The sequence below is a fragment of the Artibeus jamaicensis genome, unplaced genomic scaffold, assembly GCF_021234435.1.
Source record: "Artibeus jamaicensis isolate MK-2021 breed Jamaican fruit bat unplaced genomic scaffold, CSHL_Jam_final scaffold_847, whole genome shotgun sequence".
NCBI classification, from domain to species: Eukaryota; Metazoa; Chordata; class Mammalia; order Chiroptera; family Phyllostomidae; genus Artibeus; species Artibeus jamaicensis.
In genome coordinates this window covers 15269819-15340638 of record NW_026522057.1, presented here as the reverse complement: position 1 = coordinate 15340638, position 70820 = coordinate 15269819, and the positions used below count along the sequence as shown (strand labels likewise).

General features: G+C 46.9%; 1 protein-coding gene across 4 annotated transcripts; it reads left to right on the top strand.

The window, feature by feature from the left end:
• Positions 1 to 19016: 19016 nt before the first annotated feature.
• Positions 19017 to 57843, top strand: RPS6KA1 (ribosomal protein S6 kinase A1). Of its 4 annotated transcripts, XM_037135843.2 has the most exons (22): positions 19017 to 19266; positions 26315 to 26359; positions 34007 to 34123; positions 34391 to 34472; positions 36487 to 36567; positions 36727 to 36806; positions 38328 to 38434; positions 39174 to 39211; positions 39552 to 39694; positions 40121 to 40191; positions 40489 to 40577; positions 41522 to 41586; positions 41829 to 41931; positions 43406 to 43536; positions 44726 to 44851; positions 45062 to 45151; positions 45506 to 45664; positions 54673 to 54834; positions 55019 to 55095; positions 55375 to 55492; positions 56382 to 56519; positions 56888 to 57843. In XM_037135843.2, the coding sequence occupies exons 1-22, from the start codon at positions 19204 to 19206 to the stop codon at positions 57008 to 57010; spliced, it is 2208 nt and encodes a 735-aa protein (XP_036991738.1). In that variant the 5' UTR covers positions 19017 to 19203; the 3' UTR covers positions 57011 to 57843. The 4 variants fall into 4 exon arrangements, with proteins under 4 accessions (XP_036991738.1, XP_036991739.1, XP_053516357.1 ...); XM_037135844.2 differs by lacking the exons at positions 19017 to 19266; positions 26315 to 26359 and adding an exon at positions 31183 to 31291; XM_037135841.2 differs by lacking the exons at positions 19017 to 19266; positions 26315 to 26359 and adding an exon at positions 32956 to 33182.
• Positions 57844 to 70820: the final 12977 nt, after the last annotated feature.

The following is a 70820-nucleotide window of genomic DNA, read 5'->3' as shown; positions in this document are numbered from 1 at the left end:
ACCAATTCCAGCAGAAGACTAAGGTTTATTCTCTGGAGAGGGTATGACAAGATCATGGAAATGTGAAACAGTATGCGCAGTCAAAGGCAGGGGCATCCTCCCCAAATCAGGTGATGAGGTGACCGTGAACACTGTGAATACTGAGACCCCCTCCCCTCAACCCTGTTTCCCAACTTGCTTCCCAGAAAGCTGGCAGCCATAGCTTTGCTCTCTAAGCAGGAGATCAGGAAAATTTTTCTCAGAGGTAATGTAACCAGGCCAAGAGGAAGGGCCTACTATTACTGTTACTATCTCCAGAGATAAGAGAACATATTGCATTCATGATGCAAGAACGGGACACTACTTTAAAAAGAAACAAACATCGACAAGAACAAAAAGTCCTTGCAAATAAAAAACTCAGTGGAAGGGTTGGAAGATAAATTAGAGGGAATCTTCCAGAAAGTAAAACTAAGAGAAAAAGAGATAAAAAAAGAGAAGAGAGAAAAAAAGTAAGAAAATTTGAGGACAGGCCCAAGACACTAAATGTGTGAATAATAAAAAAACTTATAGAAAAAGAAAGTATAAACAACAAAGAGGAGAAGTAATCAATTACAAATGGAAGAAAATTCCCAGAATTGAAGGACGTATGTTTCCATATTGAAAGGTATCTCCAAGTGCTCAGCACTATGGATGAAATTAGACCCCTACCAAGGGTACCAAGGGCGACATGTCAGAACCTCGGGAACAAAGAGATCCTACAGCTTCCAAAGCAGAAAGGAGATTCCATACAAAGCACTTAGGAATCAGGATGCTTTTGGACTTCTCAAGGACAACACTAAAAGAAAATAATCTCACACTAAAAAAAATTTATAATAATGATAGCTAGACTCATATAGCACTTATTAGGTACAGTTCTAAGAGTTTTCCATGTATTCTGTACCCAGCCAAATAATTAGGGATGCAAGTAGAATAAAGATATTTGCAGACATGCAAGGTCTCAAAAATGTCACCTCCTACACCCTTTTTCCCAAGAAACTACTCCCCAAAAGGATGGAGTAAATCAAGAAAAAAGCAATTCTAGGAAAATCCTGCACTGGAGTGAGGTGAGGAGAATCCCTAGGATGATTGTGAAAAAGACTCCAGGATCAGAGGCAGGTCTTCTGAGTCCCTAAAGCCTAAGCTTCAAGGCCCTCTACTTCCACCAGCCCTGTGAGTGCTGGAGGCTGTCGGCAGTTCTAGGATGGCAGGAGAATTCAATCAGAAAGCTGATTACCTAATGAGATCTCAGAAGAAAAAGTCCTGAGACTCCAAGGGGTCTGCAGCTCCAGGGATTTAGTGATTTCTTATATCAATCTAAATATGTACCTAATTTTGCACCTTTTTTTTAGAGGGCCCCCAGATTGTACAAACTTTAAATCCTACAAAATTGGAATTTTTCCCTGCCAAGAATAAAGAGCAAACATTCCAGCCAGAGCAGAAAGAAGAGGTAAAAAAAAAAAAAAAAAGGGTTTTCAAGAAAATGAAATTGACAGAATACATGATATGGTAGTCATAGAGATGCACCTCCCAGAGACCCCTTCAGGAGGGATTGCTGCCCAGCTGTGGGAGTTTGGACAGCAGACTGCCTCCAGCTGTCAGCTCCATCAGGGCTGGCCTCAGATGCAGAAAGCTGCCTCATCCAAGATCACATCCTCCCCTGGGGCAGCCCATTCTGGGTAACTGAGCCAGGCAGGGTATAACGGCCTGGCCATTTCAGCTGGGCTCAGGACACTCTGATGGGTAATACTTGCTTCAGATCTCCCTGCCAGATTGTCAGAGGCTTTGCCAGGCCTCACTGCTGTTGGACTTCTCCCTATGCCCAATCCTGCTTTCACCCACTACCTTTCACAGGTGTCGATCCCTAATAAACATCTTTATCTCTATGTCTGCTTCCAGAGACATCAACCTGAGACACCTGATTTGTATGGACATCTTGAGATTTAGGTATCTGGGGGAGAGTGGAATACATAAAAACTAAGCAAGTGATGCCCTGGCTGGGTGGCTTGGTTGGTCGGAGGGTAGTTCCATGCACCAAAAGATTGTGGGTTTGATTCCAGGTCAGGCCACATTCCTATGTTACAGGTTCGATCCCCAGTCGGGGTGCAAACCAGAGGCAACTGATCAATGTTTCTCTTTCCCTTCTCTCAAATCAATAAATATATCCTTGGGTGAGGATTTTTTTTAAGTGGCAAAATAAGCATGTTACTTAGAGATAATGGGAATAACTATACAGTCAGCTAAGAGAGTTGAAATTAGGCATCTCTAGGAAAGTGGAAATGGGAGAAGAGGGTGATAGACTGCCTTCTGTTTTCATAGAAAACTTTATAATATCAAAACTTGTTATTTCTTTAAACTATATGTATGTATAACTTTTGTTTATAAAAGACTAGAAGTGCCCTGGCTGGTGTAGCTCAGTGGATTGAGTGCGGGCCTGCAAACCAGATAATTGCGGTTTGATTCCCAGTCAGGGCACATGCCCAGGATGCAGGCCAGTTCCCAGCAGGGGACCCATGAGAGGCAACCATACATTGATATTCTCTCCCTCTCTCCTTCCCTTCCCCTCTAAAGATAAATAAATAAAAATAAATCTTAAATAAAAGACTAGAAGCTTCCTGGTGACAGGGACCAGAAGAGTCTTTTTACCATATTCCCAGCCCTCTGCATGAAGTAGGTGCTCAAAAGGATGTTATTCAAGTAATTGACTAGAAGTCACTCCCCTTCTTGAAACTCTAAATGGCTCCCCATAGGGCATGGCAAGCAATTAAATCTTGTGAGGCCTCCAAGGCAACAGAGGCAAGAGCTGGCAAACTCCTCTCCCTGACTCTTGCTCATGCCTCTGTCCGGTGCTCACATGAACATTGTTCTGCCTCAGGAACTTTTCACATTCTATTTCTTCTACCTAAAAAGCTCTTCCACACCATCACCTGGCTCTCTTCCATAAATCCTGTAGGTTTCAGCTCAAATGTGACTTCCTCCAGAAGATCCTGTCTCCCATTTTCCTTTCTTCACCAGCCTGATGGGGCCATGGTTGGCCTATCCCAGGATTCCCAAGGGACTTTGTAAGCCATATTAAGGCATTTACTCTCCATCCAGAAGAGTATAGGGAGTCACAAAAGTGTTTCTAACCAGAAAAGATAAGATTAGATACATTGGTAGGTCTGGGGGTCAAAGAGAATTATGAAAAGCAGCAAGCCCAGTGGTACACAAATGATCCTGGCTCAATAAACACTGGCTTTATCCTATCTCCTCAGGGCACCTTCATTAAAACCTATGGCAGTGTTTTCCAGAATGGGATATGACTACCACTGGGGGCTCTAGTGATGATTTCAGTAGTATATGACCAAATATTTTTTAAGTTACATATTTATTTCAAAAAACAAAACTTGCATATTAAACCCATGATTCCATGGCTATTAATATTTAGGACAAACTTCATGAGGATGATATTCAACTTATTGACTAAAAATTGGGGCCTCCTGCTCAAGTCAAACGCATAAAGTACCTGAAAATCCCTCCATGTCCTTACCTGTATATACAACTTTCCTGCCTAGAATGCCCTTCATACCCCATTTTGGAAATTCTACATCCTCCAAAGTCCCAGCTGAGTCCCCTTTCAGCTTCAGCAAAGTGGCCTTCAATCAGGGCAGGCGATTGGCACAGTGATCAAAAGCCAAGGTGAATGAACTGTAAAGTTTGGACTTTGGGTGATACATTTCATTAATTGTAATAAATGCACCATTCTTTTGTGGGATGTTGACAGTGTGGCAGGCTCTGAATGTATGGTGAAAGAGGGCATATGGAAACTCTCTGCAACTTCTGCTCATAAAATAGTTTATTAAGAAACTAAGCCATGGTTTAGAAATTCAATCCTCAGCTAGCTGTGTAACTTTGGACACGTTACCTAACCTCTCTAAACCTCAATTTCCTCATCTATGAGATAGGAATAATGCCTACCCTTAGAGAACCGTGGTTAGAATTTAACGTCATCATGCATATTACTCAGTAAATGCTTAGCATAGAGGAAGCCCTTTTTCTGCTACCTGTTCTTTTCACGAGAATGGGGAGCCAAGAATATGAGAGGACTTTCCCTACTTATTTTAGTTATTCTTTTTTGTATGGCTTTCACATACTAGGTACTTAAGACAAGACGTTTTGATTGTTGGAGGCCTTGTTGCCTTTGGGAGGGATCATGCTCATCCATACCACGTAACTTTGTGAACAGGATGGGGGCGGATGCTGGGAATTCCACGCAGTCCTCAGCAGGATGCAAATCGGCCAGAAGAAAGTGCGGCGTCGTCGCTAAGGCGACCTCAACCCAATCCTTGAACCGGGTTAGAGAGCAACAGGATAACGAAAACGACGGAGGTCTCCCTTTGGTCTCTAGGGCCCAGTTCCGCCCCCAGTCCTGAGGAGCTCTGGGGGCCAGACAGGCGTGCGCCTTCCGGCCACACGGTGGCGGCGTAGAGCCGAGCTCCGCGGCCCACCTGGGAGACTGCAGAGGCAGCGCCCCATAGGTTCCTAGGCCCTGGTCCCCGCCCGTGCCAGGACAGGTCACCTGCATCCAGTTCGAGAAAACTGATGGACCTCAGCTCACCTCGGCTAGGCTCTGGATTCCCTGTCTTAGGTCGGACGTTCCCAGTTCACGTGACGCCCTCCACCCTTACTACCATGGCTCCTGGGGCCGTCCCGCCATGCAGCGAGCAGCGCACCTGGCGGGTACCAGGCCTGTCCCTGATCGGACTCGGGTTCCCAGCCCTCCCATCCTAGACCGAAGGTTTCAACCTAAAGAGCCCGCCTGGAAGAAAGGAAGTGGGCGTGGGCTCTTCATCCTTCAAAGCCCATCCTCTGCACCTTCTCCTGGCTTTTCGGAAGGCCGTGACCCAGCCCCTCCTTCGGAATGCGGGTCAAGGGGCGCTGATTTTGGGCCAAGGATTGCGAGGGGGTTACCTTGCAGGCCCCGAGAGGCTGACCGGGCACGCGCGAGCACGTGCTGGGGCAGGGCCCAGTGGGGGGTGGGGCATAGGGGCGCGGCAAGGGCTCGGGTTACCGAGGGCCGAGGAGGTACGGGAGGCGCGCGCGCGGTGTGCCGGGAGCGGGAACTGTGCGGAAATTGGGCTGGGGGAGGTCCAGGCCTGGGGCTCAGGACGGCGGTCTGCCGGGGAGAGGCGGGCACCGGGAAGAGGTTTAGGGGAGAGGGGCCGACTGGACCTGAGAGCTGAATAGATTAGACTAGGATTTAGGGCCAAAATACAAACACCGCCGGAGCGGGGAGGGGAGGGGAAGGCAGGAACCCCGCCCACTTTCCGGGCTGGGTTCTTGGAACCAGCCAGGAAATCCTGGGACTTAATCTGGGGGCTAGATCTGGATGCCATGGTTTTTATAGAGACGGCTGGTAGGGGCCCCAATGTGTCATCGCGCTCATTTTCCCTGCATTCCAGGAGCTGCTCAGGCTTGTCCCCCAAGTGTTGGAGGACTCAGCGGCTCCCTCCACACGCTGCAGGGCGGGTACATACTGAGTCTGTCCAGAGTCCTCCATCTTCAGTTTCAACAAGATTGGAGGAGGGGTAGACTCTGGAGGGTAGACAAGTCGCATCTAGAAAAATTTCCAGGCTCCGGGGCCTTCTCTAACCCTCAGAGCCTGGTGCTCAACCCTCTCTGTGGATCCAGCAAACCTGACTCTGTTTAGCGGAGGTATTATAGGTGTCACCACAGGGAAGGAAATGGGAGAAAGGAAACCTCAACTGGCTCCTTTATGTTGGAGTCTTTGCAAAAAAGGACAAGGGGGCTGACCCCAAAACCCCAACCCATTAGTTGGCTGGAGCTCAAACTGCACAGATAGGACTGAGGTGCGGCAAGTCTTAGGAGTCTTGGAGTCTTTAGCCTTTTGCCGCGCTTATTCTGCTGGAAACTAGCATGGAAAAGCCACTCTCTACCTGTTCTCCTCTACCCCCCTTTAACCTTTCTTTTTCTCCTCTTCTTTAAATATTTTATTTATTTATTAGAGGGAAAGGGAAGGAGAAAGAGAGGGAGAGAAACATCAGTGTGTGCTTGCCTCTCACCTCCTACTGGGAATCTGGCCTTCAACCCAGGCATATGCCTAGACTGGGAATCGAACCCACGACTCTCTTTTTGCAGGTTCTGTTGCTCAGTCCACTGAGTTATGCCAGCCAGGGCTAACCTTTCTCCTTTTATGTCAAAGTAATTCATCCCATTTATTGGAAAAATTAAGCCTTACAAAAAATAGATTAAAAAAATGGAAAAACCATCTTCACTGCTGAGATAGCCACAGTATTGTATATCCTTCCAGCACTTTTTCTGTTTATTTACATACTTAACATTCAAATAATGAATGTTAAGTCACACTACACATTTCATTTTGTAACCTGTTCTACTGTGGACATGTTTTCATGTCATTTTTTATAGAAGTACCCTATTTCTAACAAGGTTATAGTATTCCAGAATTTAAGTACTTTGTAATTCATGTAGTCTTCTACTGATAAACATTTAGTTTGTGCTTGTATAATAATCTTTATGGTGTTTTAAATTACAAATATATGTTTATTTTAAACATTTGTTAGTAAAATCTTTTTAATTTTTTAACTTATTTTTAGAGATTGGGTAAAGGAGAGAGAAAGAGAGGGTGAGAAACATCAATATATATATGCCTCTCATAGACCCTCCAGAGAGGAGGTGGCCTGCAACCCAGGCATGTGTCCTGACTGGGATTGAGCAGGCCTGTGCTCAATCCACAGAGCTACATGAGCCAGGGCTGTAAAATCTTGATAAAGACAAAAATATTCATACAAAATAAAATTCACCATATTCCTATCAGGTAGAGATAACTCCTTTATTTTTTAAGCTATACTTTATGTAGTGCTCAGTACATGCCAAATACCATGCTACGTAATTCACAGAACAGCAGTGTAAAGTTTGGAGAAATACCTCTCACCAGGCTTGTCCAAGGTCGTACAACTAGAACGAGGCAGAGCCAGGACCTGGCCCCAACTTTATCTGATTCAAAGCTCTACTGGCTTGTTGCTGTTAACATTGCAGTGTATTTCCTTCCAATCTTTTTTTTTTTTTTTAATGCAAGAGAACAAAAATACATGTAAATATTCATGGCTTTTCCTGCTTCCCAGACTTAGTTCTAAGGAGTCTTTGTAAGGAGGGCAGAGGGAGAGAAATAGATCTAAGCAAAAGAGTGGAGTGACCTGGAAGAATTTCCTCCTGGTCCCACTCAGGAAAAGCTGCTACTGAGAGAAAGCAGGGAAGTGAGCTGGCAGAGTCTGGGTGGTCAGACATTTGAAAAAAAGAGAAAGAAAGGAGGTCTGGGGGTGTTACTCTGCTAGTTTGGAATTCTGAGGAAGAGAGATTTAGGAGGATTTTGAAAGGTCTTGTTGTGAAGTGTGCTGCATAATCTCTGCCGTGCCCTCTAGGGACCTTTGATAAAGATTTTGTTTCCTGTCAGTGCTTTTTGTTAGATAGATTTATTTTGCAGGGGGAAAGGGAGAAAAAAAAAAGACCAGCTTTATTTACATTCACATACATTTTGTGTAATATATTTACTTTTATGAAAATGATACAGGTTACCTCTGTCCTTGCTCACTCAGACCCTACACCTGAGATGCCCTGCCTTTCCCCTGTATTTTCTCCATCCTCTAAGCTCCACCTCTTACCCCTCCCTTTACCCCCAGCTCTTTGCAAGTCCCCTATTATAGCCCAAATCAGGACAGATGACTGGCCTACCTACTTGTGACCTGGTAGGCCATATTAAGAGGGAATTTTATCACCAAAATCTCTTTGATTACAAGCAGCTATGCTGGTTTGTTGGTTTTCCAAATCTCTTGATGTCAAGCTGAGGACCGTGCACCAGTTATCCCAAGAGAGTGGAGTACTGTGCACTGGTTACCAATGGGGGGGGGGGTTGTCTCTGGAACCTTCTAACCCATTGGATCTTGGTATCTGAGTCACTAAGGACAATACAGGTAGTCAAGCACTGGATGGAACAATGCTTTACTCCAGTGGTTTTCAACCTTTTTTTATCAGGACACATATAAACTTAAAATTCTGTAGCACACCAAAAAATGCTATTTTCTGCTGATCCCACAACAACAAAAAATAGGTATAATTTTGATTCATTCACACCAGACAGCCTTTGTTGTGTTGGCTGTTGCCATTTTTTAATTGGACAATCTAAGGGAAAAGAGAGTGCCTGACTGAATAGTCACATATTGCATATTTTAAAATTTCTTGTGGCGTACCTGTTGAAAATCACTGCTTTGCACACATAGGGAAGAGACAGAGCAAGATCAGCTTCAGACTTGGGCATAGTTCTCTCCCAGAGGCCAACACAGGGCAAGTCGCCTTTACTTACCTTTATCTCCTGCTGCAATAGAAAGACCAACCATGTCATCTCCCAGAGAAGAAACACAGCAATGGGGCTGGCCAGATACCCAATGGCTGATGCCCATGCTTTAAGCAGAGACAAAAGAATACCCATTGCACCTAAAAAAAAAAGCAAGGAAAGATATTCCCAAACAAAGTGATAAACGCAGCACAGACTGTGTGAGCTCCTTGTCTCATGGTTAGGAAGTGTTACAGGCCCAGGGCCCACTCCAGTGCAGCTGAGTGGGGGTCAAGACTGCAGACATGAGACCACTTTTCTCAACCCCAGGCTAGCATGACTCTTGCTTCCCTCTTTTTCTTGGACTACAGAAAAGCTCAAAAGTTTTCTATTTCTCAATTTGTATTTATTTTCTCTTTGTCCCAATTCTCTTAGTTATTTTCAGCCTTAAAAAAAATTGATTCTGGAAAATTTCAAACATACATAAGAGTAGAGTGAATGTAACACATTGTCCTGGACCTATCACCCATTTTTCAATAATTATCAACATTTGCCAATCTTGTTTCATCTACCTCCCCATTTTTCCCTTTGTCTGGAGTATCATAACACTAATCCCAGACATCATATCATTTCACCCAAATTATTTCATCATATATTTTTAACAGGGCTTTTCAACCATAACTACCACATCCAACAAAACTAATACAAATTCTCTAAAATCGTTTAATACCTAGTGCATGTTCAAATTTCTTTGTTCCAATGAGGATTCAAACAAGTTCCATACATTTCATTTAGTTGCTATGGCTCAAAAAACTTTTAATCGGTAACAGTTCCATTTTTCTTTCGTTTCTTTTTTCAGGTTATTTATTTGTAAAAGATATCAAAGCATTTGTCCTGTAAAGGTTCCCACATACCAGAAGATTTGGCTGATTGCTTCCTGATGGTGTTTAACTTGTTTTTCGGTTCCTTGTATTTCCAATAAACTGCAAGTTGGATCTGAGGCTTGATTAGACTCAGGTTTAGTGTTTTGGCAAGAATACCTTATTGGAAATGGTGCTGTATGCTTATTATTATGTTATATTTGGAGCCACATAATATTTAATTGAAACTTTTTTACTGATTGATCCATGGATTCAGAACTCTTGGCTGCTCTCTTCATTGTGAGACTCCTCATTAGATTTTTATGTATTGGTTTTTGGCACCCACTAATGATCCATTATTTCATTAGGTGTTACAAAATGGTAATTTTCTAAGTCTAGCATTCTTTTTGCATTCATTAGTTGGAATTCTATAAAAATTTTTTCTTCATTAATTATTTGATTTTTCTGAAATACAGTTTATACAAGAAAGACTAAATACTTGATTCCTTTTGTTTTTTTAATTAAAAATAATGTTTATTGATTTTAGAAAGGAAGGGGTAGAGAGAGAGAGAGAAACATCGATGTGAAAGAGAAACATTGATTGGTTGCATCCCTTATGCGCCTGGACTGGGGATTGAACCTGCAACCTAAGCATGCGCCCTGACTGGGAATTAAACCCTCAACCTTTTGGTGTACAGAATGATGCTCCAACCAACAGAGCCACACTGGCCAGGGCCCTTTCATGTTTTTTTATAATTTGTCTGAACTCCTTTGTGAAACAAGGTTGGGGGGGGAGGCAGAGCAGTAGAATGAAAAGACCACGGGTCTTGGACTCAGACAGAATCCTTACTCCATCACTTGTTTGTTACCTGTGTGACCCCAGGCAATCGTTCTGAGCCTCAGTTTCCTTAACTGCAAATTGGGGATTAGCAAACTTTCCCAAATGTTGTGTAGAATCATTTCCAGGCCTAGATCAAGCAATTTCTTTTACAGGAAGTATATTCATTGTGGGAAGTCTAGAGGATGCAAATAAAAACAAAAAAAGGACTATAACCCTTGTGAAAAGCATATAGTACATGCCTGGCATATAACAGATGTTTTTGATAACTCCACCTTGGCTCTCAGGCTGCCCTATGTTAGCATCCTCCCGGAAGAGTGCAAATACAGTCAGGGATGACTCCAGCCTCAGTCCAAGAAAGTTCTAGGAAGAATGAGAGGAAGTTGGAGAGAGGACGTAGATTCTTCTGATCTTATGTCAAGAACTTGTGAACTGAAGTTAGACTGACCTGCCACAAACTTGCAGTGAGATTCTTGGAAAGTCACTTAACCTCTGGAGCCACAGTTTCTCACCTGCAAGATGGAGGTTGTCAAGATTAACCTGCCAGAGTTGCTGTGAAGTAGTGCAAAAAGATATCCATGAGGAACAAAATATCGATGTTTTAAATAAAAATAGGATCTGACCTTGCACTGACATGGCCTCACAACTTCACCCTAATCCTGACCCTATGGATTCTGTCTAAATTTTAAAATGAAATAATACATAAGGAGAACCCCATCCCACCTGCAGGCCCTGTGGTTAAAGGGTAAGAGAGAAAGCATTTGACTTTGTTCACTGCCATATCTCCAGCACCTATAATGGTGCCTCACACATGGTGGGATCTTTTTTTTAAAAATAAATTTTATTTATTTATCTTTAGAGGGGAAGGGAAGGAGAGAGGAAGAGAAACATCAATGTATGGTTGCTTCTCATGCATCCCCTGCTGGGAACTGGCCTGCAACCCAGGCATGTGCCCTGACTGGGAATCAAACTATGATTCTCTGGTTCGCAGGTCCGCACTCAATACACTGAGCTACACCAGCCAGGGCATGGTGGGATCTTTTATTAAAAGAGTTTATTTATTTATTCTTAGAGAGAAGGAGAGAAACATCCATCTGTATGTGAGAAACATTCATCGGTTTCTTCTCATATTACCCCTACCTGGGACCTGGCCCAGAACTCAGGCACATGCCCTGACTGGGAATTGAACCAGCAACTTTTACAGTTTTCAGGCCAGCACTCAGTCCACTGAGCCACAATAGTCAGGGCTGTGGGATCTTAATAAGTATTTGTTGAATGAAAAAAAAAAAAGAGATGATTCATGTCAAACCTTAGAACAGTGCCTGACACCAAGTAGGCGTTCAATAAAATAATAATGATTATGATTGAGAAGATGATGTCATTGTCTGTGGGTCCTTTTCTGACACACAGATCATTTTTAAATCCCAAAGAATTATCTTCAATAATAATCATAAAATGAAACAAAATAAAAATAGTGTCAGAGAATAAACATTAAAATTTTATTGAATGTCATGCATATACTTCATATATACACTTCTTGTTTTAATAAGTGTTTTATTGTTCAATTACAGTTGTCTGCATTTTCCCCAACTACTCCCCCACCACCCCATATAAACACTTCTTATATTCATTTAGACCAATACAGTTTTTTTAAACATTTTATTTATTTACTTTTAGAGGGGAAGGGAGAGAGAAAGAAAGGGAGAGGAACATTAATGTGTGAGAGATACATCGATTGGTCACCTTCTACATGCCACCAACCAGGAACATGGCCTGCAGCCCAGGTGTGTGCCCTGATCTGGAATCGAACCAGTGACCTTTTGGTTTGCAGGCTGATGCTCAGTCCACTAAGCCACACTAGCCAGGGCTCAATACAGTTTTAAGTACAGTAAAGATTACAATACAAAAGGGGAAAAATAATGGACTAATAGTGTTTATTACATTTTTAATTTCTTTTACAAAAAGGAACACACACACTGAGAAACATCTCCAAAAGAAACAACTTGACAGGGTTGAAAGAATGATTCGCATAGAGATCAACGGAATTGCAGTAACTCAGATTTTGTTCATTCACTTTCACAATCACTGTGCTATCATTGTTAATTTCAAGTCTGCTGTGTAAATGCAGGGATATGAGGACAGGAACACTCCTGAAGTAAGCTCCAATGATTCTAACCTGCTGTGAACTCTCCAACTGAAGGTATATGTTGGGGGCCAGTTGTGTAATGGGAAGGTCTCCAAATTAGCTTCCATTTAGATATATTGTTTATTAAAAGTTAGGTGACAAAATGTCCTCATTTGAAGCTTACATATATACTATATTCTTAAAACCCACAATAATCCCAGCAATTATTTAGAACTCAGACCAACAGAAAGATCTCTTTAGCAGGATTTTATCACCCACATTGTTTAGAATTGTCAGGGCATGGTGATAATAAAAAGCAGACCTACCCAGTTTCACTAATGTTTTTAAATTCGCTGCAGACAATGGAAGCCTTATTTCTTGCACATGGAAGATACACCATGTCACCACCCTTACCTGATTCACCTCTGCCTCAGGCTACCAGTTTTCTTCCATCTCTGGCTAAGACAGTACTAAAGGCCTCTTTCCAAAGCTGACATTCCATTACTTTCTAAATCTAATTCTGGCTCTGCAAGTTCATTCTTTCTTTCATTATTTTAAAATTGACTTTTAGAGAAAGGAGAGGGGAGAGAGAGAGAGAGAAACATTAATTTGTTGTTCCATTTATTTATGCATTCATCGATTGATTCTTGTATGTGTCCTGACCAGGGACCAAACCCTCAACCTTGGTATTATCAGGATGACACTCTAATCAACTGAGCTACCCAGCCAGTGTTCTGCAAGCTTTCAAGCTATGTGATTCTGGGTAAGTCAGGTCATTTCTCTAAGTCTCAGTTTTCTCATCCGTGAAATGGGAACAATAAACCCAACCCATCCATTGCCTTAAGAGCTCCAGGAGGTAGCATGGAAGGAGACTTTTTGTAAAGAATGAGCCACACAGGTGGAAGATAAACAGGCCTTGATGACAAAGGTGATAATGTTTCTCTGAAATCATATAGAAGTTATTCCTGGATCAAGGATCTAGGAGAGTGGAAGGGGAAGCCAGTGGGTGCTGGACTTTTCAAATCACTGTGTAATTTTTCCCTTCTAGAAAAAGGCTAGATCCATACTCTTGGTTTGGAGGCAGGGGCTGGTCACAAGGACACCAGCTCCTCTGCTGCTGTATTGTGGCCCACCTGGATGGAGGGTTTCCTTTCCAGGGGAAGGTGGTTCAGGCAGAAGCAGGGTGTGAAGAAATGCTGATGCCACCTGGCTCTTGTCCTCCGAAGCACCCTAAAATTCACTTACCTCCTTGTTTAACTGTCTCCCCCAAAAGAATCTAAGTTCCTAGAGTAGGGGTTGATAGTTTTTTTTCTAAAGAGCCAGCTAGTAAACATTTTAGGCTTTCCAAGCCATATGGTCTCAGTTGCAGCTATTCAACTCTGCTGCTGTAGTGTGAAAGCAGCCCTAGACCATACGTAAACGGAGCATGGCAGTGTTCCAATAAAACTTTATTTATGGGTACTGAAATTTGCATTTCAGATAATTTTCACATCATGAAATAGTCTTCTTTTGATTTTTTTCAATAATTTAAAGATGTAAAAACCATTCTTACTTAACTCATAGGCATACAAAATTAGTAGGCTAAATTTGGTCCACAGGCCAAATTGGTAGTTCACCAATCTCTACCATAGAGGACAGGAACCCTCTCTGTCTACTCCACTGTATTCCCACTGCCCAGAATAGTGCCTGGCACATAGCCAGTGTCCAGTGGGTGTCTGTTGATAACCAGCTGCTTCCTCTTCTGTCTCTACCTGCAACTCCATTCCATTTTCTTGCTGTTACTGTATCTACCTCTAGGGCCACTTCCCATCCTCTCTAACCAATAGCAACAAGGTTCTACCTCACCCCCAGGCTCCAGGTCAGTAGAGGAGGCCACAAGTCAGTTCCCTGTCAGCCCTGGGACTGTTGCACCTGTGTGCTTCTGTTCCTCCTCATTGCTCCATCTTTGGTCTCATTCTTACCAGCCTCGTGACTACAGTCATGGGAGTTCCTTCAGACTGAAGCCTCTTCACACTTTGTCATCTGCCACCAACACAGACCCCACCCAGTGAACTCTGCAAGCCCCAATTCCTAAACAATACAGTATAACAAATATGTACAGTGTATTAGGTATTATAAGTAATCTAGAAATTATTTAAAGCATGCAGGAGGATGCCAGTTATAGGCAAATATTACCCAATTTTATATAAAGGACTTGAGAAGCTGTAGATTTTGGTTTCAGTGGGGGTCCTGGAACCAACCCTCTGCAGACACCAAGAAATGACTATACTCATATAACCATCCCTAGTTTACATATTCTCAGAGAGACTAACTAAAATGTTCAGAGTCACAAAGCTAGGAAGTGGCAGAGCCAGGATTAAAGCCCAGGTTGTTGTGGCTCCATTCACAGTTATATACTGTGGGCTTGCAATATGTCAGATGTATTCAGGAATATAGCAGTATACAACAAAGTCCTGCTTCATGGAGCTTTGTTCTAGTGGGAGAAACAAACAATAAATAGGTAAATATACAATATGATTGCTGGCAGAGAGGCATGCCATGAAAAGAAGATAAGTGATACCATTAACTGGGAGTTATTTTAGATAATGTACATCTTCTCTCAAGAGGTGACATTTGAGCAGAGGTGAGGGAGTGAGCTCCCAGGAGAGTTGAAGAGAAGAATGTTCCAGGAGGAGGACACAGCAGGAGTAAAAGCCTGAGGTGAGAGTGTACCTGACATGTCAGTGAGCAGCCAGGGGCAGAGAGTGAGTGGTAGGAGAGGAGGTACCAGAGGGAGCAGGGGACCAGGTCCTGTGGCTTTGCAGGCTGGCAGTCTTGGGTTTTGTTGGACATGTGATGGGGAGCCATAGGAGGGTTCTAAGTAGGAGATTGCTGTCACCCCTCTCCCTCAGACCTGCATGAGGCAAACAAGAGACTTCACCCCCTCCCCTGTTCACCACTACCCACTGTCTGTACACTGAGTAACTCTGCACCTGCTTCTGGGCTTACAGTGTGGTGAAGTGATTGAGTCTGCGAGAACTGAGTTCCTAATCCAGCTGCAATACTTACTAGCTGTCTGATCATAGGCAATCCTATACATCTTGGAGCCTCAATTTTCTCATCCAGAAAATAGGGACAATAATTTCTGTCTCATGGTATTATTGGGATGATTTCATGAGTTCTTGCTTGTAAAACACTCAGCTCCAGGCAGGCCACATATTTCTTTTTCAATAAGCCCTCATAGTTGGTGATTATTTATTACTTAAATACTTAGCTAAGTTCTGGCACTTTGTGAAAGGTAGTTACTATTATGATTATTCCCCTCATCCTGTTCCACCTACTGCCAGGAGACACATGACCTCTACATGAAAGGTCAAGATGGAATGATGACAGACCCTCTCCCCTCTCCCTGGGGCAGGGCCCATCTAGGACCTGTGTTCCTGAATATTATAGCAGGCATATGCCCTGGCCCTTAGCCTCTGTCAGTACAGTACCCTGTTCCATGCCAGAATGATCTCTTCAACAGGGTACAGAATAATAATCTCACTTGGGTCCAGCAAAGCCCTTTCACAATCATGAGTAACACTCATTTAACACCTCAAGTGACCACCCAGAACAGCCAGTTCTACTAACACCATTATTATTATTATTATTATTATTATTATTATTATTATTATTGCTAGATTTATCCACTACTCAGAGTGTAGTATTTCAGGGCATAGGGTTAAAATGCCTGAGTCTAAGTCCTGAATTTACCATTTTGTAGTTAGGTGATGTTGGACATGTGACTTAGCTTATTTAAGCACCTACTATGTGCCAGGCAGTGTGTCAGGTGCAAAAAGACAATGAAGAGTCAAGAAAGCATGACTGCTGCCTCTCAGAGTTTACAATATAATTGAAGAGGCAGTTGTTAATCAAATCACATAAATACTTATAAAGGTTGGAAGAGTGATGGGGGAACCACAGGAGGGTTTCAAGTAGGGGAGTGCTAAAGTGTTAAGGAAAAGTATCCATTGCTATGAGTGTGTACAACAGGGAGGTAAGGGAATGTGTCCTGGAGGAAGTGATTGTGGAGATAGGCTGGCCTGAGGAAGAGGGAAGGTGGTTTTAAATATAGGGAACAGCATGTGCAAAGGCCCTGTGGTTGAAGCATAGAGAGAAATAGAGAAAAAACTGTGAGCTCATGATGCAGGATCAGCACACTATAGACTGCGGTTTGGTCTCTATAGCTCTCTACTGAGTGACTGCTGTCCCTACAACGCAGATGGGCAAGATGACCTGCACAAGCTCCCCAGGCAGGGCTTGGGTGTACTCTGGATCCCCTTTTTTCATCATGACCCAGTGTCTTTCCAGTACTCTTGGGTGAGGGGCCATCGGAAGTAAAACTAATTCATAGGAAAACGCAATCACTTCTCAGTCCTTAAATTGAGATGGGGCACTTGATAGAAAATCCTTTTCTGTAAGAAGGAAAAGAGAGGACTAGAGGCCTCAGGATATGGGCAGACTGAAGGTAAAAATCACTCTTGCTTCGATTCCCAGTCAGGGCACATGCCAGGGTTGCAGGCAGGTTCCCTGCAGGCCAGTTCCCAGCAGGGGATGCACGAAAGGCAACCATACATTGATTTTTCTCTCCCTCTCTCCTTCCCTTCCCCTCTAAAGATAAATAAATAAAAACCTTTAAAAAAAATCACTCTTGCTTTCCCCTCACTTTCTCCACTCCCATGCATCTCCCTAGCCAAGTCATTTGCCCTCATTCTCTGGGTTTTAGTGTCTCTTCCTAAATTTAATTTCAGTCTGGCTTGCAGCCAGGTACTTGGCACCTGTCCGAAATCTGTTCTGAACCCTGAGTAGGATTACTAGATTCAGCGAGTCAAAATACAGAATACACAGGTAATTTTGAAGAGTGCTCAATTGTTGTTTAGATAAACAACACTTATGTCCAAATATTACAATGTTAGCCCTGAGCAGTAGCAGTTGGAGCGTCACAAGGTAGTTCGGGGCAACTGAATTGGGTGATACCAACACTGATGTTAATAATGGCTGCCAACTCTAGTCTAGCCCACCTTGGGTTTAGTCCTCACTTTTCTCATCAGGAAGGTGGAGAGTGAGTGAACAGGAGAACAAAATCTGGGCCCAGACTACAGGGTTGTCTCTCAGTTCTGACATTTTCCAGCTGTGTAACCTTGGAGGGCCCCAGAGAAAGAAACGATTGATTTCTCTACCTCAGTTTCTTTTGCACATTGGCAATAATAACAGCACCGACCTCATAATGTTATGAGGGTTAAATGATGTTATATAGGTAAAGTGCTTAGAACAGGGCCTACTCCATAGTAGGTACTTATATTAGTGTTAGCTAATATGTAATTAATTAATCACACCAGACTGAATGTAAACTCCATGAGAGCAGGGGCCTTGTTTTGTTTATTTCTCAGCACCTACAAGTAGCCCTGGTTTACAATACATGCTCAGGAAGAGGGCCTGGCATATAATATGTAGCCATTAATATATATTGAATTAAAATGAATTTAGTCCTCAGCATATACCTGAAAGTTTGGGATTATAATTCCCCTTGTACAGATAAGGAACTGAGGTTTAGAGACATAAAATGAGTTTTCCATTGTTAAGGAGGTGACAGACCTGGTATTCAAACCCAGATTTGTTGGGTTCCTAGGGCTTTTCTGCTGAAAGCTCAATTTACTTCAACAGCTGAGGTGCTACCCTGGAAACAAGGGATGAGGGGAAACTCTGGATTTAGGAGAAATTCTCATCCACTTTCATTTTTTTAAGTCCTAATCTGTTCTTGACCTGCTCTGTGTGTGACCTTGGGTAGGTCATCTCATCTTTCTGAGGCCAGTTTATGCTTTGTCGACTAGATGGTGGTGAGGATTCAAGGAAATCACATGTTGGTGGAGGGCAGAGACTTTTGATAAGCAACCCTTTCCATCCCCCTGAACAGCTTTGTAAATGTCCAGTCTTTCCCACCATGAACCTGCAAGCTCATCCCTCCATTCGTCCATGTGTGAATAAATCTCATCACACCTGGACCCCAACACCTCTTTAGGTGGAGGCTGAAACTATGCAGGGAGAATGGCTCTCCCTGGCCTTTTACTCCAAGTGCAGCCCAAGTGTCGTCTATCCTGGGAGCCTGGTCCCTGCCCTACTCAGAGGGGCATCGAGTCCAAATCAGCCCATATCTGTGCCTGCAGCTGAGAGGTTCTGGAGAGACTTGGCTTGAAATGAGCTCCCTTCAAGCACAGGTTACAAAAAAATGCATATTAAGAACTCACTCTGGGGGAACTGTGGGTTCTGATGGTGGTGACCGTGATAGAACTTACCTGGGGATGGATCACTGAGATCCCCACGGGATTCCAGTGTTGACTTTAGTAGGGTGGATCCCTAAGGAGTCCTAAAGAGGGGTCTCAGGGGTGTGGGGCCCAGGCTCCTTTCAAGCCTGTAGCCAGAATCAGGCCTGGGACTTTTGATGTGTGTGGGGGAGGGGTGGGTGGGAATTAGGGGGATTCCCTCCCACTGTGGGGACAAGGCACACCTAGATTGCGCGATTCCAAATGAGCTGAGTGGGGGAGACAGCGATGGACCTGGCGTGGCCAGCGCGGGGGGGGGGGGTGGTGGTGAAGTGGGGTTGGAGGGGAGGAGCCAGGAGGACTTCCAGGCGGGGCAGAACGCAGGGCCAGGGACTCGAGGTGAGGTAGCCGTCAGAGATCCCCTTACTACCCTGGCTGGGGTCCACGCCGCCGGGATTGTGGTGCCGCGAGGGCTGGGGCGGGGCTTCTTCCGCCCCGCCCCTCACTCAGGTAGCCAATGGGCGCGGCGCCGCCGGATGACGGAGCCGAAGTGAGAGTGCCGCGGCGGCTGCGGCGGTGGCTGCTGTGTCGGTGCGGACGGCCCAGCCGGAGCGCGAGGGTCTCGGGAAGGGAAAGGCGGGGGCGTGGGGGCGCAGAACCGGGGACCCCGGAACCCCGGAGGCGGCGCGTCCCGGCCCCGCCCGCCGGAGGAGCGCGAGCGGCACGGGGGCGGCGCGATGCCGCTCGCTCAGCTCAAGGAGCCCTGGCCGCTCATGGAGCTGGTGCCGCTGGACCCGGAGGTGAGCTAGCGGGGTGGGGGACCGGCGCCGGCGGCCGACGATCCAGGATCCCCACTGGGGCGGGGCAGCTCGCGGCGCCGCTGCTGTCTGCAAGCGCCCTCCGATCTCTTGCCCCTTCTTCGGCTCCACCCCCTTCTGCCCCGGGTGTGTGTGTGCGGGGGACAGTTCCGCCAAGCGCCGAGAACCCGCTTAGTCCAGCGAGGGGATCCCATGGGGCGCTGAGCGCTGGCCTCCCCCATCCCACACACCTAGGATCCATGCTGGGAGCTGTCGGGGCTCCCTCCATTAGCGCAGACGGGCAGGGCTGGGTTGTCTGATGTCTGGAATTCTACGAGAGACGAGGGTCATGGACGCCCACTTCTTGACGTCTCCCAGCGCCCTGCTCCAAAAGCTCCCCGCTTCCTCGCTGCTGACCCTAGAAATATTGTCCCTCTTCACCCTTGGCAGTTGTGGAATGTGGGGTGCTACTGCTGGTCTGGGACTGAAACTCTTGGTTTTCTTTACCCCGAGGCTAGGGCCAGAGGACATCTGTGTTTCCTGTCTCAGACTATGGAGAAGAGAGTGGAAACAAGCTCTTCGACCTTGTGAAGATTATTCCCGGAGAGGGGCTGGACTTTGGTGCCTGCTACCTTCTGGTGCCCCCTCCCATAGAAGGGCTGGGACCCTGGGTAGTTTGGTTTCTGTCAGCCTATCCTCTCCCAGAAGCAGCTCCTGCCCTCCTCGGAGAATTTTATGGTGCCAGGCCCTAAGCGTTCAGGAGGCCAGTTCTTCCTGTACCCTTTGACCCCCAGGGTCAAGGTCAAGCCCCGAACCAGATCAAAAAAATTCCCTCTCAGCCTCTTGCTGGGAAGGAGGCAGGTGATACTCCCTTTCCAAAGGGGATGTGGGGTTTATGCAGGAAGTGTGGAAATCTCAGTGAGCCTGGGAGCCAAGGTGATTTTCTCCTGGTTAGGGCCCCTAGCCTCTGCTAGGTCTCCTCCTTTTCTCAGGTCCCCTTTTCTACCTTCTCTTACCTGGTGCAACCACCAAGGGCCCTGTCTCTTAAGGTTTCGGGTTGAGATCAGAGTGAGGACCCTTGGTCCCTCGCATCCAAGGTGTGCTGCCCCTTTAAAGGGATGGTCATGGCTGACACTGGCTACTGGAGGGTGGGCGAGGCAGGATTAGGTAACCAACCTGAAGGCGCAATTTGGAGTAAATTGCTCTGGGATTCCTGCCATGGGGTTTTTACAGGCCCTGCATGCTCTTAGAGGTTCTCTCTCGCTGACTCACCCTCCTCTGATGTGAGGAACACTGCCCTCTGCAGCCCCTATCCCTGTTTACCCTCTGCCCCCAGGACTAGGTCACTGGGGCCTGGAGGCTGGGGGAGCTCTGAGGTGGAATACTCTGCCTTGGCATGTCCCTGCAACATAGGCCTCTCTAGAGGTAGGTAGATTGGGAGAGGCCAGGGAGGAACTTCACCCAAGGACTTACCTTGGAAGTAGCAAGGGCAGACACCCTGGAGTCTGATTCCCAGTCCAAGGAACTACTTCCTGCTTCCCTTCAGGGAATCCTGAGGCAGGGCCCAGCTTAATCTGGAGGCCAAGTATAAATAGGAAACTCAACTTAGTTTTGAGTACTACTGCACTTAAACTCTGTGAGAGGTGAAGACTTGCTTAATTCCTAGGATCGGGGAGGGGGCATGATTTCTCCAGGAACTTCACCTTAGAAATGCTGTGTGACCCTTAGTCAGTCCTTAGCCTCTCTGGGCTTCTGTTTCTTCAGTGGCTAGGGGTGGGTTCTGGCCTCTGCTTCCTGGGTGGGAGAGGGTACAGAGCCCTGGGTACTGCTACCCATTCTCCCCTGCCCCCACTCCATGGAGGCGCCAGGCAACTGGGTGTTATTGTTTGGGTAACAGGAGCCATGGGCGGCCAGGGCACAGGTTGGGCTGTTCTCACTGGAGAACAGGGCCTCGCTGTTCTTAGCCCAGGTGACATGTAAGTGATACAGCAGCCTGACCTGCAGGTATAGGCACTGCTGCTAGCTCCTGGCCAGGAAGGAGGCAGACGAGGGACTGGCGGGGGCATTTGGCAGAGGCCTGGGATCTGGACTGCCCTGCCCACCCCATGACGCTGCTGAAAAGTGGCTGCTGGGAGGCAGGGCCTGGCTCAGGGTGTGGTCCAGGTGGAGCAAACTCATTGGAAGTGTGGGTGAGGATTCTGCCTGGGCCTTCCCTGATCTTGCCGAAAGCTGTAACCTTATCCCCAGGCCTGGCCCTACTATGTTCAGAGCTTTACTATGTGCTACCCACCCTGTGTCACCTTATTAAATAAAATAATTCTCATAATTCATCAAGGTAGGGATTGCTACCCCAATTTTCATATGTGACAACTGAACTTGGAGAACAGGCCTGTGAATTAATGTCAGAGTCAATATTGGAACCCAGGTCTCTCATGTTGGCAGAGGCTTATGGATGGGGAAGGGTTGGGATCAAACTGACCTAAGTAGAAGGTACTACTCCAAGAGAGGCTCCGGATGTTGGCAGACTCCTCATCCCAAAGGGCCCTTGTCCAGCCTTTGCTGAGGATGAGTGGTGCCAGCCAGCCCTGGCACCTGGCCCCCAGCCTCCAGCAGCGTGCAGGACTGCCAGTGCTGGGCTCTGAACCCAGCTCCTGGGGCTGCTTCCTGCCTGCGGGGCACGTGCTGTCTTTGTCCATCTGTTGCCTGGCTTCTCTAGACAATGCCCTGGGCCTGCCTTTCTTCCCAAAACAGAGCTGCTTGGGTGGAAAGGAAGGATGCCTGTTGGAACTTACCTCTGACTTCTAGGGGAGGGGCACAGTGGTGTGGGGGCCCTGGGCAGCTGTCCCCACGAACAGTGCTCTTTGAAAAAGAGGGAGGAGAGTGGGTCTCCACCTTCTAAGAGACTAAAGGGCCCTTCCTGTACTAAACTCTAGATAAGGTCCATCATTCAATATCTTTCAATGTCAGCATCACCGTCCCCTTCCATTCATTCATTAATTCATCAAAAATTTATTGAATACTTATCATGTGACAAGTACTACTTCAAGTAACAGGATGCACAAGACAGACCTGCCTTCATGGTATAGATGAGGAAACTGAGGCTCAGAGACGTGATGTATAAACCCAAGGTCAAAGTGAGTGGTTAACACAGCTAATATTAGTGGCTGTGTCTTCATGGCTGCAGAGCTGTGTTCTTTTCTCCATCCAAGTAGCAGTCAGGTCACAAGGACAAATGAACCCTATTTTTCCAGGACCCTGGCTCTGACTGGTCCTTTTTTGTAGTTGCAGTCTTTTTTCCAGGGTTGTCATTCCCTCCCCACCTCCTACCCCCACTAGAGACTTTATGCATCAGCTCTTACAGGTGTAGGGTTCCATGAGGATGGCACCCAAGGCAGAAACCCTGGGATTGGAGGCAGCCAGACAGGGCCTGTGGGGTCCTCTGAATCTTCCAGGACACTTCTTAGTAAGCCCACTCCTGGGAGGAGCCCAGTGCCTCCCCTCCCTCATCAGGGATTTAGGCTTACGATCACAAGACTTTCCATTATGGCCCTATGTCTCCTCTCTGCTACCTGAGGGACTTCAGGTAAATCCCTTTACTCTCTGAGCCTTGTCTGAAAAAATGGGAGTAATAGACCCTGCTCTGGTCTCCCTGCTCTCTTTGCTGGGTTGAGCTTGAGCTCGGTGCCAAGGAGATGATGACAGACAAGCCAGGGGTCCTTCCTGAGTTAACCTGCGTGTTCTTCAGTGCTGTAGGACCCAGAGGAAGGAGGGAAGGACTTGAGGCTGTGTGGACAGAAGAGATTATATTTGAAGAAGATCAGGAGTTTGCCAAGGTGACAAGGCAGGAAGGGTTTTCTTGGTAGAAGGAATGAGTTATCATGCAAATGTTTAAGTATATGAAATAAGCTGTTCTGTTCAGGGTTTCAGGTCATTCAGGTTAGCTTAAGAACAGGGCCCAATAATAATAATGTCTGTTATTTGTGGGCCTAGTACTTGCTAGGTGTATATATTTATAGACTATTTTTTTGCTTATAGCCACCTGAAGAGATACATTACTTTTATCCCCATTTCACAGATGGGGACTGAAGCCCTGTGAAATGAAGTAATCTCAGGGTTATACAGGGGGTAGAAGCTAGAATTTGAACCCACAAGGTTAGGTTCCAAACCTCACATTCTTTTTTTTTAATCCTCACCTGAGGACATGCTTATTGATTTTAGAGAGAGGGGAAGGGAGGGAAGGAGGGAGAGGGAGAGAAATATCAATGTGAGAAAGAAACATCAATCGGGTGCCTCTTATACATGCCCAGATCAGGGACCAACCCCATGACCTTTCAGTACACAGGATGACACTCCAACCAACTGAGCCACACTGACCAGGGCCAGAACCCACATTTTTAAAAAATATATTTTATTGATTATGTTATTACAGTTGTCCCATTTCCCCCCCTTCATTCCCCTCCACCCTGCACACCCCCTCCCACCCACATTCCCCCCCTTTAGTTCATGTCCATGTGTCATAAGTTCTTTAGCTTCTACATTTCCCATACTATTCTTGCCCTTCTCCTGTCTATTTTCTACTTACCATCTATGCTACTTATTCTCTACCTTTTCCCCTTCTCTCCTCCTTTCACTCCCCTGTTGCTAACCCTCCATGTGATCTCCATTTCTGTGGCAGAACCCACATTTTTTGCTAATATTTTTTATTTTTTAAATATATTTTATTGATTATGCCATTACAGTTGTTCTATTTCCCCCCTTCATTCCCCTCTACCTTGCACACCCCTCCCCCACCATCCCCCTCCTTTAGTTTATGACCACGAGTCTCAAGTTCTTTAGATTCTATATTTCCCCAACTATTCTTACCCTCCCCCCTATCTATTTTCTATCTACGGTCTATGCTACTAATTTTCTGTACCTTCTTCCCCCCTTCTCCTTCTCCCACTCCCCTGTTGCTAACCCTTCATGTGATCTTCATTTCTATGGTTCGCTCCTGATCTAGCTGTCCTCTTAGTTTGCTTTTGTTTTAGGTGTAGAACCCACATTTTTTAATCACTTATATTGGACAGTTGGAGATGATGGCTTTGAATGCCATGCCAAGGAGCTGGGACTGTATTCTGCAGGCAGTGGGAAGTCATGGAAGGTTTTGAGGCCTGATGCATAGCAGGTTCTCAATAAGTAGTAAGTGACTTATTGAGAGTAGTAAGTCACTTGAGTAAGTGACTCGAGTGCAATGATCACAGTTGAATTTTGGGAAGGATGAGATTTTGGAATAGGGGAAGGCTGGGGTGGGGGACTGTTGAGACCATCTGAGGGAATTTTGTCAAGAGTTTAGAATGTCGCCCTGGCTGGTGTGACTCAGTAGACTGAGTGCTGGCCTGTGAACGAAAGGGTCACCAGTTCGATTCCCAGTCGGGGCACATGCCTGGGTTGCTGGCCAGGTCCCCAGTAGGGGGCGTGTGAGAGGCAACCACACATTGATGTTTCTCTCTCCCTTCCCCTCTCTAAAAAAAAAAAAAAATTTCAGAACGTTGGGTGAAGTGAAGCTTAAACTACAAATGCACCCTTTCTCCCCCCAGGCCCTGATCAACCTGGCCTTTCTCCTTAGGCTGCTGAAAGGTGACAGAATATATGTGTATGTGTGTGGGGGGGTGGCCTGCAGAACACTCACTCTGGGGAGGATTAGGGGCATTAAAGGGGCTCAGGGGGCAGGATGTCCTGGGAGCAGCAGTGGGGAGCTGTTCCAGGGGCAGGGAGATTACGTAATGGGCAGAACACAGCTGTGCCTGCTGCCTCCAAGCAAGGCCACAGCTGCCCTCTGGACCCAGCCCCTGGCTCCAAAGTCCTGACTTGCCCTAGGCTGTGTCTTCCCAGCCTAGCTGTTGGAAGCCTCTGTTTGCCTCATCACACTCTTGTTGTGCCAGGAGGGATAGGGACACCACCTTTCAGCTCCCCAAGGTCCAGATAAATTAAGCCGGTTGCCTTGTATCACATGGGAAAGGGTTGGACTGGGTTTGGTATACCCCAGGATGAATAATGTCCACCTGAGTGTGAAGTCTGGGGACTGGAAAAAGCAGGACTTCCCAGAGATGGGACCTAGTGCCCACTCCTCTACAAGTTGTTCCCCTGCCTGGGGTGTGGGTTGCTCTTCAGCAGAACTTTTTCGAGCACCTCCTGGGTGTCAGAGACCAGAATCTGAATCCCCATTTATCAGTTGTGTGGCCTTAGGTGTCATTACTAGGCCCCTCAGCCTCAGTTCCTCTCTCTATCATGGGGCTAGGTCCTTCCTCCCAGGTCATAAGGGTGATGCCACAGGTGTGAGGCACTGAGCCCAGTGCCTGGCGTATGACAGGGGCTCGGAAGAGAGCAGCTGTTAGCATGGAGCTATAATCTCTACCCTCCCAGGACTCCCTTTATTCGGAAGGGCAAGCATGTGTGTAAATAGTTCCTGCAATGTGAAAAGTGGTACAATGGAGTGCAGGGGATAGTGGGCCAGCAGCGATTCTGTCTGGCTGGGCAAGGGCCCCAGAGGAAGCAAGGCCAGGGTAGCCACTGCCTCTGGGCTGAACACTTACCCAGACTGTTTTTCCACACTTGCAGCCCCTCTGGGAAGTGGCTGTAATTACCCCCATGTTATAGGTCAGGAAATTGAGGCCACTTATAGTCGATTAGTTGTCACAAAGTCACACAGTTTGTCTCTGGCAGAGCTGGAGCCACACATACTCTTTCCTTATTGGAAGGAGGTGACATTTGAGCTGAGTCTTCAAAGATAGGTAGTCTTCAAAGGTAGTCTTTGCCAGGCAGAGAGCTGAGGGAGGGAGTATCGGGAAATGCACTGCCTGGGTGGTGAGAGGTTGTTGCAGGAGGGCTTGATATCTGTGCCTGTACTGTGCAAGTGGAGGTGGGAGACCCACCCTGAACTCCAGTCCCACCTCCATGGCCTCCCCGGTTACTGGGAACAGCTGAGGATGGGGTGCCTCACAGGGTCTCTCTTTGCTCTGTCCCACATTGGTAAATTCTGACAATGTTCCCTAATCTCTCTTTTCTTTTCCAGAATGGACAGGCCTCAGGGGAAGAAGCTGGACTTCAGCCATCCAAGGTGAGGACTAGGGCTAGCACCCTGGGCTAGGGACTGTGGGGGGGGGGGGCACTGTTTACATGGCCATGGAGGAGGAAGGAGGCATGCCCTTGACCCACCTGGATGGAGGGCCCTGGCTTCTCACCCCTTTCCCAGTTCAGCCTTCCTTTTCTAGTTCCAGCTAATCCTCAAGGCAACCCTGTGCATGGAGATCACTTGCTCAACCCTTCCTGTTCCTTAGGCGAGAGGACTGTGGTCCAAACAGGGTCAGAAGCAGAATTCATGTTAGAAGTACACTGTCAACTCCACTTCCTACTGGTAGCCACATCTCCCAGGCCTAGGTCTGCCTGGGCACTAGACCTGCCATAAGCTCGACCTTTGAGATAGACCCAGGGCTGGTCCCCATGTTTGTCTTGACTTAGCCTCCTAAGATAACGTTGCTGAGCTGCCTGGGGTAAGGCTGGGTGAGAGAAGTAGGCTCCTACCCTGTCTTCTGTTGGTTACTATGGCAACCTTGGGCCATCAGAAGCCAGGCAAGAGGTGGGGACTGGGCCCCTTGGTTTGCTTGGCCCCATGTCTACAGAATCTCCTCCCACACAGTAGATGCCCCTAGTTGCCTGGTAACAAAAATGAAGAGGCTATAGGTCCCCAGTGAAGAACCAGCATGTACATATGTTAAGCTGAGGTTCTGGGAGTGGCAGCTTTGGGGAGAGCTGGTGGTAAGTACAGTTTCTCATCTAAAGCTAGAGGGACTAGTTGAGAGAGTAAAGGAGCTTACCTGGTCAGGTAACCTACATTTGATCTCCTAAACCTATGACTCCTGCTCTAGAGCAGAAAATTCTAGGGTAGGGGAGATGAGGCTGGGAATGGGTGGGGGGTGGGGTGAGAGCCTCAAATGCCACATTAAAGAAGAAAAAGAGCACACAGCTGGCACCACACCAGAAGCTTTCCCTTTAGTTCTCACAGTACCCCTAGAGGTAGAAATTGTTATTATTCCCATTTTATAAGATGAGAAAATTGAGGCCCAAGGTCACATAGCTGGTGGGCAGAGAAGTCAGCGCTTGTTTGACCACAGAGCCCATTCCTCCCAGCCCAGGGAACACTCAGTGCTGAAGAGGAAGAACACCAGGTCCCTGTGACCCCCAAGTTCCACCATTCCTAGAAATTTATTCATCTATCTTCTCTGTTGCCCTAGAACTGCACAGTATCTCCAGTGCTCACTTCTGGACCCAACACACTAGGGGGCGCTCAGCCTGTGGTCAGGACCTCAACACTGTGCCAGCTGGAATGAGCTGGCAAAGGGCTGGTTTATCTTTTGCTTCCTCAGACTTTCAGTGCACCCTGCTGTGGCACTGGGAACCACGAAATGAAAGCAATATTCCCACCCTCAAGGGGCCCCCAGGGGGGCAGGTGGAGACAGGAAAGCTATGTGGTGGGCACTATGGTGGGGGAGAAGATGACTATGGGCAATTAGAACTTCCATTCTACCTTGGGCTGGTGTAGCTCAGTGATTGAGCATGGGTCTGCAAATCAAAGGATCATGGTTCAATTCCCAGGTGGGGCACATGCTTGGTTTGGGGGCCAGCAGGGGATGCACAAGAGGCAACCATGCATTGATATTTCTCTCTCTCCTTCCCTTCCCCTCTAAAGATATATAAATTTTTTTTTAATCTTTTAAAAAAGAATTTTCATTCTGTGCCAGGCCCCATATTGGTCACAGAAATACACTACCTTCCAAGGCTACATTTCTCTTGGTGGTGTGATGACGTGAGCATGTCCTGGGGAACCCTGCTAGTGGCATCGGAGCTTAGGACTGAGCGTGGACTGGATGGATGGTTACTGGCAGAGGAAGAAACACTGGGAAAGGCTGCAGGGCTCGAGGCCATCTTCCCTATAGAGCTGGCTTTTGGCTGGGCCTTGAAAGGCAGGATATGGGCAGCTCGAGAGAAAAGTGCGAATTCCACCTGGAGAAGAGGTGGGATGAGGACTTGGAAATCAGGTGTTCTGAGTTCAGAATCCTTCCCCTCTTTCTTGTTTGCCTCATAACCTTGGGTGAGTGGTTTGCTCCTCTGAAGCTCAGATGCTTTTCCTGTAGAATTAAGTCCATCCTTCAGGGCTACCCAGAGGAAGGTATGGAGGAGGGCATGGGATGCGTATAAATTAAAGAATCTAACAGGGTGTGAGGTACAGTGTTGGTGTTCAAAATTTGTTTATTTTATTTGTTTCAAGTAGAAGGGGATTTGGGGCTAGCACCATAGTGCGGATAGCAGTCTAGGGTGAGAGCTCCCTGGATTTTTTCAGTACCTAGGGCACACCTGGTGTGCTCAGGCACATTAAGATTCCATTTACCCTCCCTTCCTTCCTGGGGGTAGACTGGGCACCCCAGGCCCCCTCCCCTGGCTATCTCCGGAGCTGGACCCTTTGAAGTGCCTGTAGGTCTATTTTGAGAGCTGAGCCTCTCCCCCCTCCCCTCCTCTCTTCCTGTTTATGAAACCCTGATCCCTCCCGGATCCATCTTGCTCCCCTGGCTGGATCTCAGGCAGGATGTGACTGTGGACTTCGGGTAGCCTCAGGTGTTGTAGGGGACTTCCCTTGGACTGGCTGGGGCAGGCTAGCCCACCCTCCCAGCATCTGGGACCCTGTGGCGTCCCTTCCACCTGCCCAGAGGAGACTCTGCAGCAGTAAGACTGCACACTAATCCAGGGAGAAGTTCTGTTTACTATGTCCCTTTGCCCCTGTAGCCCATTTTGCTTCTAGAAACAACATCTCATTTTAACCTCTGTTTTACAGAGGAGGAAACTGAGGCTTAGGTAGGGAGAGAGTTTGCCTGGGAGCGCTCAGCTAGTGAATGGACAGTTCTTAACTTCCCAGCCTGCACTCCTAGCCTTAAGCCTCTTGTTCACCCTGGTCTCTCTACATGAAGTGTCTTTTTTTCTGCTTTCTGTTTGGCCAAAGCCTGTTCTTCCTCAGGGTCTAGCTAGACTGCCCCCTCTCTGGAAGGTACTTGAACCTCACCTTATGCAGATAGTTACCGCCTCTGGGCACTCACAGTCCCTGACTGTAGCTCTTTCGCTGCTAAATTGTGTTTTGTTATCATGTATTGATTTTTTGGAGCTACCTGAGGTCAAGGCTGGCATCTGCCTTAACGTGTGTGCTTCCTAGTGTCTGACTCCTGGCCTGGAGGACAAAGCAGGGGGCCAGTAGCTATGAGTGATATCCAGATGGGACACTGGCTGCCTGGCCTTGCAAGGAGGGCAATAATAAAATGCTTAGGAGTGTAGGCTTTGGAAGCAAACAGACTTTGATTTTGCTCTTAGCCCTCCCACTTTATAGTCATAAAATGACTTGGACAAGTTCTTTTATCTCTGAGTCTAGTTTCCTTATCTCTGAAATGGGGCTAAGACACAGGGCCTGGCAGAATCCATACTAGCAACAGTTGAAAAAAAAAGAATGGCCTCATGCAATGAATGGCTCAATAATATGAGGCATAATTCTCATTGTCACTCCATGCCAGTCCTGACCTAGTACCTGAGGCCAGCTCCCCCATCAAGTATGCCTGGGAACTGTGGACCCCTCCTCACCTGCCCAGAAGCATGCTGGGAGACATGTCTGTAGACATCTGTCCTACTAGAGGGGCAGCACCTGGGAGACCCTGCAGGTGCTGCCAGCTGGGGAAGGGGCTGTTGCTATTCATTAGGGCCAGAGATTGGCAGTTGGACTTGGGCTATGGCTGGTGGAGGGAGGCCCAGGGTGAGAACCCTAGGGACAAGGGATCAGGCAGGGGGCTCTGGTCTTCTCTCCTAGCTGCCTTGTGGGAGGAAGTGAATAAGAGGAAGTATCTATAGGGGGGAATGGGGCAGGGACCAGGGGATGTGGTCTGGTGCCTGTCCTCCCCCTTCTGTCACCCAGAGGCCTCATGGGTCCTGCACATACTCTTCAGTGAAGGCAGCTCTGAGATTTTTTCCTTCTTATTGCCCCTTCCTGTGCCTTGCTAGCCACCGAGAATCTTCCTCTGCTTCCTCTGCTTCTCAGGGATTCCTCTCCCAGCCTCCAAACTCCTGCCTGAAGAAGCTGAGGTGCAATGAGAAGCCCCAGTCTAAGGAAGCATCTTTTACAACCCTCACAGGCCATCATCAGCCTGTTATTGGAGGCCCTCTGAGGACTGGAAGGGGAAGTCCGTGTGTATGCGGGGGTGTGTGTTTCCACATAGGGGATGTGTGTGGAAATGATTTCCGATCATCGGCCTGGTGTATTTGTGTGTGTGTCAGTTCCTGTGGGTATACTGGTGTGAGTGATGCAGCGAGGTCACATGGAAGGGGGCTGAGCCTCGTCAACCCCTGCCCATGGCTACCTGCTCCTCATCTCAGAGCTCTGTTGTTCCTGACCAGTGCCTTTGGCCCCCCTTGCCCATCCCAGGGCCCTGGACTGTCAGGCTCTTCAGCACAGGGTGGGGTGTGGTGGCACCTGCTCCGTGGGCTGTCACTTTGGGTGGGCCATGGGACAGTCACTATGGGGTAAGGAGTGTCTACTCTCTGGGCCCAGGGTAGTCAGAGTTCATGGCTTGCTGACTTCTGCTTCTCATTCTCTTAAGGCATGTTTGCAGGTGCTGCATGCCCGCTGTCAGCACTTCATCACTCTGACTCTGTTCCAGTCTTCCCTCCTTAGGATCAGGAGACAGGAGGAATGTATTCCTCCCCCACCCACAATCATGGGCTTGGGGTCTATAGTCCCCTCCTCAGCAAAGGAGCCTGACCCATCTTCTGTCCCTCCTCCCTGCAGAAGGGGAAGTGAGAAGGAGGGTGTCAGGGACCCTGCCTTTTTGGGCTGGGAAGGCTGAAAAAGCAGAAGTAAAGGGAGCAATGGGGCACTGTGGCCACAGACTTGAGCCCCACCATGCAGACCCCGGCAGATTTCCTTAGGTTTGAAAAAGACTCACTCTCCTGTCCCAGAAAGGTGAGCAGAGGGTTGGCCTGCCTCTAGCAGTGTCTGTCACCATGACTCTGGGCAAGGAATGGCTATGGGGGTAGCTCTGTCCCCTGGGGTTTCCGGGTGACTGCTTCTGTCCCTAGGAGTGTTCTCAGTCACAGACAGATAGGCAAATGGAAGCTCAGACCTCAGGGTGGGGTGGGTAGGGTTGCTGTGTAGCTTTCTGCCTGACCCACCTTTGCATGGGCACCTTATCACCTGTGACTCTGTGTTACACACAGGCTCGATTAGCTTGTAGCTTTTTGTGGCTGCAGCTTTTGTGGCTGTTCAGGGTGCCCTGAAGATTTAGCTGTGTCTCTGACGGTCAAGACCTGGAATGGGAAGTCCCTGGACTGACCCTAGTACAGAAGGAGGGGGCAGGCTTGGATGGGTGACTTACCTACCCACCCTTTCCTGGCACTTGTGGCCTGCCAGCTTGCAGGCCCGGCAATAACCAGGGGAAGGACTTGGGTTCTTTCACTGCTTTACTTTGAGCCTGGATGAGTCACTGTCCCTTGGGTCTCAGTTTTCTCTTCCTGAAATGGGCATAAGTCTATAGGATATTTAGATTAGAGTCAAAGTCATCAGTTTGCACTTAGATGTCACTCTTGCCCACTCTTTTATTCCTGGGCCCCCCTCAGAAGTGGAGGACCTCAGAGATGGGTCTGTCACAAATGCTGGACTGTTCTCCCAAGTGCTAGGGGTTTTCAGGTGACATCCTCTCACCTCTTTTCCCACCCCTAGGTAGACCAGCAAGAACCAGAACTCTGCCTTCGAGTTCAGGGTCTGACTTCCTGGGTATCTATGTGTCTTTCCTGCCTGTGTGTCTGCCCTTGGGTACCTATGTGTCTACTTGGGCCTCACTGACTGGCTGTCTCTGTCTGGGGCTCACCTGCCTCTGTTGTTAGGCTCCTGTTACTGCATGAAGGGGGCCTGTCTTCACCTGTTGAGTACATGTCATGTGTTAGGTGTCTGGTGGTTTATGTCCCCTTCTGTTTCTACCTGTTGCGTACATGTCCCCATCTGTCTCCACCTGTTGGATATAAGTCCCCATCTGCCTCTGCCTGTTGGGTTCATGTCCCCTTCTGTGTTTGTCAGTTGGGCATGTGTCCCCATCTATCTTTGCCTGTTCAGTGTGTCCCCATCTGCTTCTGCCTGTTAGGTATGAATTCTCTCCTGCCTCTGCTTGTTGGATATGTGTTCTTCTGTCTATTGGGTTGTGTCAGTGTCTCTATCCATCCCTGCCCTTTGGGCATGTTTGTCCTCTGGCCTCTACCTCTGCCCACATTCATCAGTTTTTACCTGTTGGGTGCCTGCCTCTATATATTGGATGTCCCTCTTTATCTGCCTTTACATGTTGGGTGCCTGCCTCTGCCTGTCGGGTGTCCCTCTTTATCTCTTTCTACATGTTGGGTGCCTGCCTCCGCCTGTTGGGTACCTATCTGCTCCTCAGCAGCTGAGTTGGCGTGGGGCTTTCCCTTTGCAGTGCCCACAGGGAGGATGGGGGTGGAGGGCCAGAGGGCAGCCCTCAGGCGATGGGGAGGGGGAAGAGAGAGGAAGGGAACGTGGTAAGGGTGTAGGCCTGGAGTGAGGAAACCACAGGCCCTGAGTGATTGGCGGCCTGGGCCCAGCCCCCGCCCTCAACCTGCACATCCGCCTTGGGCCTGGCCACCTCTGAGGCAGCCCTGGAGGCTGCCTGCTCCTGCCATGGTGCCTTGGCCCTGCCGGGCGGATGGAGCAGGATCCCAAGCCGCCCCGTCTGCGGCTCTGGGCCCTGCTCCCCTGGCTACCCAGGAAGCAGCGGCCCAGGATCAGCCAGATCTCTCTGCCTGCCCCTGGCCCCGGCTCTGGCTCTGGCTCTGGCCCCAGGCGGGACTCGGTGAGTGTGCCCAGATGAGCTGGCCTGGCTGTGGCCCTTGGAGCAGGTGCCTCGGTAGCCAATTTGGCCTCAGCTGGCTTCGGGCTCTCCTAGTCAAGACCTGGCTCTGCTGGGTGACTGGACTCTGCCCAAACCTGCTTCCTGGGGAAGTGAGGAGGCAATTCAGGGCTCCAGGATAACATGGACAGATTGGAGAGAGGGTAGAGGGGTCCTAGAACAACTACAGCCTGGTGAGGGGTTTCTAGTAGATTTGTATGAAAGTACTTTTGGAGGGTGAGGCATTGAGTCTTTGGCCTTAGCTCCTGCCCATCCCAGACTGGCACTTACTCAGTTGGTGGGGGAGTCTCAGGTAACTCGTGGGTCTCTATGCATCTCAGCCCTGTCCTTTTGGCTGGAGGGATCCTGTCATTCATCCTGTCCAGGAACAAAAACCCAGCTCTGCCTCCCCAATATGAGAACAAGCCCTACTTCCTATTGTGGCAAAACCAAAACCTTTATAGCAGGGGGAGGGGTAGACCTGAGGCAGGTCTTTGGGCCTTAGCCAGAGAATGTGGTTGGCTCAGCCTGGCTGTGCCTGCACATCCCCTTGGGCCCTAAAAGGCCGGAGCAATAGGAGCAGAGCCTTACCTGACCTAGCAACTTGATCGTTTCACCCTCCCTAGCCTTTGAAGCCCTTTGGTATTGATGAACTTGGAGGCTGTCCCTGTCAGGGCCTGCAGGGCCCTGTCCGCTGATGTCTGGTGGGAGTGGACTTAGAAGGGGGACATGCCCCATGCTGACCTGGATGGGGCTCACCATGCTCACCAGCTCTATCCTTCCATCAGGATGAGGGTGTCCTCAAGGAGATCTCCATCACGCATCATGTCAAGGCTGGCTCTGAGAAGGCCGATCCATCCCATTTTGAGCTGCTCAAAGTTCTGGGCCAGGGATCCTTTGGCAAAGTGAGTCTTGAGCCCACAGCTGGGAGGGCAGCACTGGTCATGTCAGAGGCGGGAATGAGGGGACACCTTAGGGTTCAAAGGATCATAGGGCAAGGATTGATGGGTCTGAGGGTAGGATAGGAGATTACCTTAGTACCCAGGGAGGACAAAAGGTCAACATGGGGTGCAGAGAAGTTAGAGGTCATTCTGGGACCTGGAAGATGGGAACCGATAGGCTCAGTCCCCACCCCAGCCTCTCTGCTTTTCCCCCAACTGCCTCCTTCTCAGGTCTTCCTGGTGCGGAAGGTGACACGGCCTGACAGTGGGCACCTGTATGCCATGAAGGTACTGAAAAAGGCAACGCTGAAAGGTGAGTGGAGAGCACTTCTACGTGCAGAGCCCAGGCTGGGCATAGGATCAAGGGAGACAGCCCAGCTCTCCAGGATTTTGTGTCTAATAGAAGACATAGCTCTATCTCCTGGTCCAGGAGCTCCTGGTCTGAAGGTAGAGAAACAGGCCTGTTCTCAGCCACCCCTTACCCTGCATCCCACCTTATCTCAAAGACAGGGTCCATTCAGAAGATAAGTCTTCTGGGGTTATTTGCATCCCCACCCCCACTCCCCACACCAAGTGCCTATGTCTGTAGCTGAAGGTGAATATCTGGAAGGAGGGTGTGTGTTTGTGGTGGGGCCCATCAGGTGTCAGGTTGCTTGGGCAGAGGCCTGCAGTCAGCATAGTGCTTCATGGTGCTGGAAGAGTCTGAGGGAGACCTCTCAGGGTAGAGAAGGACGTGAGGCAGCTGGGCAGGTAGGAGAGGGTGAGTCAAAGCAGGGCCATGGAGGTGGGTGGCAAAGTTCAGAAGGGAACCCAAGCCCAGGTCTATAATTCCAGGACTTAGGAAGGGCGTGGGGGTAGTTGGTAGTAGGCTCTGGGCTGAGCAGTGACGCTAATTAGCCCGGGAGCCAGTATAGCCACTGACCAGGTAGAGTTGGCCTGGGCTGGGGTGGGGGTGGGGAAAATTGGAAATGTTGGCCTTGGGGATGTTATAGGTCCATTCTTGTGAATGGACCCTGTCTTCGCAGTAACGTGGGGTTCAGGGTAAGGGATGGCTGAGAACAAGCCCATGAAGGGCTATCTGTGGGCTGAGGTAGTTTTGATTTTCCAAGGCTAGCCTGCTGGGGGTAGGAGTTATTCCCCAGGAGTGATGACGGGAGCCACAGGGGAAGAGAAGGATGAAAAGACTTGGTCTCTGCTTTGAAGGGCTCCCAGGCTGGGACTGGAAAGGCCGAGCAGACCCTGCAGTGCAGTGCAGTCAGTGCTGTGACTGGGGAGCCCTGGGGAAGAGAGGGTGCAGACTCCCAGGGGATAGGCTCACGTAAGGAGTAACCAGTCAAACAGTGCCTTGCAGAATGAGTTGGGAGTTCTCCAGACTGAGAATAGGAAAGGAAGGGTACCCCAGGAAGGAGCAACTCTTTGCCTTGATGGAATCATAAGGGGTGGTTTGAAAATATAAGGCATACAGTATTTGGGAAACAGTGACTGGAATTGTTAACTCCCGCACGGTCCCTGACATGTTTGGTGAGGGAAACAAAAATGTTAAAATAGAGGAGGAAGCAGAGCACTGTAGGGGAGAGGCCCCTAACTTAGCTAGGGGCCTAACTTAGGGTTAAAGAAGACTTCCTGGAGGAGGTGAGGCCTAAACTAAGTTAAAGAAAGAACTGCTGATGATCAGACTTGCTTAGGGACTTACTCTTTTTTCAAAAAATATTTTTATTCATTTTTAGGGAGAGGGGAAGGGAGGGTGAAACAGAGGGAGAGAAACATTAATGTGAGAGAGAAACATCGTTCATTGGCCTCTTGTACACATCTTGACCAGGGACCAAACCCTGCAACCCAGGCACATACCCTGACTGGGAAGCAAACCTGCGACCCTTTGGTTTGCAGAACAACATCCCAACCAACTGAGCCACACCGGTTAGGATGGGACTTTTATTCTTAAAAAAAAAAAAAGTATGTATGCTCAGACCTATGAGTCTGAATTTGACGCCCCAGGAATCTGCCTTTATAAGGAGCTCCCTCAGTGACTGTTCTCACCAACCTCCAGACTGGAATTGGGGATTTTTATCTTGCCAGATTAAGAGAGGGCTTGTGAAGGCATCCTGGGGGACCCCTAGGGACAAAGGCTAAGGGCACACAGAAGAACAGGTTGCTCAGACTGACAGGGCTAAATAGCCTGGGATGGGGCCAGAGGGATGGGCAGGGCACGAAGGACTCAGCCCTGGGCACTACCATTAAATGTGAGTAGCAGATGGAAAAGAGAACTCTTCTCAGCTAGGACTTGGGAGTGACCAGACTCTTGATGACCTACTTTCTCCTCTGGCCAGTGCGTGACCGTGTTCGGACCAAGATGGAGAGAGACATCCTGGCTGATGTAAACCACCCGTTTGTGGTGAAGCTGCACTATGGTGAGACCAAAGACCCTCCCTGAGTTACCCCCCTACCTGCCAGCCTTTGCCCTTGCCTATGGGCTGCTGTCTTCCCTGTACGTTGCCCACCTGGCAAGCCAAACAAGCTGGAGACAGAGGGTCAGCTGGCCCTATCATTGCCTTTTCCCCTCTCTTCAGCCTTCCAGACCGAGGGCAAGCTCTACCTTATTCTAGACTTCCTACGTGGCGGGGACCTCTTCACACGGCTCTCCAAAGAGGTGAGGTGGCACCCTACTACCAGAGGGCCCCAGGATGAAGTTGGAAGGACAATTCCTCCCATCCCAGGGCCCTGTGAAGGACATGTCCACTGTGGCCTGGTCCTGGAACCACGCAGGCCTGTGTAGCAATCCCTAACCCAGGAACCTACCCTGGACGGAGTTCACATTCTCAAAGACTCTGAGAGTTTTCCCTAAGATGGGTCAAGGAGGGTCAGGCCTTGGATCTGATGCCACTGTGATACTGGAGCTAAGGGTGGCTATTACCTCTCCACCTCCATTCCTCCAGGGCTGCCTTAGGCAGGGCCATGAGGATGAGGAGAAGCCCAAATCCACCCAGAAAGCTAGATACTTTAATGTTATATCCCATGTGCTAATCAAAAGGATTTTTAACTGACCTAAAAGAATTTTAGCTAGATGTAAAAGTGGGACCATTAATACAATTCAAACTTTAGAAGAGAACTTTAAAAAAATTTTTAAATGCTATTTTAATGTTTGAATAGGTAATACATTTATATGATTGAAAAAGATCATTGAGATGTCTTCAGCCCACCCCAGTCCCCTCCACCCCCACATAGGTAAACATTTTTATTGGTTTCTTATTTGAGCTTCCTGTGTCTCTTTGGAAATATACACCATTCTTATATATGTTCTGAATCTCAGCTCCCACATTTTTAAAATATTTTATTTATTTATTTTTAGACAGAGGGGAAAGGTGGAAGAAAGAGGGAAACATCAGTGTGTGGTTGCCCCTTATGTGCCCCCTACTGGGGACCCTGCCTGCAACCCAGGCATGTGCCCTGACTGGGAATCGAACATGCAGCCCTTTGGTTTACAGGCCAGTGCTCAATCCACTGAGCCACACCAGCCAGGGCACAGCCCCCACATTTAAAAAAAATATTTTATTTATTTTAGAGAGAAGGGAAGGGAGGGAGAACGAGAGGGAGAGCAACAGTGATGTGCGAGAGATACATCGATTGGTTTCCTCTCGCACACTGCTAACTGGGGACCTGACCCACAACCCAGGCATGTGCCCTGACTGAGAATTGAACTGGCAACCTTTTGGTTCACAGGTTGGCACTTAGCTCACTGAGTGCCAGACCAGCCAGTGCCTAATCCCCACATTTTTGCATAAAAGGTACTATTCTGTGATACTGTTCTGTACTGTGCTTTTTTTTCAAGGCAGTATATCTGAGAGATAAGTCTATATTAGAAGGTGGGGAAACTCCTTTCTGTACTTTATGGCTGCCCAGCACTCCGTCATGCAGGGAGAGGCAGTTATTCCATCTTCTACTCCTCAGTCCTTGGGCTGTTTCCAACCTTTCGCTATGCCACAATGGATGACATGTATATTAGTCATTTCATACCTCAAACCCTTTTATAAAGAGTAGGGTGGATGACACTGGAGTCTCTAAGGGTCCTCCTCAAGTTGGACCCTCAGGACTAGGAAGCTGCTGACTGCTCAGTAGCCCAGCTCCTGGAGGAGAGGCGATTCCTGCTGAAGCCTCCTCCTGCTTGTTGCAGGTTATGTTCACAGAGGAGGACGTGAAGTTTTACTTGGCTGAGCTGGCTTTGGGTCTGGACCACCTGCATAGCCTGGGCATCATTTACAGAGACCTCAAGCCTGAGAAGTGAGTGAATTTCCAGCCTCACCTTGGCCTCCCTGGGGAGTACAGAAGCAGGCCTTGAGGCCTCTTCTAGGACAGGGGTGCACCAGTAAGGGTGATTGTGACTCTCCCCAAGAAAATCTTTCTTGGCTACTCCAAGAATTGGGTAGGTACAGTGGAGTGGTGGTGGCAGGCTTACCTTCGGGGGCTGCCTAATCACTAGTGTTATCATTACCAAGGGCCTGGTACCTCAGTGAAGGTGTGTTGCCTACCTTTTTGCTAATCCAGTATGACACCTGAGATGCTACCATTTTAAAGGTCATTCCTTGGTATGGCCTCTCTAGAATTTTCCTTAACATGTAAATATCCTTAAATGGTAACTTGGGAGCCAGGGATAGGTGCTAAGTTGGAAGGAGATCCGGCTGTAGAGTTAGACTTGAATTCAAACCTTGTCTCCACCACCTACTAGCTCCGTTACCAATAGGAGTTCCTTAACCTCCTTGAGCCTTAGTTTCCCCATTGTTAAAATACAGCTTTAATAAAAATAGAGCTACCTCACACAGTATTTCAAAGATTATCCAAGAAGATAGCCAATACACCTGCATGACACTGCCACCAGCCTGCTTCACCCACCCATTCATTAGATGCATCTGGGTCGATCACCTTCTCTGGGCTGGGCCAACCCCCATAGCCCCCATGGTGTCACTAAAACCTATCAAGGAGCCACAGCTGAGGGGCTCTGACTCCCCTCTCTCCATTACAGCATCCTTCTGGATGAGGAGGGCCACATCAAACTCACCGGTGAGTGAAGGGCACCCATTCCCTCCAGTCCCAGGAAAGGGCAGGATGGGCCCTTGGCTGAGTCCTGAGGAATCTGTTCTTCCTGAGCGTCTGTGCCGGGCACTCAGAAGTGATCAAAAGCTGAGGCCCCAGACTTGGAACAGCCTGGGTTTGAACCCTAGCTTCCCATTGCGTAACCTTGTGCAAGTTACCTAGCTTCTCTGGGCCTCAGTTTACTCCTGAATGTCCTGAGGGTAATGCCCTCAGGCCTCTGGGCAGGGAGGCTGGCTGTGCAGGGTATGGTGGCAAAGAAGGTTGGGGGGGGGTCCTAACATGTACCCTCTTTCCCTCTTTGCCGAAGACTTTGGCCTGAGCAAGGAGGCCATTGACCACGAGAAGAAGGCCTATTCCTTCTGTGGGACAGTGGAATACATGGCCCCTGAGGTCGTCAATCGCCAGGGCCACACCCACAGTGCAGATTGGTGGTCCTATGGGGTGTTGATGGTGAGTGTCCAGGCAGGAGTAAAGTATCTAACCCAAGCCTCAGGCCTCAGTTTCCTCATCTATACAGTCAGGGGACTGATGGTCTCTAAGGCTCTCTTTTCCTCTCATAGCCAAGCTGGCCTCACCTTCCACCCAGCTGCAGTTTCCTTCCTTGGAAGAATTTCGGGCTTGTACCCACCTGGGGTGCCCCCGGCCTGGGACACCCCCGGCCTGGGACTGGGCCCTGGGCCCCTCCCCAGCTTTGGGCCCTTATTACTTATTACTCCTGGTGTTTTAACGGAGGGGAGAGAGAATCAATTTTTGATTCAGGTGAACCTCCAACAGGCCAACAAGAATCCTGGGAATGGAGCTGAGTGGCCTGGTGGGAGGAGGTGGGGGGCATAGAAGATGGGGCCTAGAGCCTGAATAGACCCTTGTCTTTTGCAGTTTGAGATGCTGACAGGCTCCCTGCCCTTCCAGGGGAAGGACCGAAAGGAGACCATGACACTGATTCTGAAGTAAGCATCAGCTCCTCCCCTGACATCTCAGGGTCCCCTCAGGGCCTATAGTTTAAGTGTCCAGAATAATACCCTAAACCTGCCTCAGATTCCTCCATTAAAGGGACACTCCTCTAGGTGAAGCATTCTAGGGCCCCTTGTTTATCCATCAGGGCCTGTGGGAGGGGAATCCCAGAAGGTGAGTTAGTAGATGGCTTGTCTGGACTGAACTGGAAACTAGACCTGGACAGAAGTGGGAGGGGAAATGGGGTATCAGGGGCAGAGCTCGGCCCTGATGAGACCTGGGGGCTGTTTCAGGGCAAAGCTAGGCATGCCCCAGTTTCTGAGCACGGAAGCCCAGAGCCTCCTGCGGGCCCTATTCAAGCGGAATCCTGCAAATCGGCTTGGTAAGCAACCCTAGCTCGGGAGGGGAGCGGGATACAGCTGCAGCCCAGGCCATGGGGCCACATCTGGGGCTGAAAGGGACCGTTGTCCTTTGTGTAGGCAGACAGTGTCTCTGGCCATCCTGCTTTCTGGCTCCATGTGTGGTGTTTGGGGCAGTGGGGTGACCTGTGTGTAGGGGGGAGGGCAGGAACTGAGTCATCCCCACTTCCCCTGGGGACAAGGACAGAGGCCCCCACATAGCTCCTCTGCCAAGGCTGCTGGCACAAGAGGAAGAGCATGAGCTCAGGAGTCAAAAGGCTCAGGTCCCTGTTCCAGACCCATGTCAGGTCCCCCCACTGCTTGGCATGCAGTAGTCCCTCCATAAATATTTGTTGAATGAATGAGTGCTGTTTATGAACTAAGTGACCCAAGGCAGTTGACTTCACCTCCTGGTGTACCAAGTCCTCATCTTTGTGGGATAGGATGATCTCAAGCTTTGCTGATTAAATGAAATCACATGAATGTGTCTTGTGTGTACTAGTTGCTCAGTTTATCTTGGCCCCTCTGTTCAAATGAACCATGAACCAGGTTCTTGGGGTTGAATGGAAAGAGGCAGTGGGAAGAGAATAACAAAAATGAGGCCTGGCATGGGAGGGAGGTAGAGGCCCTCAGCGTATCTTGGAACAAGTTCAGGCGGTCCTGTGTGGTCTTAGACATGTTGCTTAACCTTTCTGAGCCTTCCTTCTTTTATCAGCATGTTGAAGCTTGATGATAAGAGGCCCCAGAAGTGGAAAATGCTGAGTGGGCAAAAGGCCTTAGAGTGATGGCTGGGTGGATTTGGGGCAGGATAAGCCTATCCCCCTTGCTCCTGGTGGACTGCACCAGCTGCTGGTCTCAGACCAGTGCGGCTGCTTGGTGGTGTCTGGAGTTTGAACCATCTGCAGACCCCTCATCTGGGCTCTTTCAGGGTCCGGCCCTGATGGGGCAGAGGAAATCAAACGGCATGTCTTCTACTCCACCATTGACTGGAATGTGAGTATGTCTGTCACCCCATCAGGGTTTTAGTTGTGGTGGGAGGGGCTTTTACTGATGAATGCCTTACGTGTGAAACAGAGTGACAGCATGGCCTATGAGGCAAGGGCTGGCCTTCAGAGGGCAAGCAATTGTGCCCCTGTCTGCATAGACTGCTCCAAGCCTACCACCTCCTCCTTCATGGGGCTTCTGACAGGCTGTGGAGGTGCTGTAGTGAACTGAATGCCCACTCCACTTTGCAGAAGCTGTACCGTCGTGAGATCAAGCCACCCTTCAAGCCAGCTGTGGCGCAACCTGATGACACCTTCTACTTTGACACTGAGTTCACATCCCGTACACCCAAGGGTGCGTCCCTTGTCTGATTTGTCTTGGATTCATATAGGAGGGAAGCAGGGAGTTGGGGGTACCTTGGGATGCAGGGGTGGCCAGGACTCTGGCAGGCCCAGGTGTGTGGGCAGACATGTGGGTGGATCTCTGACTCTTTGTCTCCATCTTGTTCTGCCTGACTCTCTCCCACTTTGGGGCTCTATGGGCTCTTTGTGTCTGGGTGAGGGGGTGGGGGTGAGCGGGTGGTTAAGGCCACAATAGGAAAGTCAGGACCCCTGCCCCAGGCATCTTCCAGCCCACTAGAAAGACCGAAAACATCATGCTCTCATTTCACGTCAGGGGTAAAGAATCTGACCCAGCAAAAATGAGGTGGAGATGATCTGGCAGAGCAGAGACGACAGCACCCATAGGTCAGGGGCAAGTGTGGGAAACTGCTGTAGTTACTCTACTGCCAGGCCTCAGTGCACTCACTGGGAATATGGGCTTAGCTGTATATTCATTCAGTCCCTTTTTTCCTTGTAAGAAGCTAAGGAAGGGGCTTCTGGGAGGAAGCTTGGTAAATCTTGACATTTTGGCCAATTTTTGTGTGTGGGGTGGGGGTGGAGAGTTAGTTCTGGAAGGCCTCCTGGAGAGGAAGGTTTTTAGCAGAATGGGTGCTTTTCTTTGCAGCTTGCACATGTCTCTCATGACAGGGAACTTAGCACTTTTCCAAGGATTTTGTCCCATCTTTCTTCATTTATCTGACAGATATGTATCTGGTCCCTACTGTGTGCCAGCCATGGTGGGATTGATGGTGAACAAGACAGACTGAGGCCCTGACTTCACATGGCTCAGGCAACACTGGGGGAAAAGACGTGAAAGTGGTACTGGGCAGTGTAACAAGTACAGCTTAATAGGGGCAAGGGGCTGAGGAGCAACCTCAGGCAAGGCCTGTCAGAGGAGAGAGTGGGTGAGCTGAGTCTCGAAGGGTAGACAAGCAGTAAATTATCTAGTGAGAGGGAACAGCATGTGCAGTGACTCAGGGTCTCCTTTAAGGACCTGAGAAGTCCAAGAGAGAGAAGGCTAAGATCACAAGGACCTTAATTGTCAGGCCGAAGAGTTGACTTTTTCCTGTGGGCAGAGGGAAACGTTTGAAGGGTATAGGGATAGATCTGTGGTTGGAACCATTTCTCTGGCTGCTGCATAGAAGATGGATCTAAAGGAGGAGACCTGAGGCAGGGAGGCCAGAAGGAGGCATCCAGGAAGGGATGAAGTGTTTGGCCTGGGCTGGACACCAGGTGTGGGGTCTTTTATTCTTATGTGTCAGGGCTGGTCTGGTCTAAACAGACATGAACAGATGGGCTAGTTAAGGGCTGGGATGAGGGGTCCTGCCCAAATTCCCACTATGGCCAGCTGCTGAGGCAAGCCTAGAAGCCCGGTAGTCACCCTTTGCTGGGCTACCTTGGGATTAAGGGTGCCTCCTCAGGCTTACGTCCCTTTCCTACCCCTGTAGATTCCCCAGGCATCCCCCCCAGTGCTGGTGCCCATCAGCTGTTCCGTGGCTTCAGCTTCGTGGCCACTGGTCTGATGGAGGATGACAGCAAGCCTCGGACCATGCAAGCACCACTGCACTCAGTGGTACAGGTGAGAGGTCCAGGAAATTGCTGCCCAGTTGTCCTTTCCCACCTAGAAGCTATGGGCCGAATGACTGAGAACACAGGCTCTGGAGTTGGGCAGACCTGAGTTCAAACCCTGCTTGCCACCAGGTAGCTCATTGTGCCTCCAAATCTCCTTGGACCTCAGTTTCCCCATTTGTAAAAGAGGAGTAACAACATGGATGTAAATTTTCTGGCACATCCAGGAACATTGTAGACAGGTTAAGTGTAAGAGGTTGCCCAGGTTGGTGGTGCTAGGGGGTGGCTGTCAAATACCCAACAGGGGTGGTTAGCAGAGGCTCATGTCTCCTCACACTTTTCCCCCATTTTCAATTTCCCTGGCTGTGGAAAATTTAGAATTGAGTGGCAAGAATATAGACTCTGGAGCTCATTGCCTGGATTCAGAGCTTCTAAAGCGAGGAACTTTGATTGAGACACTTACCTTCCTGGTGCCTCAGTTTCCTCATCTATAAATGAGGGTGATGATAAAAGTTTTCCATCAGTTGTGAGGACTATATAAGTTAATATGTATAAAGTTAATGTGACTGTAACTTATCATCCAGCTGGGAATTTTTTTTAATCCTTACCTGAGGATATTTCCATTGATTTTAGAGAGAGCAGGGAAAGAGAGAGAAACATCAGTGTGAAAGGGAAACACTGGCAACCTTTGGTGTGTGGAATGACAATCCAACCAACTGAGCCACCCGGCCAGGGATCAACTGGGACATCTTTGTCCAGGACAAATGTTAAACCAAATTGGATGATAGAAAGTGCTTAGAATAGTTCCTGCTATGCACTAAGCATTATAGAAGAATTCACTACTGTTAATGTCTCAGGACCTTGAGACACCTAATGAGGTAGGTTGTGACACCCAAGAAAGGGAAGGCAACTTGCCCAAGGCCACAGTAAGTGACAGCTGGGACCTAGCTCAGGTTCCTGTGTCCCTCAAGCCTGCCCACTTCACTACCATCTGACTGCAGGGTGGGGGCCAGCAAGTGTGCCCATCATACAGGTCCAGAGAAGGTCAGGTCCTTACCCAAGGTCACACAGCCATCATTCTACCCCAGGCATCCTGGTTCCTGCTTGGTGCTATCTCCATTGAGTCAAAGCCTTGGGTGCTGGGGAAGTTTCCCTGCATTCTAAAGTAGAGGATCAGCCCCACCTCTTGGTCTCTGCAGCAACTACATGGGAAGAACCTGGTTTTTAGTGATGGCTACGTGGTAAAGGAGACGATTGGTGTGGGCTCCTATTCCGTGTGCAAGCGCTGTGTCCACAAGGCTACCAACATGGAGTATGCTGTCAAGGTGGGTCTCCAACATGCATCTGCCATGGCTGCTGGGCTGGGGGGAAGCCAATGTAACCTTTGCTCTTTGGCAAGGAGGGTTGATGCCTGAGGCTCTGTGGATACATGAAGGTGTGTTGCTAGACCCTAGGCCCTGCAGTGTGGGCTCCATGTCAGGGAGGGACTCTGGAGACTGTTTCCCTGACCCTGTCACATGCACCCTTTTCCTCAGGTGATTGACAAGAGCAAGCGGGATCCCTCAGAAGAGATTGAGATTCTTCTGCGGTATGGGCAGCATCCCAATATCATCACTCTAAAAGATGTGAGTGATAGTGGGGGGAAGTGGGGTACAGACTAAGGCACTTGACTCTAGGATTTGTCTCAGGGCTGCCATTCCTTTGACTGTTGATCTTCCTCTGCTCATGGGAGAGGGAGGGTCCTGGTGCCTCTGGTCTGGCTGCACCCCAGGAGGCCCCCATCAGGGGACAAGTACCAGTATTCTCCTGTCAAGGGAGGATAAGGTCCCAAACATGCAGAGGCCCCACTAGAGCCACTGAAGCACAGAGCAGAACATGTGCCTGAGCTCTTATCATTCTTTCCTGGCCTGGTGAACTGGTAACCAAGGGGCCCAGACCTGACATTGAGGGGAGGGACCTGATGGTAATGTCTTTGGCAGGTATATGATGATGGCAAACACGTGTACTTGGTAACAGAGCTGATGCGGGGTGGGGAGCTGCTGGACAAGATCCTACGGCAGAAATTCTTCTCTGAGAGGGAGGCCAGTTTTGTCCTGTACACCATCAGCAAGACAGTCGAGTATCTGCATTCCCAGGGGGTAAGTCTGGTGTAGGAGGCACTGAATGGGAGGGTCATACCACCAGCAGAACTCATGAGCTGTGGACTGCCCCAGGCAGTAGCAATCTTCAACAACCAGACAGAGGGAAGTCTAAGGGTGGATGGTGAGTGAGTGGACGGATGGAAGGGAGGGAGGGGGGGAAGGAAAAGACAAGGCCACATTGTGCAAAGCAACATTTATTCAGTACCTACTATGTGGTAGGCACCTGCTACGTTCTTTCCTTACATTATCTCAATTGATTTTCACAAAACTCTGTGGTGCTGTTACCGGCCCACTTTGCAGATAAGAAGACTGAGGCTCAGAGATATGAGGTTACTTGCCCAAGATAACACAGCCAGGGAAGAATTGAGCCAGGATGTGTGACAGAGGAATTTGGATGGGCAGCTACAGACAGAAAGTGGGTTTTTGAGTTAGGAAGCAGCAAGGTCACTGTGGGGCACTTAGTGCTTCGGGGAGGTGAATTTGGCTGTGAGTTCAGCTACTAAGACAGAGGAAGTACATGTAGGAGGAAATGCTGGAAACACACAGGTGCTACAGAAGAAGAGCATGTCCAAACAGTAGAACTTGGCCTTTATCATTGCACAAGGCAGAGGTGGAAAATTTCCTTATAGTGTATTGAAGCCAAAACAGAGCATAAGTTTCTGGAGGAGATGTTTTAAGGGCTACCAGTCAGATACTATGGGAGTTAAGAATGTAGGCTCTGGAATCCGACTGGCTGTGTTCAAGTCCTGTGTGAGAGGTTGGGAAAGTCTTACCTCTCTGATACTGTCTCACCTGTCATCTACAAACTTCCAATAACAAGACCTCCACCCATGGAGGGGGGATGCAGTGAGGTGCTGCACTGGGAAGGCACCATGGTCCAGTGCAGGCCAGTGGAGGATGCCACGGAAACATTAGGGGGAAGTAGGACCACATTGTTGCTATGCCTTTTTAAAAAATTAACTTTTTGTTTTTAAAAACATATATTTATTTATTTATTTATTTATTTACTTACTTACTTACTTACTTACTTAGAGAGAGGGGAAGGGAAGGAGAAAGAGAGGGGAAGGGAAGGAGAAAGAGAGGGAAATATCAGTGTGTGGTTTCATCTCTCATGCGCCCTACTGGGCACCTGGCCTGCAACCCAGGTATGTGCCCTCACTGGGAATCAAACTGGTGACCCTTTGGTTCACAGGCCAGCACTCAGTCTACTGAGCCACATCAACCAGGGTTAAATTAATGTTTTTCTTATGAAAATTTTCAAGGTTATACAAAACTAGAAGAATAGATGATGAACCCCCAGATCTCCATCACTTGGATTCAAGAATTATCAAGATTATCTTTTTTTTTTTAAATATTTTATCTATTTATTTTTAGAGAGAGGGGAAGGGAAGGAGAAAGAGTGGGAGAGCAACATCAGTGTGTGGTTGCCTCTCACGCGTCCCCCACTGGAGACCTGGCCCGGAACCCAGGCATGTGCCCCGACTGGGAATCAAACCAGCGACCCCTTGCTTCACAGGCCTGTGCTCAATCCACTGAGCTACACCAGCCAGGGATCAAGATTATCTTATCCTTCCTTCCCTTTTTCTCTTTTTCTTTCTTGTTGCTGATGTATTTTTTCCTAACTTTTTATTGACAAAAAAAGCTCAACCTATAAAAAAAATTAAAAGAATGATACAATAAAAATCATTTCTCTCCTAGATTCACCAAATCTTCACAGCCTGCCAAATTTGCTTTGTTTCTCTTTCTGTTTGTCTCTCTATTTCTGTCTGTCTGTCTCTCTTTCTCTCTCTCTCTCTCTCTCTCTATATATATATATATATATAATTTTTATGGGTACATTTGAAAAGAATTTGAAAATTTTATGATATTTACTACATATAATTAAAGTATTTTAAAGCATATCTCAGACCTTATAGCATCTTTGTTATATATCTGTAACTCTAAAGAAAGCAAACATTTTATTTCATAACACCTAACAAAATTAATGATTACTTGTTTTCATATATTATCCTGTCAATAGATACATTCCCCTATTGATTGTTCTTTCAAAAATATCTTTCGATGATTGGTTTATTGGAATCAGTCTCTGCAAGGTTCACACCCTTTATTCACTCATTATATTCCTTAAGTCTTTTTTCTAAAATTGCAGTAAGACCTGGCTGGTGTAGCTCAGTGGTTTGAGCATGGGCTTCGAATCAAAGGGTTGCCAGTTCGATTCCCAGTCAGGGCACATTCCTGGATTGTGGGCCAGGTCCCCAGTGGGGGCCACGTGAAAGGCAACCACACATTGGTGTTTCTCTTCCTCTATCTCCCTCCTTTCCTCCCTCTCTAAAAATAAATAAATAAAATCTTTTAAAAAATAAAATAAAATAAAATTGCAGTAAAATTTGCACGCAGTGTATCTTAGGTATACAATTTGATGAGTTTTGTTAAATGTGGGCATTCATGTAACCTCCAAAGTAAAACCTCACCTTCTTTTTTTAAATTTATTTTTATTTATTTATTTTCTGTTTTATCATGACCCAAGGATGCGCTTATTGACTCTAGAGAGAGAGGAAGGGAGGAAGAGAGAGAGGGGGAGAGAAACATTGATTGGTTGTCTCTGGCATGTGCCTCACCTGGGGACTGAACCCACAACCTAGACGTGTGCCCCCAGCCAGGAACTAAACCTGTAAGCTTTTGGTTTATGGGACAGTGCTCTAATCAGCTGAGCCACACCGGCCAGGGCCTTATGCCACTGCCTTATTGAAGAGATCAGTTCTTATACGGAATGCGTCTGCTTCCTCATGGCATCATTTTAATTGTTTCTCTATTACCTGAATTTTCTATAAACTTCAAGTGCTCTAACATCTCACTTAGATTCAGCTTTAGCTTCTTTTTGAGAGTGAGGAGCTAAAGATTACTTCATGGGATGTACTTCATACAACCAAAGTGCCATGTCACATTGCCCCCATTAGTCATTGATCATATCAGGTGGTAACAGTCCAGGGATGGGTGAACAGGTGGCAGGTGGTGGGTGGGACTAATGGTAAAGATCCTCAACAACATCTTACAGAATGATTCCATCCCCTTAGGATCTTTGCCTGAATCAATTATTAGAGTTTGCAAAAGATAGCAATGTCTGATTCTGACTTATTAGGGGGGATGCTTCTGTAAAAAAAATTTTACCTCATAACCAGAACTTCAGTTTGGTTACCACATGTACTGTTATGGTCATGTTTGAAGTGGTTTTGGTTTTTTGAAATGGCCAGATTCAACAAACTAATATTTAAATATGTCAGGTCAGATGGTAAATTTGTTTTCTTTTCCTATTTTGTTTTCAGGTAGGTACTAAAGTTACCCCTAAGATTTAGAAGACAGGGCTGAAGCAGTGAGTTTTCAGTAGGTCAGAACGAGGAAGGACTTTCCAGAGTGGAAACTGCTTCCAAAGTAGTGGACTCCTCCACTAGACCCAAGCACAGACCACCACTTGGTGGGAGTGTTAGGGGAAAAAATTGTCTCTTTCTCAGAGCCAGGAGTCTGTGGGTCTCCAAAGCTTCTGGACCTTTCCAAAAACCAGGGGCAGATGATGAGGAAATGGGAAGCTTTCACTGAGTCCAAATATGGAGGGAGGATCTCTGGGATGATTACACACTGGCAGTATCTGTGGTCTAGAAGTCGGTACTCCCATATGAACCAAGGGATGGGAAAGGGATAACTGGGAGCAGGGTCCACTGAGATCTCTTATATCTTTTTACTGAAGTGTCATTTAAACATAATCAATATGTACAAGTCAATAAATTTCAAAGAGTGAATGCACCAATATAACCAGTACCCATATCAAGGCATGAAATATTTCTGGTTTCCCCAAATCCCCTTGTGTCTCTTCCTGTCCTGGCTTCCTCCCCAATAATCATTCCAAAATAACTTCTTTTTTTTTTTTTTTTTAAGATTTTATTTATTTGGAGAGAAGGGAGGGGAGGGAGAAAGAAAGGGAGAGAAAGAAACATCAATGTGTGGTTGCCTCTCACACGCCCTCTACTGGGGCCCTGGCCTGCAACCGAGGCATGTGCCCTAGACTGGGACTCAAACCAGTGACCCTTTAGTTCACAGGCCTGCATTGAATCCACTGAGCCACTCCAGCCAGGGCTGTAAGCTAACTTCTGATAGCTTAGATTAGTTTTGCGTATCTTTAAATTTTATACAAACATGCTCTTTTATATCTGTCTGGCTCTTGCCACTCAACATTCTCTGAAATCTACTTGTAATGTAACTGTAGTTTTTTCATTCTTGATGTATAGTTTCTACTGTATGAACAGACCACAGTTGTTTTTGTTTTTTAAGATTTTTTAGCCCTGGCTGGTGTGGCTCAGTGGATTGAGCACTGGCCTGCAAACCAAAGGGTTCTGGGTTCCATTCCCAGTCAGGACACATGCCTGAGTTGCAGGCCAATGTTTCTCTCCCTTTCTTTCTCCCTCACTTCCCTTCTCTCTAAAAAATAAATAAATAAAATCTTAAAAAAAGAGATTTTTAGAGAGAGGAGAAGGGAGAGAGGAAGAGAGGGAGAGAAACGTTGATGTGTGGTTGCCTCTTGTACACCCCCAACTGGGGACCCAGCCTGCAACCCATGCATGTGCCTTGACTGGGAATCGAACAGTGATCCTTTGATTTGCAGTCCGGTACTCAATCCACTGAGCCATACCAGCCTGGGTGAACAGGCCACAATTTAATTGTCCATTCTACTACTAGTAGACATTGGGTTGTCATGTACCAGTTTTTGACTGTGATAAATAATGCTGTTGTGACATTCTAGTACTTGTTTTTTGGTGAACATATGTACATTCTAACGTTGGGTGTACACCTAGCACTGGAATTGCTGTTTCACAGTGTATGTGTATGTTCATTTTCAGTAGATATTGCCAGTTTTCCAAAATTTTTCCAATTTATACTTCCACCAGAAGCATGTGAGAGTTCTGGTACTCACCAAAACTTGTTATTTTCCATCTTTTTAATCATAGCCACTCTGGTAGATGTGGGGTGGTATTGTATAGTGATTTTAATTTGCATTTCCCTGATGGCTTAGTGACGTTGAGCACCTCTTCATGTTTATTGCCTTTTAGACAGCCTCTTTTATGAAATGCCTGTTCAAGTCCTTTGTTCATCTTTGAAAATTGGGTTGTCTGCCTTTTTCCTCCTCTTTTGCAAGAGGTCTTTGTTTAACATGTGGAACCCTTTTAAGTCTCTAGCTTCCCTCATATTGTTTCTGTAAGGGCCCCAGCATGCCAGGGACAGCCTGTTTGAGAACTCAGTAGAAAGTCACACCTTGTCTGCTCCGTTTAACAGATGATTTACATAAAAGAAGGTCATCTTTTTATTTTCTGGCTGGTCATGGACACCTCAATGCACATCCTCCAATGATGTTGGTGATGACAGAGATGCTGTTGCTGCTAGTGACAGCCGGCACTACATAGCACTTTCTATAGGCCAGAGAGAGTTGTAAGCACTTACATTCAAACTCATTTAATTGTTCCAGCGAACCTGTGAAGCAGGTATTGTCACTATCTTCATTTTGTAAGTGAGGGTACTGAGGCTCTGGTAGCTTAAGTAAAAGTTTTATAGCTACCGTGGCTCCAGAGTCTATGTTCCTAACTGTGTGTGATCAGATACTGCTGTGGACAGCACCTGTCCTTCTTACCCTCTAATTTTTAAGTGCACTTGGCAAGCAGTCACTGTATCTTAACATTCATCATGATGGTGGGGTTCAGCCCCAAGGAGTGCTGGGGTTACTATGACAGCAGCTGCCATTTCTCAAGCCTTCTGCTAAATATTCCTGATAAACAACTCATGTGTTTCTGCAACCCTGGGGGCTGAGCACTATTGCCAGCCCCACTTTACAAATGAGAAAACCAAGGGCAAGGGAGGTTAATGGCATGCCCAAGGTCACACAGCTACATCTGGTAAAGCTAGGATTCACACCTTGGCCTGCCTGACTCTTGACTGAAATCACAACTCTGCCTAATTACCCAGTGTCTGCATTTGGCCTACAAGATGTGGGGTGTTTTTCTGTTTGGAGTTTGCTTTGGTTTGGTACTGCTTTTAGAATCTAGGCCTGAGTTGTTAACATGGTGACTGTAAGCTGGAATAAGTAACAGATACCTCTTTAGACTTGTTGGTATGGCTCCCATTCAGCCTTGTTTCACTCATTTTTTGCCCAGCCTATTGCACTTTTCAGTGTAGTGAGATGTGAGACTATACTCCCCCCTTTCCCCACATATGACCTAGGGGACAGGTATCAGTCACTTATGGGACTACCTGCCATGGTGAGCCATAGTTCCCTGTAGGATTTTGTTGTTTCTCTATTGTGTTTCAATATTGTGTTGAAAACTTTCATATCCCCATTTCCCAAAAGTGTCATCTGTGCTACACTAAACTAGAAAGACTAGAATTAAGGTCAGAGCTGGGATCAAGTCTTACCTCTGCTTTTTACTTACACAAGTAAGTCAATTCCCCTCTCATTGCCTTGGTTTCCTTCTCTGTAAAATAGAGCCTGTAGTGGTTGGGACAATACTTTGTAAACCAGAATGATCATTTGTTCTGCATGGTTGATGTCCTCAGCCAAGCTGAGTATCCCTGACATCTGGTAAGCTTGGCTGTACCCTCTGCAGGGAATAGAGGAGTCTACATTCTCAAGGGCCTGGGCTTGTCCTTTGGGCCAGAAGTAGAGAGCCCTAGAGGCTGGTCAGGCACTGATTGCCCAGGAAGGCACTTCCCTGTGGTGTGGATGCAATTCACAGCATCTCCAGGACAACCCTGCCAGTGTAGCTCTTTCTCCTCATCTAACTGATTCTTTTCTCTCTGTAGAGATGGACTATCCTGGGTCATATTTACCCTCCAACCTGCTCACCCTGTGACATCTACTAGATCAGCGGTCTCCAAACTTTTTGGTACCAGGGATCATTTGCATGGAAGACAGTTTTTCCATTCCTAACAGGCTCGCCAGCCACTCACCTCCTGCTATGTGGCCAGTTCCTAACAGTCCATAGACTGGGGCTTAGGGACCCCTGTGCTAGAGGGTTCAGGACTCAATTGAGACTATGACCATCTCATAAAGCCAACTAATCTACAAGTCTCAGTGCATCTAAATTCCAAGGGCTTACATGTTTCGGAGGTGTGATTCATTCATTCACTGAACAGAGTTCACTTAGCACTTGCTGTGTGCTAGGCCCTGTGCTAAGTGCTGGAAGTGAGCAGGCATTTCACAGGCAGATAGGGCTGTTCATGGCTGAAGGAGCCCTCACTGGCCTGAGCTTGGGACATTTGAGGGATACAGTGGACACAGAACTTAGAACGGATAGCTGAGCCTCCCACACCAGGATACGGACTTTGGGCTTTAACTTGTAGGTAAAGAGAGCCATTGAAGATTTTTGACAATGTCAAGGGAGGTACCATTAGTTCTCAGGAGCAGGAGTGAGAGTATGAGTTTAGTCGGGGTTGTGTTAGGTGTGAGGAGGGTCTATGGAATATTCAGTGGTTGCCATCTGGTAAGCAGCTATAAAAGCCTACAATCAGAAAAGGTCCAGGCTAGGGCCAGAGACCTGAGTGGTCAATAATTAGGTGATAGTTAGAGGAGTGGCTGAACAGAACTGTACAGAGGTAGGGGGGAGGATGAAAAGTGAAGTGATCCAGCTCCCTCAGTTTACAGATAATCAAATGGAGGGTAGAAAAAAGTCATTTGCTTAAGGCCTCAATAGTAAGTATCATTATCCATTCATTCAACAAATATTTATTGAATATCTACTATGTGGTAGGAACTTTAAAAATATATATTTATCTTTAGAAGGGAAGGGAAGGAGAGAGGAGGAGAAACTTCAATGTATGGTTGCTTCTGGTGTGTCCCCTGCTGGGAACTGGCCTGCAACCCAGGCATGTGCCCTGACTGGGAATTGAACCGCGAACTTTTGGTTCGCAGGCCCACGCTCAATCCTGGTAGGAAATTTAAAGGCTCGAATATAGCAGTGACCAAAACTCTCATGGAGCTTACATTCTGGTAGGTAGATTCAGAAAACAATTAGATAAATATTATGTCAAATGATAGTAAATGCTATGGATTAAAGTGAAGCAAAGGAAGGAAACCAAGGAGCTCTGCTTGGTGATTGATATTTTATATGGAGTGGTCCAGACTTACTGATAAGTTGGTGTGCAAGCTGAGACCTAAAAGAAACAGAGAATGAGCCAGGTAGGTGCCTGAGGGAAGAGTCTTCAAGAAGGAGGCCTGGAGGCAGAAGTGTGCATAGCACGTAGGAGGAAAAGCAAAGAAGCTGGTGTAGTTAGACCACAGAGTGTAAGAGATACTGGTGAGGAACAGGGGAGAGATCATGTGGTGCCCCTTAGGCCATTATAAGGACTTTTGCTCTTAAGAGGGGAAGCCTTAGAGGGTTTCTAGCTGGGATAACGTGATCTGAGTTACATTTAACAGAATTGTTCTAGCTGCTATGTTTAGAAAAGACTGTAGGAGACGAGGGTGAAGCAGGAAGGCCAATTATGGTCTGTTTGCCACCATCCAGGGGTGGGATGGTACAGGCTAAGATCAGAGTGCTGCCAGTAGAGGGGCTGAGAAGTGGATGGGTTCTGGATCTATTTGAATGGTAGAGCGAATAGAGCTTGCTGATTGATTGGTTGAAGAATATGAGAAAACAAGAATTCCTCTTAAGATTTTGACCCAAGCATTTGCAAGGGTGGAATTGCCATTAGGTAAGATTGTGTAATGAACATATTTGAGAGGAGAAATAAGAAGTTGAATGTGGATAGGTGAAGTTAGAGCTGGCCCGTAGACAATGACATGGAGATTTCAAGTGGGCAGTACCAGCACCATTAAAGGCCCCATTTCAGTCCCTTCCCTTCCTTTCAGATTCTGCTTCCTTTTCTCCCTCACTCTGGACCCATCTTCCTAACTCTGCCATCCTGGACATTGATCTGAGCCATAGTAGTCTGCTCACATTGAGAACTGACCAGCTTTCTGTCCCCAGGTTGTGCACAGGGACCTCAAACCCAGCAACATCCTATATGTGGATGAGTCTGGGAACCCCGAGTGCCTGCGCATTTGTGACTTTGGCTTCGCCAAGCAGCTGCGGGCTGAGAATGGGCTCCTCATGACACCTTGCTACACTGCCAACTTTGTGGCACCTGAGGTGAGTGAGGTCTCAGCTGCAGGTGAGGATGAGCATTCTGTGTGGCCTTGGCCCTGGTACCAAGGGAGGATCCAGTTTATGACTGGGACCCAAGTCCTACCCTTCAGGGAATAGCAGGTAAGCCTATGGGGCCACTTGCCACTGTCCCTCAGACTGACCACTCTCCTGTCTTCCTTCCTGCCAGGTGCTGAAGCGCCAGGGCTACGATGAAGGCTGTGACATCTGGAGCCTGGGCATTCTGCTGTATACCATGCTGGCAGGGTAAGTGCCCCATTGGCCTGGGCCTCCTCCCAATACATTTGCCCCTTCCTCCAGCCCTAATGTATAGGCTGGGGTGGTGCTTGTCTAATGGGAGACAATTAGCCTTGCCTCAGGAAGGTCTGAAGATAGGGACATGGCCCTATCTTTATATGTTTCACCTTGAGGAAATAGATGCCGCCCTTGGGAGCTTCCAGTCTGAAAGAGGAGAAATGGCCCCCTACCTCTAGCCCCTGAATGGAGGCTAGAAGATATACTCAGACTAGGTGGACTTTTCTCCAGATACACTCCATTTGCCAATGGACCCAATGATACACCAGAGGAAATCCTGACCCGGATCGGCAGTGGGAAGTTTACCCTCAGTGGGGGAAATTGGAACACAGTTTCAGAGACAGCCAAGGTTAGTCTGTGAGGCCTGGACCCAGATCCTTTGGGGTGGGGAGGCAGGGTACCATTGCTGGGCTTTTCAGCAAATTACGAACAGATGACCTGAAATCTTCTTTCTCCAAGTGGGAAATTCCCAGGCAGGCTGCCCCCTCACCGTGTTTGGACAACTGGATAATCATTCACTGACCCTTCCCATGTTCTGGGCCTGCAGGGCACAGAGGGATGTGACTATGCCTTGTGGAAATTTAGTGTGGGGGGAGGTATAGGCTTACATACAGGGAACAGAGATGCCAGGCAGCAGAGAGAGATGGGCCTTCCTGGGCAGGAGTATGGACAGTGGAGGTACAGAGTAGCGCTACTGACCATGCCAAGCAGAGAGGCCTTTTCTGAGGAGGGTACACTTGCACTTTCAATACTAGTAAATTTCCAGTTATGGGAACCTCTGTGCTGGACACTAGGTTGAGCCTTCAATGAATAGTACCACCTTACATCAGCCTTATGAGGCAGGTATCATTGTTATATCTGTTTCTTAGAGGGGAAACTGAGGCTCAAAGATTTGAAATAAATGGCCCAGGATACTCAGCTGATGAGCAGGAGAATCAGGTTTTGAACCTGAGTCTGCCTGACCCCCTAACTTATGTTCTTCTTACCTTTCTGCCTGACTTCTAGAAGGTGAAAGAGAAAGAAAAGGGTATTCTAGGAAGAACTCCCAAAGAAGGTCCTGTGCCCAGGGAGGCCCTGGAGCAGTGTGGGGAATGGATCACAGGGAGAGTATACTGCCAGGGTTTAGGCAGCAACAGATGGTAGAAATGGTTGCCTTGCCCATTTCCCATCAGTGAGACACAACTTTCTGCTCCCCTGCTGGGCCCTCTTACCAACCCACTTGCCGGCTGTGTCCCCAGGACCTGGTGTCCAAGATGCTGCACGTGGATCCCCATCAGCGCCTCACAGCTAAGCAGGTCCTGCAGCATCCATGGATCACCGAGAAAGACAAGCTTCCCCAGAGCCAGCTGTCCCACCAAGACCTACAACTTGTGAAGGTATGGCCACCCCAGGCTCCAGGCATCTGGGATCCTAGGCCAAGGTTCCATGGTCAAGGACTTGGAGTGGTAGAGCTAGGAGATGCCATGTCTATCTGTCCTGGGGCCCCAGTCTACATGCAGCATTGAGTGTGGTGTCAACAATATACTCAAAGGCCTCTAGTCTGCTGGGGACACAGCCCCTTACCTCTGAAGCTTTCATTCTGATGTAGGAGACAAGACCATGAAGGACCACCAAGGCTGCATTGACAGGGGGCTGGGTGGGCTATGGAATGCTGGGAGGAGCTGGTCTGGCCCTGAAACACAATGTCCCCACTTCTACCTATACTTCCCATCATCATGAACTGACCTCTTACTTTCTCTCCTAGGGAGCCATGGCAGCTACGTACTCTGCACTCAACAGCTCCAAGCCCACCCCTCAGCTGAAGCCCATTGAGTCATCTATCCTGGCCCAGCGGCGGGTGAGGAAGCTGCCATCCACCACCCTGTGAGAGGCCAGGGCATCCAGGCTGCAGGGCAGTGCTAGCTCAGTGGAGGCGGCATACTTCCTGGAGAAAGCAGGCCTGAGTCAGGGCCAGAGGGAGCAGAGCCCCAAGGGGCCCAGGAAGCAGCCAGCCCAGATCACCCCAGTGAGGGTGTGAGAAGTGCCTTCTTCCCAAGAATAGACTCTTCTCAGCTCAGGCTCTGCTGGTTGAAATCAATTCACTGTACAAACTCTTACCTTTTTTAAGGAAAAATGACATCAACCACCATGGATTTCTACAAGATCCATTTGCCTTTCTGGGAGCAGAAGTAGCCAGTGCAGCCCCAGGAGCGACACTGAGTCACACTAGGGCTCTCTGTGGCTGAGACTCCTTAGAGCAGCTTTGGGGTCCTACCCTGGGAATCCCACGACTGGCTTTCTGTAGCCATCTGTACCCACCTCCGAGGCAGTCCAGCATCAACTTCCAGAGCCCTTGGTTTAGCAGAACTTGCTCTATCTCCGGTCAGCTCCTTTTCTGTACTGTTCTGCTGGAGGGTCTGGAACCACTTCCTGCTAGAGGAGAGAACCAAGGCCCCATGGCTCCCAGCTCCAGGCACCAGCATCCACATCAGCCCCTCCAGTGGATCCCCTGCAGTTAAGTTGGCTACTCCCAGAGGAGCATCTGGAATGCACTTTTTAACTGACTTCGGTTGGAGTCTGCCACAGGACAGAATTCAGAGGAGGCCTCTGGGGTGGGTCAGGAGGGGCAGGGGCTTTTTTTTTTCCCATTTTCTCCTCAGCTGGTAACTCAGGGTTCATCTATTCATGGCCTTTCTAATAAACTTACAGTTGAGTTGAAGCACGCTTGCCTCCACTTTTCATCCCTGAATTTGCCCACTTTCTGCTATGAGGCAGTAAGGACTTTGGCAGTGACAGACAAGGAATGGACGAGGGCTGAGTAGCCCAGGTGCTTGCAGCTCAAGTGATTTGGGGAGCATGTGGGAGTCCCACCACCTCTGCCCTCACATTCCTGCCAGGGGATTCTATTATGCTATTAATATCAGTAATGAAATTATTAGCCACCAGTGACCAAGTGCCAGGCACTGTGCCTGAGCCTTATGTGTATATCTCATTTAATCTGAACCCTGTGAGGTAGATAATATTATTATCCCTGTTTTATAGATGGAAAAACTGAGTGTCAGAGAAGAAATGACATCGCCTTACACAGTAAAATTTTTCTTGAGTACCTATCCTGGCCCTGCTTTAGACACTGGTGAACCAAGTAGAAAACAAGATCATTGTTTTCGTGTGTCTTACCTCTTAGTAGGAAAATGGACAGTTACTAAACCAAGGTCAACTACTGATAGAATATGCAGTGTTAAATTGGGGTGAGAGATAGGGTGATCAGTAAAGACCTCCCTGGGGACATGACCCAGAAGCTAAGATCTGAATGATGAAAAGAGGTCAGTGAAGACCAGGAAGCAGAGGGCAGTGTTGGGACAAAGGCCTCAGGGAAGAAACTATCTGGGCATGCTAAGGACCAAGAGAAGCCTATGTAGTTGTGATGTCAGGATCAGGGGTCAGCACAAGACGAAGTTGGAAAGGAGGGCAGGGGCCAGTCATGCTGGGCTTTGTAGGCCAGGGTAGAGTTCAGGTTTAATTCTAAGTGAGATGCAAGTACCAAAAGAACTGAAGCAGGAGAGTGACATGATTTGATTTACATTTCTAAAAGATCACTCTAATAGGTAGAGAATTGATGGGGAGGAAAGGGTGGGCAGGGAGACCAAGTCAGTGGCTTACTGCAGTAGCTCAGACAAAATGAGGTGGCCTGGACTAGGGTGGTGGGAATAGAGATAGGAGTGAACAAAGTCAGGATATGCCTTGGTAAGTCAAGCAGATAGTAATTGCTGGCAGTTCGGGTGTAGAGACTGAGAAAAAGGAGATTCATGGATATCTTCTAGATTTTTTACTTAAGCAAGTGAGCACTGAGGGAGAAATTGGGGAGGAGGAGATTTGAAAACTCTTTGGGAGATGCCTTTAAATATCCAAAGAAAACTGTCGACTAAGAGTTGGAATTAGAAGTTGGAGTTCTGGAGAGGGGTCTGGATTATAAGGATAAATTTGGGGAACATTACTTTGGAGAAAGTTTGGAGAACCAAGAGGCTGGGCTTTTCAAAGTGTGGTCAGTAGGCCAGCAGTATTGCTATCATCTGGGAGCTTATTAGAAATGCAGAATCTCAGGCCCATCCCTAGACCTGCTTAGTCAGAATCTACATTTTAACAATCTGCATGTGATTTGTGTGTACATTAAAGTTTGAGAAGTGCTACTGCAGGGACTATGATTGAGTCCTAGCTCATATGAGCATTTTAAAATGGCACCTTTGAAGGGAGAGCCAGCAGAAGACTGGTGTGGTAGCAGGGACCTGACAGTCTTGGAAGATTGCCTTATGAGCCAGGTCCTTCTGCTTCAATTATTTTTCAACCTCCCCACTTTACAGATTAGAAAGCCAGGGCCTGAGAGGTGAATAAATTCTGTTATAATGGAAAGGGATTCTGACACTAGCAGCTTGGCTTCAGAGCTGGCCTAGGCATGAAGATTCTGAGCTAGCAGCCTCCCCACAGGAGCAGGGAAGGCTATATTGTATCCCCAAGGGCTGAACACACTGACACACAGTCTGAGCCCTGATTTGGGTGTGCTCTAATTCTCTGAGGCTTAGTTCTCCACCTGTACAGTGAAACCAACATTTCCTGTCCCACCCACAACCCAAGGTTGTTCACTCTGGACCCCATCGCCCCAGCTGGAATCCTGGGCATCATCTGACTCCTTCCTACACTTTCCCACATTCGATCTGCATCCTGGCCCCATCAATTCTATCTCTTAAATATTTTTGGCTTCCATGCCCTCCTCTTCCTCCCTGTCCTCATATTTGCAGGGTTTTTTTTCTTGCCACAGACTACTGATTCCCTCCAGTCTTTTGTGTCCCCAGCATTCTCCATTTAGAATCACAAGTCTGACCCAACATCTGCCTGCAGGGGCTCCTCATTGTTCACAAGCTAGAGCCCAGGTATCCTAGCCTGACAGTTAGTGTCCTGGTGAACTGGTCTCCCACCCTGAGCCCCAGTATCAGCTCTCAGACTTGAACTTGCCATGCTCCTCCCTCCACTGGATTCTGCTGCTGCATGTTCTGGTTAACTTCTAATGATCCTTTAGAAAAGCTCAAGTGACACTTTCAGGAAGCCAACCAGGACACCCCAGACAGGGTTTGTTAGCCCTTATTTGGAATTCCCAGACACTCATTCTCTGTGTCTCACCAGTTTGTGAACTCAAGGGCATGGGCTGTGTTTTGTTTACTTCTGGACCCCCCAGCACAATAGCACCAAGCCTGGCACAATATTTTGGTCCTCAGCTAGTGTTAGCTGAATGGCTAAGTAGAAGAGAATGAAGGACCAATGAATTTGATGGTGCTGGAAAAAGCAGTAGAAACTACATCTCGGACTTTCCAGAGCCTGGAAAGGTATGTGGGGGGTCAGAAAGAGAAGCTGGTGCTCTGAGGCACAGAGCAAATAGTGTCTTCCCCAAGCACCAAAATCCAGGAAATGGTGATGGGGGACTGGGAGTACACATGTGCTTTGTTGGCAACTAAACTTCAAAATCCAAATACTTCACCTCTCTGAGCTTGTTTCCCCATTTGCTAAATAGGGTTATAATTCACATTCCTCTCACAGCATTACCTGAAGATCAAATGAACAAGTAAATATGAATAAGTTTAGGAAGGTAAATGCTTCTTCTACAGTTAAGCTTTCTCTAATTTTCTTTAAGATTTTATTTATTTTTAGAGGGAAGGAAGGAAAAGAGAGAAACATCAATGTGTGAAAAACACATTCATCAGTTGCCTCTTGCACTCCCCCAACTGGAGACCTGGCCCACAATCCAGGCATGTGCTCTGACCAGGAATTGAATCAGCCATCTTTCGGTTCACAGGCCAGCACTCAATCCACTGAGCCACACCAGCCATCAACTGTATTTTTTAAATAAAAAAAATTATTGATTTTAGAAAGAGAGAAACATTGATTTGTTGTTCCATTTATTTATGCATTCAATAATTGATTCTTATATGTACTCTGGCCAGGGATGGAACCTATAACCTTGGCTTATCAAGACAATGCTCTTGAGCTATCTGGCTAAGGCCTAAGTTTCTTCTAAATTTTACAAATGTTACAACAGTCCCCCAAAGAACTCAGTAGACTCTAGAAACAGTTCCCAGTCACTAGCATCTCAGACAGGAAGTTCCCTTTCTGCGGGCTGACTCCCTGGGCAAAACCCACTAATAGAAGTAACTGGCTTGAGGAAACAAATTGCCAAGCCAGAGGTCCCTGAATTCCAGAGTCACTGTTGCCTGTAATGCTCAAATAATAATCCCTGTGCTCCCACCTTGTACAGGGCCCCTTCCCAAGTGGCTCCAATCTATTAAACCAATCCTATGTGGAGATGCTGAACACCAAGTGTTCCATGCTTTATTTCATTTGATCCTTATGTGAAGGAGATATGATTAATTCCATCCCATACATGAGAAAATTGAGGCTTGGAGGTTAAATGATTTGTCCAAGGACACAGGTAAATGGTAAGAGCAGAACTCAGAAGGACACCTACATGATTCTGAAACTCACTCTTAACCAGTGTGCTGCCTCACCTCTCTGCTTCTGAGACTACTTTCATGTTCCATAGACCTGTTGGGTTATCACTGTTCCTCAGCCAACCTTGTGGTCCTAAAGTTTCCTACAGTACTGGGGTCTGGTCTCCTTTGGGTTGAAGTTGTTAGAAAGTTACATTTCCCAGTTGACAAACAGTAGGAAACAAGTTGGGGAGTTTGGGGAGTTTCCCATGGACAGTCTCATAAGGTAGTGAGTTCCACATTGCCTGGGCTGCACACACAGAAAACTAATGACACTTGCCACGATCTTGGAGGAGATTCCTATTCCCAGTCTGGGATTGTTTAGATGAATTTACATGACTCCTCTGAGTCAAAATATCAGATTCTCAGCATTTCTTGCATTTTACCTACTTACATATCATGTTTTCCATGATTATTTGTGAGACAGGCACTTTCAGAGAAAAAGCTGGTTTTCTACATATGTTGAATATCCAAACATTTGTTACTTTGGTTAACACCAAAGTAACAATTCTCTCACCCAAACTTGTAATAAAAGGCCATCATTCATTTATAATGGCTATAATAGTAGGCATGATTTATTGAGTTCCTGCTTTATACAAGGTACAATATATACATCATCCCCAATACTCGAAGCAGTCTCATGAGGGTGGTATTATAATATCTATCTTATCCCAAGAAACTGAGGCTAAGAGAGGAAACTTGCCCACAGTCTTTCAGCAAGGAGGTGGCTGAGCTAAGTTTTGAACCCAAGTCTATCTGGCCCCAAAGTTCATGCTGTACCACCCTGATGCATGAGCTAAATTTTATTCCACAGTGACTCATAAAATCTCACAGTTGGAAGGGCCCTAAAGGCTGATCTCCGCCCAGTACAGGAATCTCCCATAGATGGTTATCCAGTTTCTGCTCAAGTGTCCCCTGCAAAGGAGACTCCACCACATCACAAAGCAGTCCCCCTCATGGTTGGAAAATTCCTCCACTTTGAATTGAGATCTTCTGAGTAACTTCTATTTCTTGGCGGGGAGGGGGGGTTCCCACTAACTCCAAAGAGCTCAGAGAAATGACTCAACAGTGGCAGGAGGGAAATCTAAATGAGCATCCTCACCCCTCACTCCTACCCCCCAGTGGAGGTAGCTACAGTGGCAGGCAAAAGTGCTAAGACCCTTTGAGGTGAGCAGGAGGGCCTCCTGGGCCATCATCCCCTTTTCCCCAAGGATGTGCAATGTGCTCCCACCTCAACTCCTGCCCAGCTCATCTGTGAAGGCAGCACTGAGTGGGTAGGAACAGCACTGGACATGTAGTCAGACCAGAGATCGCATTCCCAACCCCAGTGCTGACCTTCTGTGTGATCTTAGGCAAGTCATTTCACTGCTTTGAGGTTTTCTCAACTGTCAAACAGAGATACTATGAATGTCAAAGAAGAAGTTGTATGGCCCTGGTCAGGTAGCTAAGTTGGTTAGAGAATTGTCTCAATACTCCAAGGTTGTGGATTTGATCCCCCATCAGGACACGTATGTGAATCAACCAACGGGTGGATCACACATAGATGGGTAAGTCAACAAGTCAATGTTTCTCTCTCTAAAATCAATTTAAAAAATTAAAAATAAAGGAGAGGGTATGTGAAGCTTCTATAGAGCTCCTCAGTTATAAGCAAACAGCAACCAGGATGTAGAAAGCTGTTAGAGTTGTGGTTAAGTACAGATTCTGGGGTTAGGCTGCCCTTGTTTTGTTGTTTTAACTTTTTTCTTGAAGCATAAGCAGTCCTGGGTTAGAATCCAGTTTTGACAGATTGCCTATATGACCTGGGGTACGTCATTTAACCTCTCTGTCCCATCTTTAAAATGGATCTACTCTGTGGCAAAGGTGAAGCAAGGTAATGCATCAGAAGCACATAACACAGGGCCTCCCACAGGAAGTGCTTAATACGTGTCGGCTACTACGCACTCCTCCCAGAGCATATATTCCAACCTCTCAGTTCTCTCTCTTTCTCTCTTTTCTGTTTTAGTAGAGGGAACCACATCCAGAGCCTGGAGAGAAGTCAACTCATCTGAGCATCTTCACCCAATGGGGAGAAGAGGGAGCACTCTCATAGGATCTTCTCTATCTTTTTCTCTCCTACCCCAAAGCCTTTCTTTGAGTTATAACTCATGTTTATGACTCAATCTGAAACTTCTTTTTATAAGTAATTTCCTCTGTTTCTCTTCCCTCTTCCACTCCACACCCCGACCCAAGACTGTGGGTTGAATTGACAAATCAAGGGGCAGATGTTTGAGCTGGGCATGAGAGGTGTACCTGGGATGGGCCTGGAGTCACCCATTGCAAAACATTCTTACCAAGCTGGATTGGGGCACTACAGAGATTTATAGTTACTAGCTCCTTTGCACAGGATCCAAAAGGACATGAAGAGAACTAAATTCTCACCTAGAAGATTAAGTAGAAGGTTGGAATCAGAAAGCATGAGATTGAAATCAAACTTCTATACATCTTGGGCATTTCTGAGCCTCATTTTCCTCATTTGTAAACCATCTTCAGAGGGTTATAAGAGTAAATGCTCTGGAAGAGATTGGGTGCGCAAGAAATGGTAGCTGAGTTGCAAGAATGCTTGATAGCCCTGGCCAAGGAGCTCAGTTGGTTAGAATGTCATCCTGATACACCAAGGTTATGACTAAATCCCTGGTCAGGGCACATACAAGAATCAAGAAATGAATGCATGAATGAGTGAAATAAAATAGAAGTTTCTCTCTCTCTCCCCCCTAAAAAATCAATTAAAAAAGTAAAAAGAATTCTTGATAGAATCTTCAGAGTAGATTGAGACCATCCAGAACCAGAGAATCTTTTTTTTTAAATATTAAATTTTATTTAGTTACTTTTCAAGTACATTTTTTTTTTATCTATTTCTCCCATTCCCACCCCCCCCCCCGCCCGGTCTCCCCTCTTCCTCCCATTCCCCCCCCCCCCAGTCCTCATCTCTGTGTCTTTCATATTTGTTCCTCAAAATCCCTCCCCCTTTTCCCCCTTAAGTTCCCTTCCCTCTCCCCTCTGGTCGCTGCCCACTTGTTCTCTATTTCAGTGTCTTTGTTTTTATTCTGTTTGCTTGTTTGTTTTATTCTTTAGCTTCCTGTCAAAGGTGAGATCATATGGTATTTGTCCTTCAATGCTTGGCCTATTTCACTCAGCATAATGCTTTCCAGCAGGACCAGAGAATCTTAATGTGGGGTCCATGGGCTTCCCAGGAATGTGAAAATAATATGTAAAATGGTGTCTGTATGTGTATTTTTCTGGAAAAAGAGAATATAGTGTTTTCATCAGATTCCTTTTAAGTTTTAAAAAATACTTTATTTATTTTTAGAGAGAGGGGAAGGGAAGGAGAAAGAGTGGGAGAGAAACATCTATGTGTGGTTGCCTCTCATGTGTCCCCCACTAGGGACCTTGCCTGCAACCCAGGCATGTGCCCTGACTGGGAATTGAACCGGCAACCCTTTACTTCACAGGCCCGTGCTCAATCCACTGAACTGCACCTGCCAGAGCTCTTTTTAAGTTTTTTTTAAATTTTTAATTACTTTTTTAAAAGATTTTATTTATTTATTTTAGACAGAGGGAAAGGGAGGGAGAAAGAAAGAAAGGGAGAGAAACATCAATGTGTGGTTTCCTCTTGTGCTCCCCCTCAGTGGGGACCTGACCTGGACTGCAACCCAGGCATGTGCCCCGACCAGGAATTGAACCAGTGACCCTTTGGTTCACAGGCCAGCACCCAATCCACTGAGCAACACCAGCCAGGGCTAAATTGATTTTTAAAGAAAGGGAAAGGGAAGGAGAAACAGAGAAACATTGATCAGTTGCCTCTAATACATACCCTGTCCAGGGGCCAAACCCGCAACCCAGGCATGTGCCCTGACCCCACAATTTTTTGCCTTGCGGGACAACACCCAACCAACTGAGACACACCAGTCAGGGCCATCAGATTCTTAATGGGGTTTGCGATCCCCCACAATATTAACCATTGTCTCCAGGGGACCAGATAACTAAAACTTTTGCTTTATAAGTATATAGCACAGCCTTCCTGCCCCAGCAGGGTGCTGTTCATTTAGTAGTCATGTGTATTCCAGGCACTGGAAATACAGTGACAGACACTCCTTGCCCTTCTGGAGCACTGAGCTTCAGAGAGGTTGAGTGATTTATATAGCCAAGGTCACATACTTCTGAAGAAAGCAGAATGCTAGGATTGGAACCCCGGATCTCTGACTGCAAAGCTGGCCGCGTTGTATCTCATTAGAGGTGCACTCAAAGGTCCGTGGCTTGCCCAAGTTCCCTCTGGTTGGCCAAGACCAGCAGGATGAGCATTCCATAAGAAAGGCCCTTAGGTCACACTGAGAGAGCCGGATTGGAGCTGTCAGCACACCACCTGGGTGTGCTGATGAATTGCCTGCAGGTGGCAGGTCATTTTCTACGACTAGTCCTATTCTGAGCCAATTTAGGGAGGGGCTCCCCCTTCCTAAACTCTAACACAAGCCACAGACCATGAGGGAATTTTACATGTATATTTATATCAGCTATATTGAGGTTTAATTTACATACAATAAAATGCATAGGTTTTTAAGTATGATTGGATGAGTTTTGACAAACACCTGTGAAACCCATACTACTCCAAGATGTAGAATATTTTCATTACTCAGAATTCCCTTGTGTCCCTTTCTCTATCTCCCCCAATGTCAGAGGAAGCCACTATTCACTATTCTGATTTTTATCACCATGAATTAGTGTTTCCTGTTTTAAAATTTGTATAAATAAAATCATACAGTATGTTCTTTTCTTTGACTTTTGTTCAGCATAATGTCTATGAAGCTTCATCCATGCTGTTGTATATTCACCCATTTTTGTTGCTGAGTAGTATTTATTTGATGAGTATGCCACAATTGTTTAATCTATTTATCTGTTAATGGACATTTTTTCCAGTTTTTGGCTAATATGAATGTAGGTATTTGTGTGAAATGTTTTTATTTTCATAGGTAAGTACATGGAAGTGGCATAGCTGTATCACAGGATAAGGTGTATGTTTAACTATGTAAAAAATTACTAAATAGCCCTGGCTGATGTGGCTCAATGGATTGAGTGCTGGCCTGTGAACCCAAAGGTCGCCAATTCGATTCTAGTCAGGGTACATGCCTGGGTTGCAGGCCAGGTCCCCATCTGGGAATGTGCGAGGGCAACCAATGTATCTCTCACACACTGATGTTTCTCTCCCTCTCTTTCTCCCTTCCTTTACTTCTCTCTAAAACTAAATAAATAAAATCTTTAAAAAAATTACTAAGTAGTCCTGGCCTGCTAGCACAGTTGGTTAGAGTGTCATCCTGATACCTAATATACCCAGATTGTGTATACGAGAATGCCTGGTCAGGGCACATACAAGAATCAACCAATGGCCCTGGCTGGTGTAGCTCAGTGGATTGAGCGCGGGACTGTGAACCAGAGTATAGCGGTTCGATTCCCAGTCAGGGCACATGCCTGGGTTGCAGGCCAGTTCCCAGCAGGGGACGCATAAGAGGCAACCATACATTGATATTTCTCTCCCACTCTTTCTCCTTCCCCTCCCCTCTCTCGAAAAATAGATAAATAAAATATTAAAAAAAAAAGAATCAACCAATGAATGCATAAATGAGTGGAACAACAAAAATCGATGTTTTTTCTCTTTTTCTTTCTCTCCCTCTCTCTCCCTTCCCCCCGTCAAAAAAATAATCAGTAAATTTAGGCCCTGACCTGTGTGGCTCAGTTGGTTGGACATTGTCCTGCAAGCAAAAGGTCGCCGGTTTGATTCACGGTCAGGGCACTTTGCCTGGATTGTGGGTTCCGTCCCAGTCAGGACACCTACCAGAGGCAAACAACTGATATTTCCCTCTCACCTTGATGTTTCTCTCTTTCTCCCCCCTCTCTAAAAATAAATAAAAAATTTAAAAATTATAAAAGTCAATAAATTTTTTAAAGTACTAAACTGTTTTCCAAAGTACATTTTACACTCTGACTCACAATATAGGAGAGCTCCAATTGCTTTGTACCCTTGCCAATCTTTAGTATTAGTCTTTTTAACTAGACCTTCTAGTGGGTTGGAAGTGGTTTCCCTTTGTGGTTTTAATTTGCATTTTTTAATGACTAATGATGCTGAATCATATACTTATGGCTATTTTCATATACTTATTGGCTATTTCTATATATTCTTTGGTCTGTTCCAACCTTTAGCCCCACTTAACAACTGAGTTATTCATCTTACGGATTGTGAAAAATTCTTTGTATATTCTCCTTACAAGATCTTTGTCAGATATATGTATTGTGAATATTTTCTTCCAATATGTAACTTGTCATTTTATTTGAAGAGCAGAAGTTTTAACTTTTTCTAAAATATTAATTATTTCTCAAATTTTAATAATGTTTCATGTTTTTTCTACCTAAAAAGTATTTTTTTAACCTATCTAATGGTCACAGGTTTTTCATTCAAGGGAAATCCATAATTTTAATGAAAAGTATACTGCCAAGCCTTGGCTGGTGTAGCTCAGTGGATTGAGCATGGGCCTGTGAACCAGAGTTTCGCGGTTCGATTCCCAGTCAGGGCACATGCCTAGGTTGCAGGCCAGTTTCCAGTGGAGGACACACAAGAGGCAACCATACATTGATGTTTCTCTCCCTCTCTCCTTCCTTTCCCCTCTAAAGATGGATGAATAAAATCTTTTTAAAAAAGTATACTGCCAACTACTGAGCCCTGGGAACCATGCATTTCTATGAGGCAATTTGTCATCTCCACTTGAAAGATGAGAAAACCTAAACAGAGAAAAGTTAAATAAACTTAAGGGCACACAACTAGTAAGGGACAGAACTTGGGATTAAATTCACGTGTGTCTATCTAACCTGGAACTCCCTGCTCCACCTTTACTACTTTACTCCCTCCATAATTTTAAGCCAAGGTGATGCTTACTCTGGGAACTTTGAATATCTGGAAAGTTTTATTGAATTGCATTAGATCTATAGTTTAAGTTGAAGAATTAACATTTTAACAAGATTGAGTCTTCCAGTTTATAAACACAGTATATCTTTATTTAGGTTTTCTTTAAGTTCTCTCGACAACATTTTGTAGACTCCAGTCTTCAGATCTTACATATCTTTTATTGACTTTATCTTCATTTATTTGATTTTTTAAAATATTGTCAATGGCATTGTTTCTCAAATTTCAGTTTCAATTGCATGTTGCTAGTATATAGGAACATAGTTTTTTGTATATTGACTGTGTACTCTGATGTTTTGCTTAACTTATTGGTTCTAGTACCTATTTTTGTAGATTCCTTAGAATTTTCCACATAGACAATCTTATCCTCTGCAAGTCAATGACTTTTATTTATTTTTCTTGCTTATTGTACTGGCCAGAATTTCTGGTACAATATTAAAATTTAAAACATCCTTGCCTTGCTCTCAGTCTTTGGGGGAAAGGACTCAGTCTTATACCATTACATTTGATGTTACCTGTTGGGTTTTCTTGGATGTCCTTTATCAGGCTGAATTAAGTTCCCTTCTCTTCCTGGTTTGCTGAGAGATTTTATCATGAATGTATGTTAGATTTTGTCAAATGCTTTCTTTGTACCTCTTGAGGTGATCATATGTTTTTGTTTCCATCTGTTAACATGGTGAATTACAAAGTTGATTTCAGATGTTCAACCAACCTTGCATTTCTGAGCTATACAGCTATTCAAGTTATCTATTTCTTCCTGAATTAACTTTGGTAGTTTGTTTTTTTCAAGGAATTTCATCTAAGTTTGTTGGCATCTAATTTATTGGCATAAAGTTCTCCTAGTATCTCCTAATTATTCTTTATTGTCTGGTATTTTTAGTAACCTCCCATCTCTCATTCCAAATATTAGTAATTTGTGTCTTTCTTTTTTTTCTGGCTAGTCTGCCTAGAGGTTTATCAGATAATACTCTCAAATAACTAGCTTTTGCCTTTTTTATATTATTATTTTTCTTTTTTATATATTTTATTGATTATGTCATTACAGTTGTCCCATTTCCCCCCTTCATTCCCCTCCACCCTGCACACCCCCTCCTCTCATATTCTCCCCCTTTAGTTCATGTCCATGTGTCACAAGTTCTTTAGCTTCTACATTTCCCATACTATTCTTGCCCTCCCCCTGTCTATTTTCTACCTACCATTTATGCTACTTATTCTCTGTACCTTCTCCTCCCACTCCTGTTGCTTGCCCTCCATGTGATCTCCATTTCTGTGGCTCTGCTCCTAATCTAGCTGTCCTCTTAGTTTGCTTTTGTTTTAGGTGTAGTCGTTAATAACTGTGAGTTTGCTGTCCATTCACTGTTCATATTTTTATCTTCTTTTTCTTAGATAAGCCCCTTTAACATTTCATATAATAAGGGCTTGGTGATGATGAACTCCTTGAATTTGACCTTATCTGAGAAGCACTTTATCTGCCCTTCCATTCTAAATGAAAGCTTTGTTGGATAGAGCAATCTTGGATGTAGGTCCTTGCATTTTATGACTTGGAATACTTCTTTCCAGCCCCTACTTGCCTATAAAGTCTTTTTTGAGAAATCCGCTGACAGTCTGATGGGAACTCCTTTGTAGGTGACTGTGCCCTTATCTCTTGCTGCTTCTAGGATTCTCTCCTTCATTTTAATCTTGGCTAATGTAATTATGATGTGCCTTGGTGTGTTCCTTCTTGGGTCCAACTTCTTTGGGACTCTCGGAGCTTCCTGGATTTCCTGGAAGTCTATTTCCTTTGCCAGATTGGGGAAGTTCTCCTTTATTATTTGTTCAAATAACTTTTCCACTTGTTGTTTTTCCTCTTCCCCTTCTGGTACCCTTATAATTCAGATGTTGGAACATTTAAAGATGTCCTGGAGGTTGTTAAGCCTCTCCTCATTTTTTTGAATTCTTGTTTCTTCATTCTTTTCTGTTTGATTGTTTCTTTCTTCCTTTTGGTCCACTCCATTGATTTGAGTTCCAGTTTTCTTCCCATCACTATTGGTTCCCTGTGCATTTTGCTTCATTTCACTTAGTGTAGCCTTCATTTGTTCCTCTAATTTGTGACTAAAATCAACCAGTCTTATGAGCATCCTGATTACCAGTGTTTTGAACTGTGCATCTGATAAACTGGCTATCTCTTGGTTGCTTAGAAG

Bases quoted from the DNA above. Each gene is read 5' to 3' on its own strand.
- RPS6KA1 (XM_037135841.2), top strand. From the start codon at position 33,036: ATGGAGCAGGATCCCAAGCCGCCCCGTCTGCGGCTCTGGGCCCTGCTC. The intron at 34,124-34,390 runs GTGAGTCTTGAG...CCTCCTTCTCAG, and splicing joins GCCAGGGATCCTTTGGCAAA to GTCTTCCTGGTGCGGAAGGT. The intron at 40,192-40,488 runs GTAAGCATCAGC...GGGCTGTTTCAG, and splicing joins ACCATGACACTGATTCTGAA to GGCAAAGCTAGGCATGCCCC.